General features: G+C 46.2%; 6 protein-coding genes across 6 annotated transcripts in view; all 6 read left to right on the top strand.

Moving 5' to 3' along the window:
- The first annotated feature begins 24918 nt into the window (after nucleotides 1–24918).
- On the top strand, nucleotides 24919–28119 carry LOC120685140 (probable LRR receptor-like serine/threonine-protein kinase At3g47570). The gene is made up of 2 exons (XM_039966972.1): nucleotides 24919–27643; nucleotides 27743–28119. The coding sequence occupies exons 1-2, from the start codon at nucleotides 24919–24921 to the stop codon at nucleotides 28117–28119; spliced, it is 3102 nt and encodes a 1033-aa protein (XP_039822906.1).
- A 759-nt stretch (nucleotides 28120–28878) lies between these two features.
- Nucleotides 28879–31967, top strand: LOC120684658 (transmembrane protein 45A-like). Its single transcript, XM_039966537.1, has 2 exons — nucleotides 28879–29792; nucleotides 31265–31967. Exons 1-2 carry the CDS (start codon nucleotides 29446–29448, stop codon nucleotides 31803–31805), a joined length of 888 nt encoding a protein of 295 aa, XP_039822471.1. The 5' UTR covers nucleotides 28879–29445; the 3' UTR covers nucleotides 31806–31967.
- Nucleotides 31968–34576: 2609 nt separating this feature from the next.
- LOC120684659 (disease resistance protein RGA5-like) lies at nucleotides 34577–36901 on the top strand. Its single transcript, XM_039966538.1, has 3 exons — nucleotides 34577–34754; nucleotides 34859–35678; nucleotides 36103–36901. Exons 2-3 carry the CDS (start codon nucleotides 35128–35130, stop codon nucleotides 36173–36175), a joined length of 624 nt encoding a protein of 207 aa, XP_039822472.1. The 5' UTR covers nucleotides 34577–34754; nucleotides 34859–35127; the 3' UTR covers nucleotides 36176–36901.
- Nucleotides 36902–38765: 1864 nt separating this feature from the next.
- On the top strand, nucleotides 38766–40015 carry LOC120685139 (disease resistance protein RGA5-like). Its single transcript, XM_039966971.1, has 2 exons — nucleotides 38766–38932; nucleotides 39052–40015. Exon 2 carries the CDS (start codon nucleotides 39062–39064, stop codon nucleotides 40013–40015), a length of 954 nt encoding a protein of 317 aa, XP_039822905.1. The 5' UTR covers nucleotides 38766–38932; nucleotides 39052–39061.
- A 3099-nt stretch (nucleotides 40016–43114) lies between these two features.
- Nucleotides 43115–45671, top strand: LOC120684657 (disease resistance protein RGA5-like). Its single transcript, XM_039966536.1, has 2 exons — nucleotides 43115–44887; nucleotides 45067–45671. Exon 1 carries the CDS (start codon nucleotides 43236–43238, stop codon nucleotides 44883–44885), a length of 1650 nt encoding a protein of 549 aa, XP_039822470.1. The 5' UTR covers nucleotides 43115–43235; the 3' UTR covers nucleotides 44886–44887; nucleotides 45067–45671.
- A 23890-nt stretch (nucleotides 45672–69561) lies between these two features.
- Nucleotides 69562–70899, top strand: part of LOC120684655 (disease resistance protein RGA5-like) — a 6668-nt gene continuing 5330 nt past the window's right edge. Inside the window, exons 1-2 of the mRNA XM_039966534.1 lie at nucleotides 69562–70160; nucleotides 70280–70899. The exon at nucleotides 70280–70899 is cut by the window's right edge and continues 205 nt beyond it. Of these exons, the coding sequence (XP_039822468.1) occupies nucleotides 70290–70899 (610 nt within the window). The 5' untranslated portion in view covers nucleotides 69562–70160; nucleotides 70280–70289. The remainder of the gene's footprint in view (nucleotides 70161–70279) is intronic.

The following is a 70899-nucleotide window of genomic DNA, read 5'->3' as shown; positions in this document are numbered from 1 at the left end:
GTTGAAAATGTTGTTGAGGAGGAGTAATACAACCAATTTGACGAAATTCCTTCCTTTGACATGCCATACATGCCCCGACTCTTGGCAGATGATAAAACACCATACTTGCGACGCGACCATCAGGAAACCATCAATGTCCATAAAGCAAGGAAAAAGCTAGTTTGATGTATGTATTGATGAAATTGAGCTTTTTTGTTGAATTTATATGTGGATTGGTGATATTTGAATCCATTTGTAATATATGATGTGGATTGGTGAAATTTGATTCCATTTGTAATATATGATGTGGATTGGTGATATTTGAATCCATTTGTAATATATGATGTGGATTGGTGAAATTTGAATCCATTTGTAATATATGATGTGGATTGATGAAATTTGAATCCATTTGTAATATATGATGTGGATTGGTGAAATTTGAATCCATTTATAATATATGATGTGGTAAATTCAGACATGGTGATTGGTAATATTCAGACATGGTGATTGGCAATATTCAGACATGTCTGAATTGGTAATATTCAATCTGTTGCATCATAGGTAATAGGTGTTACCACTATGCCCGTTACGAATTAGTCATTGGTAACGGGCGTCAACACTATGCCCGTTACGTATGACACATTTCACCAGAAGTTCATTTTCAGAAATGACATTTCACCAGACACACATTTCACTAGTCTATTGCATTCCCAGAAGTTCATCCATGATTCAAGCATTCACAAATCCATGATGCATCACAAAATCACAGAAACACATAACACAGAACAAAGTTCATTTTTAGAGATCACATATATATATATATATATATATATATATACATATATATATATATATACATATATATATATATATACATATATATATATATACATATATATATATATATATATATAAACACAAACGGACCCTCCAGTCACTCACAAATACATATATATATTAGCAGGAACACATGACTTAGTGGGCACACATAGACATGGACAAAATCGGTGTGCCTTGGTCAACCTCTTGCCTTAGAACATGGGCATTAGACAGTCTACCAAAATCAGACATGGGCATTAGACAGTCTACCAAAATGAAAACAGGCTCCATCCACTAGATGTTTCGGCCACCTCTCGCCTTCTTAGCCGCAGCTGCAAGTGGGCGCTCAAGTGCCTTCTTCCTTTCCTTCTCGCCAGCAAGCTCATCTTCAAGTGCAATGACCCTCCCTTGTGATGCTGCTAAATTGTTGTGCAACTCCCAGATGGTCATCCTATTAAGAGGGACCTGCAAGATAAAATTTGTTGTGCAAATTCAATTCAATGCTAGGCAGTTCAGTGATAAAGAAGAGAAAAAAAATCTCAGAACACTACAAAGTGTAATACCTAAAGCTGTGTGTGATCTCCGAATTTTTTCCTTGCTGATTTTTGTTACTATGGCCCTCTAACAAAGGATAGAAACTTCTGATTTTTTTTGTTCAAAGGATAGAAACTTCTGAATTTTTTGTTCAAGAACCTAGGAGCCAATCAGAAGTTGCTAGTTCAATTCTTTGCTAAGCTACCAGAAATGGTTCAATATGAAAACATATTCCAATTAGCAACTAACATTGGTTCAGCCTCCATGCAATTTCAAGTTTCCCAGCAGTAACTACCACATTTCAATTATCCAAAACAAGATCAATATGTAGATAGACAGATTCAGACAAATTCAGATAACAAATTTAGACACACAAAATAGCACAATCCATCCTGAACAAGTTCAGTTTGACATGGAATACCAGTATGAACAAATTCAGACACACAATTTGACATGCAAATTTATCAGGACATGCTAATTTGACAACATTTTCAGACACACATATGTTCAGACAAATTCAGTCAAATTCAGGCAATTTCAAAGAACTTCAGCAAGAGCACAGTGGATTACCTCCTCCTTCATCTTCCCCTTCCCCTTGTCTGTCGCCGAAGTGGGTTTGCCGGAGAGGCGCCGGGCGTTGGAAGGGCCCTCACAAGGCGGCGGTGGCCCTTGAATGGGCCCGCCGTCACTGCTAGAGGTCACCTCCTTCTTGGGGGTGACCTCTTCTTGAATGGGCCCGCCGTCGCTGCTAGAGGTCACCTCCTTCTTGGGGGTGGAATAATCCATCTTCTCTGCGCCCGCCTTCATCCCCGTGGCCGCCTTCCCCGCACCCGCCTTCCTACCCGAGCCCGCCTTCCCCGCGCCCGTCGTCCCCGCACCTGGCTTCTTCCTCGGGATCCAACGGCCATCCTCCCGGAGTTCCAGGGCGACCAGAGCACGGCGCTTGCGGGACGACATCGCTGCCAGAGGTGTCAAGGGAGACGAGGAGGAGAGGAAGAGGCGGAGGTGTCGAGGGAGACGAGGAGGAGAGGAAGAGGAAGAGGTGGAGGTGTCGAGGGAGACGAGGAGGAGAGGAAGAGGAAGATTCCAGGGGCTGCCGGGTTATATGGACTCTGACCTTGAGTATAGGTAACGAGAATTATGGTAACGACCGTTACCAATATGTATACTATCTGTATAGATAGATATATTTGAAAATATTTACTATACGAACTTACTCGCATAGCGCAACGGAAAGGCTTTTCAGGCGCGGTTCGAATCAGGCCGGCATGCCCCCATTTTTTATGTTTTTTTGGTTAGGGACCCCAAAAAAACCTCAAAAAAGAGTGTGAAGCGAGGAATTCGAACCCGAGACTAGCAGCTCATCCGGTGCAAGCACTACCACTGCGCCACTTCGGTGTTTCTTGAACTATTCTGAATTTTATGTTTTATTACTTTGTTCTACGCTGCGAGCCTGGTGGCAGCACGCGTTTGCCTCGGGGCCAGGTGTCAGCGCGCGATTGGCCCAGTTGATATTTGTCCTTTTAATCTACAATTAAAATTTATAACTGGTATTTCTCCGTCATACTGAATCCAAATTTGATGTTTTTTTTCTGAATTTTTCTAAAATCACCCTCCTTCCATTAATGATGCTTTTAAGTACATATTCTATTTATCTGTTTCTATTTCTGTACCTTATCTTGTTTGACCTAACTAGCATATAGAAAAAACATTTGTGTCGCACAACCATTACTTTATACAACATCGTATTTTGCAATATTAAGGTGAGAACAAGGTTATGTTCAAATTTGACATGCATATGAGTTCGAACATGTTGTGAAGTATGGAAAACTTCAATGTTGGAGTAACATTGCATGGAACTATGTGAAAGATGTAGGCATTTGTACACAATGTGTATTCTTCCTTCATCGAATCCATTTGAAATTTTTATGTAAAGGTTAGGGACCCAAATTATGTTGCCACATCAATTTGTAGAATGTTTAGACCAAGTTAAGATGTTATTAAAATTATTGTATCATATTTATTTATACAACATTCATCATCTTGTACAGTAAGTTACATTCTTAGTACACAACTATGAATGATGTTATTTTATTCAAATACAAGATGTCAAATGAAGAATTCTTGAAATTTTTTACGAATTTTTAGGGGATGTATTCTGGACTCTAAAATTAGTGGAACATTCAGTTTGGGCTGTTTTTCTTTTTGAGTTGTGAACAAACCATAGCAGATCCAAGGGTGATCCATGTCTTAGATTGTTACCTCTGTTTTTATCTTTCCGGAAATATTTTTTATTGAATTTTTGAACTCGAGTAGCTTAGGCATTTGAAGGTAGCAAATTTAGTTTGAAAAAAATGATGTCAGGCCCACGCGCCAGCGTCAATGGCCGCAGGCGCCATCCAGCCAAAAAATTTGGATCGCAACGGGCGCCGTGGCCGCGGGCCCATGCGTCAGCGTCTGGCCCAAATCAAATCGCCTTCTCCTCCGCCGAACCAAATCAAATCCTCTTCTCCTCCGCCGCCACCCTCCTCTCCTTCTCCTCCGCCGCCGCTGCTCTCCTCCTCTGGCCCTACGCTCCTCCTCCGCACGACTCGCCTCCTCCTCCCGGCGCCTCTCCTCCGCGCGTCACTCCGCTTCGCGCGCGCCTTCTCCCACAACCCGATGGCTAGGGTTTCGACCATCCTCCGCGCGCTGCTCCTCCTCGCACCGTCGCAGCCCCCAACCAGTTGTGGCTAGAGTTTCGACCCACCTCCGTGCGACGCTCCTCCTCGCGCCGTCGCAGCCCCCAACCAGTTGCGGCTAGGGTTTCAAACCCTAACCTGACCCAACGCCGGTGAGGCGGCTCCTAGCGTGACAACGGCGACCCAACTACTGGCGTGACGACGGCGAGGCGGCTCCTAGCGTGACGACGACGAGGCGGCTCCTACCATGACGACGGTGAGGCAGCTCCTGGAGTGATGACGACCCTGCCCGGCGACGGCAACCCGGCCACCTCAGCCAACAAGGCGACATGGCTCCGGGCACTCTGGCCACCACGAGCACGACTACTTCATTCGCGATAGAGGTAAGGGCTCCTTCCTCCAATTTTAGAGTCCAGAATGATCCAATTTCGGCAAGTACCGAGCAGTGACTTAATTTGGCGATTAATTAAAACGAGCAGCAGTGCTAATATTTTAGCTCCTGGTCCTGTCGTGTAAAAGTTCAATAAATAATCACGGAGTAGTCCTTGCAAAACTGTGAGCTTAGCTAAGTTGATTGTTATAATTTTTAGAAACAAGCCAAAGCATGTTTCACAGATAATTTGTCTGGAATATCTTTATGTTGCATCCTTCCTTCAGACTTGCAGGATCCATTGAAATGAGGTAGTGCAACATGTACTGTTTCTTTGTGTTTAAATCACTTCAGCTTGCAGTATAGAATATGAGGGTTGTAGATTTTCTGAATTATTTGTGGACAAAATGTCCAAGTCAATATATTGCAATGTGAGTTCTCAACGATGCCTGTGATTTCAATCTCGAGACAAGCACCAACATGACTTATCTGCAATTGAAAAGAACAAGAATAATACAAAAACTAGGCTACTTTGCTATATTAGTTACAGGAACTAGTTAAAAATTATTCTGCTATTAGGGAGACATGCTACTTTGCTGTGGTTTTGGGTAGGAATTGCCTATATTAGTTACAGGAACTAGTTAAAAATTATTCTGCTATTAGGGAGACATGCTACTTTGTTATGGTTTTGGGTAGGAATTGCCTATATTAGTTATAGGTACTAGTTAAAAATTATTCTGCTATTAGGGAGACATGCTACTTTGCTGTTGTTTAGGGTCATTTCACATAGGATTATTCTCTTGCAATTGTTGTTGTTTTGGTGAATAGTATTAGTTAACCACGACTACTTTGCTGTTATTTTGGTGAATACTATTAGTTAACTACGACTACTTTGCTGTTGTTTTGGTGAATATTATTGTTCTGCATGCAAATAAAAATATTCTACTATTAGTTTGCATGATATTAATTTAATTTCATACTATTTGTGTAAGCAACATTTGGTCTACTTATTTACAATGTATAGTTTTTTCTGTCATAATCATACTAACTGATTGCTCTATCCTATTCTTGCCAAAGGGCCATCGAATCTACACTTCATTGCTTTGATATATAAGCATTGCTTCACCCTGTCAAAATGGTTAGTACCTATCGCCAACAAGTATATAATTACGGATGCTTTTCAGCCTTGCTTATATTGCTGTACTGACACACTTATATATAATCTATGCAATTGGGCTCATCAGCAAGTTCCACTGGTGATAGTGAACCTACTACACAGGGCAACAATGCACCTGATTCAAATGCTGCAAATTTAAATAGTGCAGCTGCTTCACAAGCTCACTCATCACAAACTGCTGGGAGTAGCACTCGAGCACGCAAGTCAAGGACACAAACCAAATGGCCAGAGGACAAAGTGACTGCAACTGGACTTGATGACCATGGTTGGCCTACCCCAGATGTTGCGAGGAAAAGATTCGTATTGGTATGTGGCCTCATTGCTCGAGAGATGGTGTCAATCAACACAAATGCTGAGGATCTCATACAAGAACAGAGGAGAGATATGTTCACTGTTTAGGAGGAAAAGCTAGAGTACCCAGCCAATCTGTCCACAGCTGCTCGCGATAAGGCAATTAAGCCAGCTATGAAATAGATTGCGAGTTTGCAACGGCGATTCAAGGCCCATTTAAGGGCAGATTTTGTGAGGCAAGACGAGCTTCCCTTTGAGAAGCACCCCTTTTTGAAGCCAGAAGACTGGGAGCAGTTTGTGGAGACAACCAAATCTCCATTGTTTGAGCATGTGAGCCAGGAGATGAAAGAGAAGAGAGCCAAGCACAATAAGCCACACAAGATGGGCAGAAAAGGTTATTATGGTAAAAAGAAAGAGTTGGAGGAGGAGGATGAAAAGCTTGTTGCAGAAGGAAAGGAGAACCCTTGGGAGCAAAATCCTGGACGTTCAAGGCTATATCTGCGGGCAAGGTCAAGGAAGGCCACTAGTGGAAGCAGGGACATAACATTTAGTTCTCCTCTGGTGGCGGACGTAGCAAATAAGGTGTGTTGACGCTCCTTAGTGCCCCAATTTATATACCGCAAGCGCAGCAAATCGTGTAGCTTTTCCCTTAGAGTATTCCCCCAAGGTTTATCAATCCACGGAACCAAAGATACAAGAAACAATCTACTAACATAGAGAATCCTTTGTGTTGAGGTGGTGTAAAACGAATCTAATCTCCTAAAAACAGCAAACACCGAAGGTAGCAAGAGAAAGTTAGAGATAACCAATCTAGATCACCTAGATCATGCATATGTTGTAGTTCAAGCCAGATGTAGTGAAGCAAGACAGATGTGAGTCTCAATGAAAAGCATCTTTAAACCCAAAATCTCCAATCCGATCCTTCGATACCCCATCTACTAAAGCAACGCCCTGTCACGACGCCCCCCTTTGGACGAAAGCACCCTGAAGCAAGTCGAACCCCCTTTGGTAGTTCCGCCATGAACCTCTAGCCACCATGACTACAAGATCATGCTAAGCGATCTATCTCGATAATAGATTTAGGATGAAGCAAACCCAAAGAAAAGAACGAAAATGAAAGAGAGAACATGGTCGCTAAAAATTCGGAATCACAAGTAACTTCACCATGAATGTTTGTACATCACAAGATCACAACCGGGGCCCTACCTTGATCTTGATGATCCTAGCTCCAGAACTCCGATGTGGTCTTCCTTGCAAGGTTCCCACGTTGGCTAGGGAAGCCCCTAGACAACTTGCACGACCCTCGGCTCTCCGAGAGGTGTGCCTCTATCTTCTCTACTCCTTGGCGTCTCCCGAATGATCTTCTCCGTGAGCCTGGGGGAGGGGTCTTTAAATAGCCTCAGGAAACCCTAGGTCGAAGGGGAGGCCGAGACTCCCTGAAAAGGGCCTGGGCCGGCCGGCTCAACGGCCCCAGGCCGGCCGGCCTGGCCCATTTTCTCGCCGCCTCGCGTCCTCCTTTCTCCCCAAGTCTTCTGGAGTTTATACCTTTCACGATTATACCCCATTGGACGTCGTTATCTTCAAGATTTCTTCGAGGGAAAGGATAGGACGGAGAATCCTTCCTTAAATCTCTATTTGCTTTGCTTAGCCCCGAAGTATCTCGATCTCATCTTGTGGGCTTTGTCCTTTGGGCTTCATTGGAGGGTGGATGTGCACGAACGGGCTTCTAGTCGTCATGGCCTTTGGTCCTTTGTTTGGGCTTTTGGCCTTCGTCTTTCTTCGTGTTATTGCGTGATCATGGGCCTCGTCATTTCATGCTCCAAAATTGGTCAAAAACCTACAAAAATGAAGTACCTCCAAAATATATGTGCAAATGCGAAAACGACCAATAATCGGGCCGATGTTAGGATGGTTAGTGATTTTGATATTAAATTCATGCCATTATCAAAGTTAAACAGGGGATAAAATGGATACTTAAGGAGCGCCAACATTCCCCCCATGCTTAAACCTTGCTCGTCCTCGAGTAAGTCTTTGATAAAAATCAGTATTGCCTTTCGGTGTCCAATCCCTGCACTTGATCATACACGAGAAAACACAATGCTCCCAAAAATATTTTGCAGTTAATAGTTCAAGTTGTAACTAGCTTTTTCAATGTGGAAGGTAGATACAAGTTAAATGCTTTACCACAATTATTAAACACATGCTCTCAAAATTAAACAAGTCTCAGAATTAAGAAAGTAAGTTCCATAAATAATGCTAAACCAAGATCAATAATTTAAACCTCATTTCAATTTGCTCATGGAAACTCTCAGCTCATCTTGTCTCTCAAACTTTCTAGAACTTTCTCCTTTCTTTCTCTCATATATATGTGTGAGGCTTTATCTGGAGCTCTGGAAAGGTTAGTCCTAACAAAAGATATTATAATCAGGATATTATCAAAACAAGAAATACTTCTTATGGATTTACCGAGACTCGTCAAAAAGACCATTGGAAAATAATTTCTTTGTGGAGAGGGAGAGAATGGAACACACACTTTAGATGGTGGACATGTGCAAATGGCAACGGTTGATCCCAAGGCACAACTGAAGTCTTTGTTATCGGATTGCACATGGTTGGTATAATTGAGTATAGAATAATCTTCAAAGTACTTGGAGTTGAATGAAGCAAACGGAACCGAGGAGCTTTTCATCATCATTTTCCTTTCTTTTCTTTTCTTTTCTTTTCTTTCTTTTTACTCCTCAAAACCGTTGGCAACACAATGCGCTTACTCCACCTCCCCCCCTGCTTGAACGTTTGCTTGTCCTCAAGCAATGAAGTGATGATAATCTGATGGAATGAGTGCACAAAACTCGTATCAATTCTCTAGACTCAACTTTGGAATTCAATTGGGCATCTCCTCGTAAAAGATTGAAGCCAACAGAGGAGGAAAAGGCCCAGGCCGGCCTAGGGGTGTTGGGCCGGCCGGCCTACTGCCTGTAGGCCGCCACTTCTTCGGATTTTTCTGCTGCGGACTCTTTGATGCTTCCCAAGCTTATGTTTTACTGAATTTTGCTCTTGATTCCATTGTTTTGCCATCGAAATAATAATATATACTCAATATATAGGTTGTGGTCAAGGAGGTGTTTCACAAAGAGATGTTTTTGGTTAAGGGTGGATATCCAGCGAGGTTTGCGATGTTTCCGGTGTAGAAACTCACAATGCATGGATAGAATGGTTAGCAAAAGAGAGATACACAAAAATATGGAATGGTCAGCTTCTTAGTCACGTACCAAAGAAGATAATTCTTGAATTAATTCACCTGAAAATAAATCTTGCTCTATGGTTTGTCCTGATATAACATTTAGGCTTTTAGAAGGGTAGAGCAACTGCAAAAGGTATCATTGACAAGGTTAGCTCAAAATTAAATCCGAATTAAATTTTCCTTGACAAGCTTAAGTAAGAGAGCAAGAATAGAAAGATGTGGGTCTTAATTTATCATAACCTCCACAATTGAATTAGCCGGCATTTAATTAATTTTTCATATCATGTTAGGGAGAGCATTAGTTTAAACATGCATAAACCAAGCACAAGAAAGTAGTCAAGGTGGCAACGATCATCATATTTTAACATGGCACAAACTTTCTATCATCATTACTAACCATAACATTAAAGCATGGGTAATGCATTTATTTATCATGGTGATGAAAGCAAAAAAAAGCAAATTGCACACATGCTGAAAAATAAATAAAACAGAAAATTGCTACGCGCACACAAGCTTGCACACATACTGAAAATAAATGAAAAAATAGAAAAATCCAAACCACATGTGCGAGCATTTTATTCATGGTCTTGTCTTCTATCACTCTCCTTGATTGCCTCTTGCGTTGTATCCTTGGTCATAATATTGTTGAAATGGTCCTCCATCAAATTGTTCCGGTGGCGATAGGCCTAGAAGTCCCATTTGATATGCAATTCCCGCGGTTCCATCTTCTAGTTGGCTTGTGTGCCTCCGGATGGCGTCTATGTCTTCCATGTTTCTTCTTGCATAGGCACCCATAATTCTCATTCCTTATTCCAGTTGAGGGAGGTCAAAAAATTGTGTTCCAAATGATGGGTCGGGCATCTCTCCTTGGTATGATGGGGGTGGGTAGCCATAGTTGCTAAATGGTGGGGGCGCCGCCACACCATACCCCCATGCTTGATCTTGGTTTCCTTCCCATTGACTCGTCCATCCTTGCGGGTGTCCTTGTCCACTTGATGCACCTTGAAATTTATTCCTCCAATAAGCGGAACTTGGTGGTGGAAGCTTTACTTCTAAATTTTCTTGTTGTGCCGACGCCGATGTTCCTTCAATCAATCTTCCTCTTTTTGGTTTCTTCACCTTTGCTCCAATGTTTTCAACTCGCCAATCGGTCCTTCCTCTTGCGAATAATTTAAGCCTTTGATCGGGGAGGGAAATATCTATCTCAGAAATAGTGAATCCCTTCTTTTCATCCCCTCCGATATAATGGTCTTGCCTCAAATGTTCAATCCCTATATCTCTTCCCGGGACATAATATTTTTGGATCACCGCTAACCCCGAATTCATGGCTCGGGCTATTAGTGTAAGATAACACCCCGAACCAACTTCTCCCGTGCCAGATGATGCTTCACAAATCCATCTTTCAACCATGATGTAGGTGGGATCAATCACTTGCTTCTTCACCAATGCTACATACATCCAATTCAATTCTTGGTCGGTGACCTTTGATTCTTTCATCCTCCCGAGAATTTTGCTCATGCAAGAGTGGAATATTTGGAGGATCACATTACTTATATTCTTCCTTTGGCGATTGACATCTTTTGCTATCTTCGTCCAAAACTCATCGAGCTCTCCATCTTCGACTTCCACCATTTCATTTGCATTGCTTTTGAACCCGAGCAAACTCCCTATTTCTCCATAGGTGATGACTTTTCTTCATTCTTGAGCCAAAATTTCAGATATGGCACTTCTTCATCATCCACCACCTCTGTTATTTTCTCTAGTGTCATGAATATCTCCAAAGCTACTTCTTCTTGCATGTCTACCGTAACACCGTCGGAAAACAACTTCCAACCGATGTTCTCCAAGAGATTGTAGATGTCATGATGGAATTCCAACTTCTCCAATGCTTCATCATAAAAATCATAGTTTGCTCGTAGCCTTCCCTTCATGAACTTGAGCCTTTCTTCTTCTTCCATTGACAAGATGGTAAACCCATATTCGAAATGCTTGGGCTTGTATGGCGGTGGTGAGGATGACCTTGTCGAACGGCGTGGAGGAGGTGGAATCCCTTCGGTGAATCTCATGAGGAGCTTCTTGGGTCTCTCATCCCACCAAGGAGCAACATGTCGCTCCTCGGTGCGGGGTTGTCTTCCTCCATGCTCCACGGAGACCTGGAGACCGAGTGCATCCGCGAAGAACTTGCCGATGCGTCGGGTGTTGATGAATGCGTCCTTCTCCTCCCGGTGACTCTTTGCAGCACACACTCAAAAATAAAAACACCGGGGGTTTCTTGCCGGTGGGAGAACAACATATCGAAGAGTGGAGCAAACTAGGATTTGTGGTGAATTTTCTGAGATTTTTGAAGTTGATTTTGGTGGACGAATTTTTCAGAGATCTAGCTTATGTTTCTGGGTGAAGAACTTGAAGAACACGAACAAGGAATTGAGTGAGGAGCATACTTGTGAAAGGGGAGCACCAGGGGACTTAAAAAGAGGCTAGGCCGGCCGGCCTAGGGCCATGGGGCCGGCCGGCCTAGGGTGTTCCTGGCCCTGCTCCACTTCATCTTTCTCTGGTGACTTCCTGGCGCAATTTCTTGCCTCTGTCCAGTACATCTTTTATGCTTTGCACCGTCCAAAACCCGTGAACCACTCCTTCCTTGTCCTTATTGTCCACTTGCAATATTATTTCTTCACTTTGTGTCATTCACTTTGTACCATACTTCATCATTCATCACATGGTGGCATCTTTGCTGAAAATTTCATGTCCTTCCCATGTATGGCTGCTCCCTTCTTTGGATCATTTGCATGTGGTGGTAGGTAGAGAGCACAATTCCTTCCCGTGAACTCACTTTGATCAATAGATGTTAATCAAGCACATAAACCCTCTCCAAATCATGCTTAGATGTTGAATCCTCCTCTAACTTCGAAATTTCAGAATTAACTCAAAGCATGTAATGAGCTTAAATGAATAATCAGAGGGGAATCAAAACATCTTTACATTTGTAAGTCGAAAAATATTTTCTGACTACATTAATTTTGGTTGCACTGGAACCGTTCACTTTCATGAATTGATAGCGAACAATCTCGAATTCAACCGTGGGTCTTGGGTTTAGGTTCTAATTTTTGCCAAAATGAGAGAGAAATTTTTGAAAAAGGGAACAATTAAAGTTAGGAAAATTCTAGTCCTATGAAACTTAAAATTCTCTCTATGTTTGAGCGAACCTACGCATCAAGAATTTAAATAATATAAACATAGCACGGCTCTACTCTTGTCTTTTATCTCAACTTGGTTCGGCCGTCATGGAGAGGACGGTCGCCAAAAATAGGTATGAAATTTTGGATGTGGCTTTCTCAAGAAGAGGCAAATAAATCATAGGATGGCTCATGTCATTGGTTTAAAATAAGAAACAACATCGAAATGACCGAGCGAATAAAATCCAAATTGAATTGTTCGACCGAACGACCAATTGTTCAAAAGTTTATCATGTTCTTGCGAAGCAAAATTCTCGACACACTTACCCAAATCTCTTGTGGGTTGTCCTCCCGGCAACTTATTCTTGACTCGACGAACGGGTTGAACTCCCGGCAGCTTTATTCTTGACTCGACGAACGGGTTGCCTCCCGCAAAGCGCTTCGTTTATAGTCTATAGCTAGACTTTCTTCTTCTTCAATTCGGACCAACGCTCGGTGATGGCACTACAGTCTTGAGTACCCACTTCTGCACAATCCTTGGTGCGGGTTTGTCCTCCAGGTTATTTGTCTTTTTGGTCTTCACAGGCGTACTTCTAGCTTTTATCTTGACGGGTGCAGCGATCTTCTTTGTCGCGATGGACGCGACGACTTCTATCTCCTTCGTTTCCTTCTCGTTCAGCTCCTCTTCTTTCCTCGGCTTCTCCTCTGTGACACGGCAGTGAGGTGGAACATATTTGACATTGATCAAGTTGCATACCTCGAAGCGTGGATGAAACTTGAACTCGCTTGTGGTGCCATTGATGTCGAACTTGATCTCCCCCATGCCAACATCGATGTTCGCCCTTGCGTTCTTGAGGAAAGGCCTCCCAAGTATGAGAGGTGCCTTGCTCCCTTCTCCCATATCGAGAATCACAAAGTCAACGGGGACTAAGTGTTCTCCAATCTTCACAGGCACGTCTTCGGCGATTCCCAAAGGATAGCGAACGGAATTGTCCGCTAACTCTAGGCACATGGCGGTGGGTTCCGGCTCCGGTAAGCTTAGCTTCTCGAACACGTTCTTTGGCATGACGCTCACACTTGCGCCGAGATCACAAAGTGCTCTTTCGAACATAAGAGATCCAATGGAATACGGGATGGTAGGACATCCGGGGTCCCTCTTCTTCTCAGGAGCTTCATTAGCGATTGCCGCACTACACTCCTCGGTTAGCTTGATGGTGCTTGGCGGTATCTCGCACTTGTTTCCCATGATGTCTTTGAAGTAGCGAGAATATGTTGGAACTTGTAGAGCGTCCAAGAGCGGCATGTTGATGCTCAACCTGCGTACCATGTCAACAAATTTGTGGAATTGCTCATCTTCATGTTTACCTTTGTGGTATCGTGGACTTGGCGGTAGAATCTTGGTGTCTATATCATCTAGCTCAAACTCCGGCTCTTCGGTGACTATCTCTGGCGTAGGAGTAGGCGCCTTCTCCTTGATGATAGTCTGCACTTCAACTCTTGGCTTAGGCTTCCTTCCTCCCGCCGCATGTTCAGGTTCTTCGGTCTCCTTTCCCGAGCGAGTTTGAATTGCCTTTGCCATCTCCGGACCTTAAGGTTGCCCGGGCAATTTTCCTTCGTTGCTAGATAAGCGTCCGGCGAGCTGGGCTAATTGCGTTTCTAGAATCTTCATCATGTTGAGTACTTGAAGGTTAGAGCTCCCGACCTCCGTCACTTTGCCATCAATGTTCTCCAAGATCTTGTCCATAGCCTTGAACTTGGTGACGGTGTCCTTGTTGATCTTGCCTTGCTCCTCCATGAACTCCTTCAATTGTATACGAAGAGGCACCGAGTTTTGAATGGAAGAGCTTGCATTAAATTTAGGTCTACCTTGCCCGTAGCGGAAGTTGGGTTGCGGGATCCATTCTCCCTTCTTCATGTAGTCGAGCATCTTGGCTTCCTCCGGGCGATTCTTTTGGACATGGCCGTACTCTCCACATTCTTCACATGTAGACCTTGCTTCGGCCGCCTTCAAATCAATAGCTTGGGCTTCTCTCTTTTCCACTTCCATCTTCTCCAACCTTCTCATGAGCGAGTCGATCTTCCCTTCTAGCACTTCTTCACGTTCCACTTGCAATACACTCTTCGCGGCACCCACGGCTTGGAGTGGTTGTAGGCGCCCCGATGATGCCCATGCGTCATTGTCTGCCACCTTCTTGAATAGCTTGAAAACTTGAGTCGGCGTGAGCTCAATGATTGATCCTCCTGCCGATGCATCAATAATCCCCCTTGATGCAGTAGTGAGGCCTTGATAGAACTTCTGGACCACATCTTCCCTTGAGAACTTGTGATGAGGTACGGCGCGGATGTAGTCGTTGAAGCGCTCATAGGCTTCTGCAATAGTCTCCGTCGGGGCTTGCGCGAATGTAGCAATCTTGTTGCACAAAATTTGGGTCTTGCCCGGCGAGTAAAACTCCGTCATGAACTCCTTCATCAAGGACTCCCAATTTTGCACCGTGTGTGCCGGTAGAGAAAGAAACCATTGCAGCGCTCTCCCAAGTAGAGAGAACGGAAAGAGCCTCGCTCTCATTTGATCTTGAGTCATCCCTTGCATGTCAAAGGTGCGGCATAGTTGGAGGAACGCTTGAAGATGTAGATTAGCGTCTTCTTTTCCAGTGAAGGGCGAGCTTTGCACCATCCTTATGATTGAAGTCTTGATCTCGAATGGAACTCCGATGTTGTCGAGATTTTGGATCGGCAGTCCCGAATGTTCGGAGTGCATAGCTCTCCGATCGTACGCTCCTGCTCCGGTAGCACCATCCCTCGGTGAAGTGGTGCCTCCTTTGGACTTGTTGGTGGAGTCGCTTGAGGTGAAGACAATGAACTGGCGACTTCTTCTTTTGGATCTACTAGTTCCAGCTTCCTTGATCGTGCTTCTCGTCTCCTTTGCCTGTAAATTTTTTCTGGATCATCCACAAAATTTTCAGGTTTGTTGGAGAGGCTCCCGTCCATCTCCTATTAGGGATTAGTGAAAAGAAAAATATATACGAGATCTAAAAGATGAATATACAAGATGTAAAACATAAAAGCAAAATAAAGCAAACTCTAGATTAGATTGATTTTCGTGGAATAGATCCGTTTTTTAGTTAGCACAAAAAATAAGAGATCTAAAAAGGTCAAAAAGAAAAATCAAGAAAAAGAAATATTTACGAATGCAAGTAAGATTGGATCTTAAATCGATGGTTCCCCGGCAACAGCGCCAGAAAAGCTTGTTGACGCTCCTTAGCGCCCCAATTTATATACCGCAAGCGCACAGGATCGTGTAGCTTTTCCCTTAAAGTATTCCCCCAAGGTTTATCAATCCACGAAACCAAAGATACAAGAAACAATCTACTAACATAGAGAATCCTTTGTGTTGAGGTGGTGTAAAATGAATCTAATCTACTAAAAACAGCAAACACCGAAGGTAGCAAGAGAAAGTTAGAGATAACTAATCTAGATCACCTAGATCATGCATATGTTGTAGTTCAAGCCAGATGTAGTGAAGCAAGACAGATGTGAATCTCAATGAAAAGCATCTTTAAACCCAAAATCTCCAATCCGATCCTTCGATACCCCATCTACTAAAGCAACGCCCTGTCACGACGCCCCCCTTTGGACGAAAGCACCCTGAAGCAAGTCGAACCCCCTTTGGTAGTTCCGCCATGAACCTTTAGCCACCATGACTACAAGATCATGCTAAGCGATCTATCTCGATAATAGATTTAGGATGAAGCAAACCCAAAGAAAAGAAAGAAAACAAAAGAGAGAACATGGTCGCTTAAAATTCGGAATCACAAGTAACTTCACCATGAATGATTGTACATCACAAGATCACAACCGGGGCCCTACCTTGATCTTGATGATCCTAGCTCCAGAACTCCGACGTGGTCTTCCTTGCAAGGTTCGCTTGGTTGGGGTAAAGGGTTTGGCGAAGAGTGTGCTGGAATGTACAGGAAGAAGAATAGAAGGAGGTCTGATGCGGACAAAGAAGAGATAGTTGGTGAAGCAATCACTAGAGTTATGGAGTTGCTGAGAGTTGCAGGCGTGCCCATACCGGATGGTCTGTGTATCGCCCAAACTTGACAGCACAGTAGGTGTGAGGAGAATGTGGACATTAACGAGGAGCAAAATGAGGGTCCATCACCTGAGCCGGACACAATAGATCTGCTGATAGAGCCAACCAAGTGCAATCTTGTGGATTGCGGTGGATGTGACATGGAGCTCGCATTAGCCACTGTCTATCCACATCAAAAGACTATCCATACAGTACCGGTACAGAATGGGTATGCAGTAGTGCAACCTACTTACGTGTGGCCCAAAGCAAGGCACATCAAACTGCCTATCCCAGTAGGGGATGAGATCATAACCATAGGTTATTCTCTCTTACAACGCATACAGTGGCCAAGATAGAGAATCCTTATACCACACAGGTCTAGAGATCCCAACTCTGCAGCAACATTAGCTGGTACAGCTTCAGATGGAGCTACTTCAGCTCCGCGTCAGCAAAAGGAGGATCAGTAGAAGCCACACCTCAACCAGCAGCCTGAAAACAAATTGGGGCCACATCAGCCAGAGCAGCCAGAAAGCCAAACTCTGCCCTATCAGCAGCAGCTCCACCAAACTCTGACCCAGCAGCCCAACCAATCAACACAGCATCACAACCAACATCTGCAGTAGCAGAAGCCACAATAGCAGCTGCAGTTGGACCAACATCAGACTAAAAAAATGGACGTTGGCGCTGCTTGGACTATGGCTAATCCAAAATACAAGCCTGGTGAGCCTATGTTGTCAGAAGAGGCTTTAAAGCTTGCTGGGCCAAGTTGTGAAGGCTTGCATGCTTATGTCATGGAACAAAGTGCGAATGGCGCTATTGACATTCCTGCAAAGGTGGCTGCATCCTACTTTGATAGTGAGGCTGAATTAAAATTGACAGTTGGATTCAATGACTTGTATGACCTTTTCAACTTGAAAAGTCTGGACGTTAGCTTGTTGAGGTGCTGGACATTGTAAGTCCCTTCAAACTAAAATAGATATTCTTTAATTTTTAACAAATAAACTCATGCTAAGAAATTGTTTATTTGTAGGAAAATGGTGAAACAGGTTGAGGAGATGCACTGCAATGTTGCCTTTTTGGACCCACAGATATTCTCGGCTACAGTGGTTCAATTCAAGAGCAATTATGTGATAGAAGCAATTAAAAAGGCTATGAAGCACGACTTCATGGTCGGTGCCTACAACACCAGTAGCCACTGGGTACTAGTGATCATTGCTATGAAGTGGAATGTTGTTTGGTATTTAGATTCTTCTAAAAGTTTTCCATTGCGAAAGTTCAAGGATGTAGTAACTGTTGTCAACTGGTAAGTATATTCTAGATTTTGTTCACAAAAATTCCATCTCTTAATGTTGATATCGCTGATCATGCAGGGCCTATTCAGAGTACATGGATCCTAAGATGAAAAAAATTCAAAAACCAAACCTAAACTCACGCACAAGACAGATATCCCGGTAACAGCGAGGTTTTTTTTGGTGACTTCATATGTGTTTGGTACTGCCTTAACTTGTGTCATTTTGGTACCTTCTTCATGCAGTGCGCTCAGCAGCCGTCGGTTAGCACGTCATGTGGATTCTATGTTGCATTGAACATGTACGAGCTACTTTGTGACATATGCATCATGAAAAAGGCTTCTGTAAGTATATATACTGATCAGCCTTGTCTCTGCTCATATTCTCCATTTGATTTTAGAAACTGATATTTACTTATATTCTCAATAATTGTATTATGTATGATTACAAAGCTAGCAAACAGACAGATCAAGGAGCACTAACGATGGTCCATGGGATGTTGTGCGAATTCATTCTTAAGGCGATCATCGACCCAAAGGGCAGCTTCTATGATGGTCCAGCAGATGCCACGTGAGTTCATTATAGATGCTCTGAAACTGTGTACTTGTAACTTGTAACTTGTAACTTGTAACTTGTAACTTGTAACTTGTAGTCATAAATCTGAAACTTGTAACTTTCATTCTTGATGTGTACATGTGTATCTATATATGTGCTTGATGTGTATATATATATGTGCTTGATGTTTATATATATGTGCTTGATGTGTATATATATGCGCTTGATGTATGATCTGTGATGTTTGCTGGTGGCTGCCAAATCCTGACTGATTTCAGGATGCAGCCAGAAAAGAGGCCAATGCTTGTGGGGTGGCTCACGTATATGTAACGGGCATTAACTAAACCAGGTTACCAACGCCAACGAGCTTGAAACGGGCTTCAAATAATGTGCGTTACCTATAAAATAGTATGAATCGCCTTTGCGTAACAACGGTTACAACAGCTGACCAGTGGGCCTAGAAAGCGGCGCTTCGGTCATGGGTAACACCTGTTCGTAACGGGCACACAAAAAAGTGTTACCTCTATGACATTATGGTAACGGACATTTAGAATAGACGGTTACCAAAACTTACAAGTGGGACCAGAAAGAGACGCTTTGGTCATGGGTAACACCTATTTGTAACAGGTATTACCAAAAATGTGTTACCTATATGATGTTATGGTAACGGGCTTTTGTTGTGCACCATTACCAAAGCTGACCAGTGGGACAAGAAAGAGACGCTTTTGTCATGGGTAACACCAATTTGTAACGGGCGTTAACAACAAGGCGTTACCTATATGATGTTATCGTAACGGGCTTTTGATGTAGACCGTTACCAAAGCTGACCAGTGGGTCAAGGTAAGACACGCTTTGGTCATGGGTAACCAAATGTTGTAACGGGCGAAATAAAAGCACTGTTACCTATATGGTAAAAGGTAACGGTCTTTGTTAAACAAGCGTTACGAAATATGAGTTTTTGTAACGGTTTTTCTATTGGGCCTGTTACGAGATTGCTCTGTGGGCCCACAGAAAATGTAAGTTTAAGTTACTGGTTACAGCTTTTCATAACGGGCTCAGATAAGTGCTCGTTACGATCCTGTGATGTGGGTAACGGGCTTGCCTTTATATTGTCATTAGTAACCCGATAACAGTAACGGTTGCAATGCCATTACTAAAGGGACATCCGTGCCCGTTACAAATCTGTGTTTCTCACGTAGTGTGGCTTCGTTGGTGCAAAAACAGCACCGCAGCCTGGCTCTATACGGTAGATTTTCTCGTTTCTTCCCAGCCTGGTTGGTGCGGTGCGAGTGAGTTCTCGGTTAGCGTGCAGATAGGGTAGAATGCAGTTGGGTGCGCTAGCTATATAGGTAACCAAACAAAGCGCTAGCTGGTCTGGCTGCAGGAGAACAAAAACCAAACAAAGCACTTCTCCACCTCGCAAGCCTGGCCGGTGGGGGCCTGTATGGTTCGTACGAGCCCTGAAGGGGAATCCAATATCCCTCTCCTGATCACGGGGCTGAACTTTGTATTCTTCTATTCCCTTTTAGTGGAAAACATGCTCAGGCACAGTCGCTAAAAAATAACCAGGAGCTAACGACTCTGTACGTATGCGGTGTTAGAGTACGAGAAAAAGACTGCCAAAGAGTTCAAAAAGAAAAAGGGGTCCTTCCTTCGGTTTGTTGCAACGATCATCAGTATTCTGATTGCATGGCCCTGCCCACCATATTCCTTAGCCACAGCATCCACCCTCCATAATCCATCTGAAACAGATCGACAGGCCCTTTTGTGCCTGAAGTCCCAGCTGTCTAGCCCTCCTGGAGTCTTCGATTCATGGAGAGACGGCTCACTCTCTTTCTGCGATTGGCGAGGGGTATCATGCAGTGGCAGCAAGGCAACTCGTGTTGTTGCTCTCGACCTCGCAGAGCTAAACATAACAGGAAAAATTCCTCCCTGCATTGCTGACCTTCATTTCATTGACACAATCGACATGGCTTACAATCAAATAAATGGCCCCATACCCCCAGATTCCATATCATTTTGTTTCTTAGTCTCCCTCTTCATTCAAACCTGTTTGTGGGTTGCGTTTGGTAAAACCCAACGACGACAGAGGCAACGACCCATCCATGTTATTTACAGTCTATATGTCAACCGATCAACATTCTTTCCTCTGCCTTTTTGTTATCATTCGTTGCGCGTTGTATGCCCTAAGAGGGGATGCTGCCTAACACGGGAGATATGATTTGTTAGTTATACATGTTGTCAAAGTGGCGAACTTTATTTCACTGTGTAGTGTCTTTGTTCATGAACTAGACTACCAAAATGGAAACATTCAAGTGGAAGATGTAAAATAATGCTCCACTAGGACAAGATAATCAGCACGATTCCTGTATCATGGACCCTCAGTTACTGTCAAGGTCCACACGCTAGCGCACACAAGCACTTTATGCTAGTCAAGGTCGCTCTAGACCCTAGTGATGCTGAGCTTTTTGGCGCGTGGATCATGTATAAATGAGGTTCCATATAGTCAACATGGCAACATATTTATGATACCACTGCAGGCCTGGATGCCATGTTTACACGCACTGAACTCTTAGATGTCCTGAAGGGGAATCCAAGATCCCTCTCGCAATCAAGGGGCTGAACTTTGTGTTTCTTCTATCCCCTTTTAATGAAAAACGTGCTCAGGTACGGTTTGTCACACTGCAGAAATAGTGCATACCGCCAATTAAACCGGTGATACGCGTCAGTTCAACTGGTTTGTCTAACCCAAAAACTAGATGTTGGAATCTGACAGAGAGAGGTTTTGCTGATGTCATTTAACTGATGCTTGAACTGACATAGTGATGGTTTAACCGATCGTGAAGATGTTTGATCAACTGAAAGCATGTTCTCTAGTAAATAAAAGTACCAATGCACCGACACTTCTTCTTGATGTGTCGGTTAAACCAGTGCTATATACATTGTTGGGCCAAGCTTCTGCACTCAAAATATGCTCTCTGGACAATATACAAACCAATGCACCGACGCTTTCACGTTTGGCATCGGTTAAACCAGTGCAGTTGAGTTCTCTGTGCTCAGTTTCCTGTTGCACTGACCAATGCACCGAACCATTGTGGGCGTCGGTGTTTAACCGGATCATTGAAACATTCTGCCCCATATGCAAATGACTTGGAATTGATTTCATCATCGAGTTTCTTCTTCTTCTAAGTGTTGCATTGGCTTCTTTGAGCTGTCTGGAATTGAGCTTGAGAAAGTGTGCAAGATTTTAAGGCCAAACTACCCTAGGTCAAGCTACTAACTTAAGAACCCCTCTTAATAGTACGGACAAAGACTAAAAACTATAAACCTGAACTAAAGCAAGTGTCCTTCATCTCCTTGTGACACTTGATACTAGAAAGGCCCCTAATCTTCACATTTAAATCCTTGGCACGTATGATCATTCAAATGGAGGGGTCTCCTTTCATATTTCACATGAGAAATAACCAATAATTGATATTTCGTTCAAAACACACCTTACTCACATATGGTTGTTATTAATCACCGAAACTTACCATATGCATTTATGGGCCTAGATGCGCCTCACGATGCTGACATACAAGGGCCGAGGTACTACTACGTGGGCATGACAGGCATCAAGGTGGGCAGCCATTTGCTGCCCATCAGCCGCTCCGTCTTCTCCACCGCCGGCACGCTCCTCGACTCTGGTTCGGTGATCACTCGGCTCCCTCCCTTGGCGTACAGGAAGCTGCGGTCGGCGTTCGCCAAGGACATGGCAGCTCTAGGGTACCAGGAGGCCCCTGGGTTCGCGATCCTAGATACCTGCTTCAACCTGATGGGGTTCTAGGGGATCGTGCCGCTGCCCACGGTGTCGCTGGTGTTCCAAGGTGGCGCGAACCTGGACGTGGATGCTATGGGGATTCTGTACATGGCCAACGTCTCTCAAGCGTGCCTAGCATTCGCGGCCAACCGCAGGGACACTGACGTGGCCGTCACATCGGGAACACGCAGCAGAAGATGCAGGGGCGGAGCTACTTAGGCTGTGGGGGGTGTCTGGGCACCCACGTCGAAATTAAGACTCAATGTTAATCATCAAATTTCCACCTTATAAATTAGAGAGCTAGCAGCATAATCATGGAAAGTGCACTGTACGACATTGGCAAGAAGGTCGTCGACTTCACCCCCAGAGCTTGCTGATGATCTGGCTTGCTGGCCAGTGACTATTCATAAGTATGTGATTCCCGGTTAACCGGCCACATCACAAAGTTGCATGTCAGTGATGAGTGTCGTTAGTGCTGAAATAAAGGTTGAAGATTATAGTATTCTCCCAAGTTTAAGATACCACTGCAGATCTAGATGTCATGTTTACACGCACGCACTCAACTCTCAGATGACCACTAGAGACGACCACAAGCATTAATCAACCCAAAACCTAACGACTCTGTACAGTACGCGGTGTTCTAGTGGGAGAAAAAGAACTCCAAAAGAGTTCAAAAAGAAAAAAGGTTCTAGTGGGAGAAATAATGATCCATTTGGACTAGATACATCACAGAACTTGAATTGTTAGGCAACCCCCATTTTATTACTGCTGGCACGAACTACTGAAAAGCAGGCCAGAAAATAAGGAAGACGAGTCTGCGGTAGAGTCATGAACCGACCATTGCCTTTTGAGCTTCCATCTGACAATGCACGTTGCACGCCCAAATCGGCCGGTCCCTTTCTGCCAGGCCAACCACGAATACAACCATGAATACAGTACAACAAGATGAAGGTTGGAGACTTTGAATAACAAATTGGAATACCCAATGTTTTACAGACATTCGAGTATGTTTTACAGACATTCCAGCTTTCCTACATACACGAATATGTAGTAGGTTTATTGATGGTATATGGTAGTAGGTTTATTGAGATCAAAGAATATGTACTGAGCCTTGAAAGCTTGTATGTATTTGTTGCAAATAAACCCTTTATGTACAAAAGAAACAGTAGTGCCTATTTGAGTCAGAAAACATTCTGGCATGCGTGTCGTCAATATGTTTATTTTGTCGATCACTACCTTTCTAACATACTCCCTCCTTCCCCGTTTATAAGGCATGGTGGAACATGACACGGTCTTCTAAACAACACTTTGACCATTTATTTATCATATATTATATCACTTTTGATTATAAACTTATAATCATTATAAAATATATTTGATTATGAATCCAATTATATGAAATTTGCATTATAAAAATAAAATTTTAATAGTCAAATTATTGGTCAAAGATGACAAGGTTTGAATCTTGATATACGTGTATGCCTTATAAACAGGGAAGGAGGGAGTAACTCAAGTGAATTTCTGAGATTTCTGCAGCAAGATTTATTTTTGAAAATTAGTCTATCTCCTGCTCTTTCATGTTTCTTATAGTTTGTACCTACATTACTGTTCAAAATATATACTTAGTTCAGGAGTCCTACAAAAGAAATATATTAACTTGCACAGGAATTTCTTGTTTCTGTTGTGTACAGTAACAAGAGAATGTGATACATGATTACAGAACAGCCATTCTCATGCCATATCGTTTTCTTAACGAAGCAGGTTTCAATCTTATCTTTTTCTTGGGTAAAAAGGGGTGTTAGATTTAGTCCTACATCGGAAATTGATGGTGGGGGAGCACAAGATATAAGTTGGGGTAGTCCTCACCCATCAAGCTAGTTTTTTGGATTGAGTTAGTCCTGAGGCCTTGGTTGGTTGGGCGTCGGCTCATGGGTATAGCGGGCTGTTAGCCTAAACTGTAAACGCTAAACAGTCAGTCGCCTGGCCACTGTGTAGCGTGTACACGGGCTAAACAGCCGTGTAGGCGAACAGTGGAAATTTTGTATAAAAGCTCAAAAACAAAAGTCATAAAAAATTTGAGAAAATTTTTGAAACAAACTTTCAGTGAAACTTCAAAAAAATAAATCTGGAACAAAAACTTCAGGAGAAAACAAAATTTAAGAACAAATTGAGGAAAAATTTCGGGAACAAAAATTCTGAAGCAAAAAAATTGAATGCAAAAACACAAGATCAAACTTGGTAGACAAAGTTTTTAAAAATAACTTTTGCAGACCAAAAAAATCAGAAGCAATAATTTTGGAAGCAAAACTTAATATCTAGTTTGGAAAAAAATTTCTGGAACAAACTTAGTCACCAGCTGGAGCTAGGCAAATGAAAAGAAAAATGAAAAGGAGAAGAAAATTACGCTGGGGAAGGGGGGCTCCCGTTATAGAATAACTCTTAGGGGAGTTGGATCGACCGTAAGTTTTGAAACTTATGGTTGATGGTAGATTCAACATCAGGCATGCGTCAGGCAAAGATCTATATAAAGTGCAAGTAGGTGCACTAGAAGAATCACCACACTCGGATCCTTGAAGCATCCACTAGCAAAATGCCTATCCTAGGAGCCCAGAAGAGGTCCTTCCTTTGGCTCGTTGCAACTCTCATCAGTATTCTGATTGCATGGCCATGCCCATATTCCTTAGCCACAGCATCCACACTCCATAATTCATCTGAAACAGATCGACAGGCCCTTTTGTGCCTGAAGTCCCAGCTGTCTAGCCCTGCTGGAGCCTTAGACTCATGGAGAGACGACTCACTCTCTTTCTGCGATTGGCGAGGGGTATCATGCAGTAGCAGCAAGGTAGCTCGTGTTGTTTCTCTTGACCTTGCAGAGCTAAACATAACAGGAAAAATTCCTCCTTGCATTGCTGACCTTCATTTCATCGATACGATTGACATGGCTTACAATCAAATAAATGGCCCCATACCCCCAGAGATTGGCAACTTAACCCGACTGAAGTACCTCAACCTCAGCATGAACTCCATCACTGGGGCGATTCCAGATTCCATATCATTTTGTTCCAAGCTTGAGGTTATCAGACTAATGAACAACTCCATCCAAGGTGAGATCCCTCCAAGTCTTGCCAAGTTACAGCTCCTTCAGGAAATTGTTCTTAGTAATAACAACCTTGGCGGAAGAATACCTTTGGGGATTGGATTGCTTCCAAAGTTGAAGTATCTGTTTCTCCCAAGTAACAACCTTTTGGGCAGTATTCCCGAATCCTTGGGCAGCAGTCCATCACTCGCCATTGTAGTTGTTCGGAACAATAGCTTAACGGGTGGTGTTCCACTTATGTTGGCAAATTGCTCAACACTATACTACCTTGACCTCATGCAAAACAAGCTCAGTGGAAACATCCCCTCTACTATCTTCAATAGCACAGCACTTGATACATTAGATCTCTCGGATAATGAATTCTCTGGGGTCATCCCATCATCCTCCATGATGTCCCCACCAATAAAGTATATTTGCTTAGCAAAAAACAACTTCTCCGGAGTCATACCTGCCACATTTGGAAACTTTTCTCTTCTTTCCACCTTGCTCCTTTCTGAAAATAACTTGCAAGGAAGCATCCCTGAAAGTTTAGCAACAATTCAGGTATTGCAAGCACTAGACATGGCTTATAACAATTTATTAGGCGCAGTACCACAGAAACTTTACAACAAAACATCACTCAACTACCTTGGCCTTGGTGTAAACCAACTTGTAGGAAGAATTCCTAGTGACATTGGCCACACTCTTCCGAACATTGAAACATTGGTCATGGAAGGAAACAAATTTGAGGGCCCACTGCCTGTGACCTTAGTCAATGCCTCCAAACTCCAAGCATTAGAACTCCGTGATAATGCATTCACTGGGGTGGTTCCTTCCTACTGGTCACTGCCCAACTTGATTCAGTTAGACCTTGGTGCGAACCAGCTTGAAACTATAGACTGGAGATTCTTGTCTTCAGCATCAAACTCTACTGAACTTCAAATAATGTATTTGGACAATAACAGGCTAGAAGGAACATTACCGAATTCCATTGGTAGCCTCTCAAGAAGCCTTCAACAGTTGTTTCTGACAGAAAATAACTTCACTGGAACTATACCACCTGAGATAGGAAACCTCAAAAACCTCACAGTTCTGCAATTAGAGGGAAATAAATTCCTTGGAACCATCCCTGATACACTTGGAAACCTTGATAACTTGTTTATCCTAAGCTTGGCCCACAATAAGCTTTTTGGTGAGATCCCACAGTCAATTGGGAAATTGGAAATGTTAGGTCAACTTTATGTCCAGGAGAACAATTTAAGCGGTTTAATACCTCCGAGCTTAGGAGGCTGTAAGAGTTTGGTGATACTGAACCTATCGCATAATGTCTTCCAAGGAAGCATCCCTCCTGAACTCCTCACCATTTCTTCTCTTTCTGGAGGCCTAGACTTGTCCTACAATAAACTCACTGGATCCATACCATCTACCATTGGTAACCTGATTAATCTTGAATCCCTTGATATTTCCAACAATCAGTTATCTGGAGAGATTCCTCACACACTTGGTGAGTGCCTTCACCTTGAATCCGTCCATCTAGAGGTGAACTTTCTTTCTGGAAGCATCCCATCATCAATTATGAGCTTAAGAGGCATGACTGAGATGGAGCTTTCTCAAAATAATTTGTCCGGTGAGATCCCAGTTTTTCTGGAGACCTTTAGCACCTTGCAGCTACTCAATTTATCATTCAACAACCTTGAGGGAGCTGTCCCTACCGCCGGTGTGTTCGGCAATTCAAGCAAGGTACTCCTGCAAGGAAACAAGAAGCTATGTGCAACACATCCAGTGCTGCAGTTGCCAGTTTGCAAGTCGATAGCAACAAGAAGAAACAAGACTCCCTACATCATATCAGTAGCAGCTCCACTTGCTAGTGTTGTGATGGTTTTGATTGCATGTTCTGCACTCATCATCATCTGCAAGAAGAGAATTCACTTCAAGAACCGGCGTCTTGACCCACCATTGAAGGAACTGAAGAAGATCTCGTACTCTGACATTGCCGATGCTACAAATGAATTCTCATCGGACAACCTAGTTGGATCCGGGCAGTTTGGAACTGTATACATAGGTACATTCAAGTTCGAGGCGCGCCCGTTTGCAGTTAAGGTGTTCAAACTCGATCAACTCGGAGCACCGAAGACCTTCTTTGCTGAATGTGAGGCGTTAAGAAACACGCGCCACCGCAACCTGATACGCGTGATCAGCCTGTGCTCAAGCCTGGACCAAATGGGAAACGAGTTCAAGGCCCTGATTCTCGAGTACATGGGCAATGGCAGCCTGGAAAGCTGGCTCCATCATCCAAAGGTGGACACACAGGAGAATAAAAGGACAGGGCTGATGCTGAACCTGGGTTCAAGAATACTGGTAGCCGTGGACATTGCTGCTGCCTTGGACTACCTCCACAACTGGTGCAGGCCGCCTTTGGTCCATTGCGATCTGAAGCCGAGCAATGTGCTTCTGGATGATGACATGGTTGCTCACGTCAGTGACTTCGGATTGGCCAAGTTTCTGCACGGCCGTGATTCTTCAGCGATGGTTATGAGTTCAGCAAACATTGCCGGGCCAAGAGGCTCAGTTGGATACATCGCACCGGGTGAGAATTCATTCATATACTCTTAACAATGTAAATTCAAAAAACTTTTTTTCCTGAAGAATGAGTAGAATAACTGTGTTTGCCTGCATTTCGTTGCAGAATACGGGATGGGTCTGGAAATCTCGACTGCAGGCGACGTCTACAGCTACGGCGTCATCCTTCTGGAGATGATAACGGGGAGGCGCCCAACCGACGACGCGTTCGACGGCGGGCTGAGCCTCCGCGGGCTCGTCGAGGCCGCGCTGCCACGGAACGTCGGCGAGGTCCTGGACGGCAGCCTCGTCGTCCCGCACCACGACGACGATGAGCAGGACCGGACGATCCTCGGGTGCGTCGAGCGGCTCGCCGAGCTCGGGCTGAGGTGCGCCGCGGACTCGCCGGGAGGCCGGCCGGCGATCGGCCGCGTGTACGCCGAGGTCGTGGAGATCAGAGAAGCGTTCTCCTCAGCGCTGGAGGTTTCAGCGGCCCACGGGTAGCAGGCCAGGCCCACCAGCTGTGGGCCTCGCTGTTCCTGGGCTGGCACTGGCGCTGCTTGAAACCGATCGGGCACTCAAGTCAAGTGAACATTAATTAAGCAGTATAGTAGTCGAGAAAATAAATCAAAGTACTATTAAATAAGGAACAAAAAAAATACTCCATGGACGTTCAGCTAATACTTTATAGAATAATGAATAAATATTATATTAGAAGAGAGCAAATTCGGAAAGAAAGGAAAAATCAAGATAGTTTATTAACCAAGCACACTAATACGTTGAGCATGTAAATTAATTACATGGCAAATAAATAAATAAATGTAGGCTGGAACGAATACAAGATCCAACACATTGTTACAAGAGGTTGGTGCAATAAGAAATTACAACAAGGTTCACATTAGTCCAATTAATGATCAACTAGCTAAACTGGCGCAGATGTGGTCACATCACACCTTGCTTAAACGAGCATCAGTTTACAGGGACCCCCTGGGGGGCTGTGTGAGGGAATCCCAATCCGAGTCTCCGCCGGCCGCATTCACTGCTCGTCCCCCCATCCCCAGACCGAGCCGAGTCCACGTCCACGACGCCGCCTGCCGCTGTGCAGCAGCCGCATCGATCGCTTCCAATCTCTTGGAAGCGGAGATCCCAGAACAGAGTACTTCCCGAGACACCGAGCAGAGCAGAGCAGAGCCGGCAGAGCAGAGCAGAGCCGGCGGCGGCCAAGGCAGCATCTATTCACCACCGATCTGCTCTGCTCTGCTCCGCTGTACACAAGGCCCATCTATTCACCACCCAAGGCCCATCTGCTCTGCTCCGCTGTACACACACGAGCGCCACCGCACGAGCCGAGCCTTCCTCCTGCTACCACCTAGCTCGGGGGCCCGTTCACGGTTCACCCAAACAGACCCAGAGAGGAGAGAGGAGATCATCGTCACCAGCAAGCATCGTCCCTCGGCTCCACCCCCCACGTACGTACGCGCGCAAATCCCCCTTCGCTTTACGCCTCCCCGATTCTGATTCCGCATCGCCATCATCAACCAATGATTCCCTCCGCCTCCTCCTAGCCTCGCCCTCGCCTCGCGTCGCGTCGGGTCACTCGCACCTCCCGGAGGAGCCCGGCGGGCGCCGCTCCGACCCCAGCTCGCCCGCCGGATCTCCGCCGGCCGGCGCCGCCCGCGGTCCTGCTCCTGAGTCCTCCAGCTCCGGCGGCGCGCGACGCGACGCTCCCCGAGGCCGCGGGCGCCGAAAGTCAACCCACGATCCGCCCGCCCCGCCCGCCCCGCTCGCCGGGCGCCCCGCTCCCGGTCAACGCCCCGCCGCGGCGATCCGATGGGGTCGTTCAAGGGCCACGCGCTGCCGGGCACGCTGTTCCTCCTCGTGGGGCTGTGGCGGGCCTGGTCGTCGGCGTCGCGCTTCGCCGCCGCGCCCGCAGCCTTCCGCGTCCGCGCCTGGAACCCCGTCCCCTCGTCGTCCCCGCTGCGGCTGCTCGAGCTCTACGTGATCGCCGGCGGCGCCTTCGCGGACATGTGCGTCGAGGTGCTCTACTCCACGCACCTCCGCGTCTTCGCCGCCGGCGGCGTCAACCCCGCCCACCTCAACGACCTCGAGCACGGCGGCATGCTCCTCATGTTCTTCCTCTTCGGCGCCCTCGCGCTCGCCTCCCAGCTCCACCCCAGGTCAGTCACTCACTCCACCTCCACCTCCTCCTCGCCGCCGTCGCCGTCGCCGTCCTCATCTGAACTTCTTCGAGTAGTAGCACTCTCCTGCACGGATCAGCGTCCAACAACGCGATCCACATGACCAAGAAGATCCCATTTTTTTGTCGGCCAAAAATTTCAACTTTCCTCCTCGTTCGAACTTCACATGAGTAAAAACTAAAAATTGTGATCCGAGAAACAAGATCAGGATTAGGATTTGGGATGAACACGACGATCGGCTAGCTAGCTAGCTAACTGCCACGGCCGGCCATCGTACATAAGGAGGTGGTTGGGTTGGTTGGGTGGCGTACGAATCTTCCCCGCGGCAGATGGTTTTTGACCATTCCGGCGTCCGCATCCGGTGGTGGTTCTTGAGCGGTCGCCAGAGGACTGAACCGACTGCCAGTATTGGCTGGTGGTCCAGGGTGAGCCATGTGGCCCAGCTGCTCCAGCTCGGCTGCAAATGGCAACAAGTACCTGTACTGGCTGGTAGTTTCATGGCAGGACTGCTTTTTCATGTGGAAGAAGTTTCCTACTTTCCTAGTGCGGTGCCTTTTTGAATGCATCAAGTGCCTTTCTTCATCAGGGAGCCAGTAGCCATCCAGAGTTTGCAAAACATTCGTTAAAAAAAAAAGAGTTTGCAAAAGAGAGGAAAGATGTTTGTGCACATACTTTTAGTGGTACTAAGAGTGTGATTACTATATTATTAGTTGTGAACTGTGGGGCACGGCATAAACTCTTTAGTCTACTGTGTTGACTGCTCATATGGGCTCACAGAATCTGAATTGGCATGGATGAACTGCCATCTGATCTTGCATGCTTGAGCTGGACAAAAAGAGAGCTCATGGAGAGATTTATGTCAGTTTTCTTTTTGCCTTTGGAAGTGGGAGGTGGGGCCAGGGTGTCACTACTGGTGCTAAGTACAGTAGCAAGTGCAGTCTGACTCTGTTTTGCATTTGAGTAGTGTTGGGCTGGGCCCCTAGTAAGCTACATATCAGTGGAGTGAGTCCCTGCTTAACCTTTTCCCCTGTCATCATACTGTCAGTGCAATGGAATCCCTGCTCAACCTTTCTCTTTTCCTGCTGCAATCATTTTGCCATCTTGTTTTATCTTGCTATGTTGTCCCTGCAACCATTGTTAACTCGAGGGAATGATGATGCTTCTCGTTGCAACCATTGTTAACTATGGCACACAGCAATCATCACCTCATCACCCTGTGGAGGACAACAGTGCTTGGAACATTCTTTAGAGGCTCAGTTTCAGTGCAAGTACTAAGCTGTCAGAGTTTGTTTTATAAAGTAGGAATTTTGCAGGAAGCTGTACCTCAATTCTTACCTTTGGAAGTACAGTGACAGTAATTTGGGTGGATGACCTGTGATTGCATCTACCTGGCATTGTTTCAGTTAGAGATGATCTATCATGCAGAGGTAACAGGTGATCGCTGCATGCAGGTACCTGCCCTTGACCGATGGCGTCCTGTGCCTGATGGCGGCGACGGCGTTCACGGCGGAGTTCGTGCTCTTCTACTTCCACTCCACCACCCACATGGGGCTGGAGGGCTACTACCACTTCCTCCTCGTCGTCCTCATCGGCCTCTGCATCGCCGCCACCGTCCTCGGCGCGCTCCTCCCGGAGAGCTTCCCCGTCGACCTCGCCTCCGGCGTCCTCATCGCCCTGCAGGGCCTCTGGTTTTACCAGACGGCGTTCACGCTGTACGGGCCCATGCTCCCCAAGGGCTGTGCCCGCGACGCCGGCGGCCACATCGAGTGCCGCGCGCGCGCCACGCAGGAGCGCGCCGAGCAGCTCGCCAACTTCCAGCTGTTCGGGCTCGTGTTCCTGGCCTTCGTGTACGTGCTCGGGTGCTACGCCGTCGCCGCGGCTAGGCACGGGCACCCGGACCTGACGGCGATGCACGACGAGCACGTCGCCGCGATGGAGGTTGACGCTGGCGGCGCCGGCGCCGGCGGTGCTCAGGAGGAGTGCGCGATCTAGTGCACGCAGCTGCTGCTGTTATTCTTTGGATTTCGTATAGGAGTACATGAACTGACTGCTGGGCCGTTCAGAGTTTTCAGACTTGAGAGCTCGGCTTACTGTAGGGAGTGTACATTTTGGGATTAGTTAAAAGCGAAATTACCGGAGCTTTTTGTCCTGAAATTTACGAAGGTTTCGTCAGTTACTGGAGAACCCGGCCGGCACTAACCTTGCCACTCTGCCCCCAAAAACAGAGATCCAGCCCCTCCCGCCTACACTTCGCCCAAACGCGCAGATCGACGTGCTGCCGCGCCGCTCAAGCCGCCGTCGTCCTCGTCTCGTCCTCTGTCGCGCCGCCGCCACTGCCGCCGTCCCCGGCCGCGGCCTCGTTTCCCCGACTTCCCGACCCTGACGCCGCCGCGACTCGACGCGCCGCCCGGCCCCGAAGTAGAAGACTCTCTACATGAAGTTGAAGTAGTGCATGGTGATACTTCTTCTTTCATTGCAACCTCCAATTCCGAGTTCATTGGTGCACATGATAATGTCAAATGCTTATCGGGCCTGGATTTGACCGATTATGACTTGATCAGTTGCACCAAAGATGGTTTTGTGTCTACTATTCTAAAGCCGATGGAAAATCAGCTACATATACTATTATGATGCATCAGGTCAGCAACACAGAGTCGACCGGTCAGACCGCTGCCTCTGACCGGTCAGACCGGTGCGCCAGACCGGTCAGACCGGTCCAATGCAGAGTGGCTGCAGCAGCGTCTTGGGCACTATCGGGCGAGAACAAACGATATATGCGACGCCATTGAGGACTTCAGTGATTTTGATAAATTAGGCCAATGTTTTACGTCGGCTGATCCATTAGAAAAGGTAGATATTGGAGATGGTTCTATTCATAGGCCGACTTTTGTAAATGCAAATTTATCGGATGATTGTAAAGCCGATTTAATAAAGTTATTAAAAGAATATGTCGATTGTTTTGCATGGGAATATTCTGAGATGCCTGGTTTGAGTCGTGATTTGGTTGAGCATCGGCTGCCGATTAAAGCCGGTTTTAGGCCTTATTAAACAACCTTCTAGGCGATTTAATCGTGTCACGTATGACCAAATAAAAGAAGAGATTAATCGTTTATTAAATGCTGGATTTCTTCGGTCTTGTCGTTATGCGGAGTGGATCTCTAATATTGTCCCCGTTGAAAAGAAAGATTCAGGCAAAATTAGAGTTTGCATTGATTTTAGAGATCTTAATAAAGCTACTCCTAAAGATGAATATCCTATGCCTATAGCCGATATGTTGATCAATAAGGCTTCTGAACATCGTGTTATCTATTTTCTTGATGGTAATGCAGGTTACAATCAAATATTTATGGCCGAAGAAGATGTGTCTAAAACAGCATTTAGATATCCTGGTTTTGTTGGTTTGTTTCAGTGGGTTGTTATGACTTTTGGTTTAAAGAATGCTGGTGCTATTTATCAAAGGGCTATGAATTTAATCTTCCATAATTTACTTGGTGTTATATTGAAAGTTTATATTGATGATATTGTGATTAAATCGGCCGGCTTGGATCATCATTTGGCTGATTTGAAACTTGCTCTTGAGAGGATGCGTCAGTATGGTTTGAAGATGAACCTGTTCAAATGTGCTTTTGGTATTTTGGCTGGAAATTTTTTGGGCTTCATTATTCATGAGAAAGGCATAGAGATTGATCCAAAGCGAATTGAAGCCATGAAGAAAGTGGAGGCTCCTACCTGCAAAAAGGATTTGCAGAAGTTTCTAGGCAAAGTGAATTTCTTAAGGAGGTTTATATCTAATTTGTCCGAAAAGATAGATACTTTTACTCCTATTCTTCGGTTGAAAGATGAAACTGAATTTACTTGGGGGCAGAATAGCAAGAAGCTTTTGAGAAGATCAGGAAGTATTTATCTTCACCACCTGTTCTCAAGGCGCCTAAGAAAGGTATTCCTTTTATGCTTTATGTGGCTGCAGAAGATAAAGTTATTGGTGCTGTTTTGACTCAATAAACCGAAGGGAAAAAAATATATTATTACATATGTGGGCCGATGACTTATTGATGCGGAAACAAGGTATACATTTATTGAGAATTTATGCTTATCCTTGTATTATGCTTGTACCTGTAGGAATATGGGGTAGCAAAAACAAAATTTTTCTACTGCATAAACCAGAATTACTACAGTTATAGATCACGGGATTACCACTAGACGCACGGTTGCGGAACTTCTGTAGCGTGTCGGTGTAGTGCAGATAGAAGTCCGCAGTGCAGTTGCGTGAACCACCTCATGAACGGCTCGTCCTTGTGCAGCAAGCGCAGTACCTCCACGAAGTCCACACGTACGTGAAGAAGCGTCGCAATCCGGACTGCTAGGTCCGCGAGGGCGACCTAGGACTTGGCGCACAGGAGGGGCAGCCACTGTAGCGCGCGGCTACTGTTCATGTGAAGATGCCATCTTCCACTAAGGCCTGTCTACTTCACTTTGGTCCAAGGAAAAGGAAGAAGATTCGTCTTGTTAGTGCACACGCTTTAAGCAAATCAGATATGTATGATCAATAAATGCATAGCATAGCTAAAGCCTATCTCACAGTGAAGAAAATCTCTGCGCACTTTGTTTCATTTAGTTTCTTTTACCTCTGCAGCGACGTTGTCTTTTGCTACAGTGGCAAAACGGACACAGCAGATGACCCATGCGTTGCTTTGAGGGAAAAAGAAGATTGCTTTAGTTGGTGCAAGGATGAAAGCAAAAGGCATTATGCATAATTTGAAAACAAAGGAAATGGGAATCCGCCACCCCGCTTTTGCAAGAGCTGCCTCCCGTGCGTACCATGGGGCGGCTCTTCGCCCTCCCCCACGGCAGCAGCGACTTCTAGTCAATCAAGCTCCATCGGCGACGAGGTGCGGCAGCCTGACCCGGCGAGGAAGTTCCATAGCCGACCAACATCAGCCAGTGAGTCTCATCTCGCTATCTCTTGTTCTTTACAACTCTGCCGCCCGTGAGGCTGTGTTTATGAACATACACAAAAATCTCAATCCTTGCACTCGTTTATTTAGGGGCAAAAAACCATGGAAGTCGTGACGGGGGCGCTGCCAAGCGTCATCAAGAAGCTCGCTGGTCTGGCCGCCGGCGAGTACAATCTGCAGAAGGGGCTGAAGGGGGAGATCAAGTTCCTGCAAGAAGAGCTTGAGAGCATGAAGGGTGCGCTGGTTGACATCTCCAGGACTCCGGCAGACCAGCTTCCCAGTAAGGACAGGATCTGGTCCAGGAATGTGAGGGAGCTATCCTACGACATAGAGGATAGCATTGACACATTCATGGTGCAATGCAAGGCAAAAGGCTGGGCACACAGCATGGGCTAAAAAAGGTCATTGATAGGAGCCTCAACTTGTTGATGCAGCCCAAGGTTCGCCATAAGATTGCTACTGAAACCAGAGAGATCAAGAGCCATGTCATGGAGGTGCACGAGAGGCGGCGCAGGTATGAGGTCAACCTTGGTGTTGACAAACCTGTTACGGTCGACCCTCGTTTATTCACTCAGTACACAGAGGTGAAAGAGATTGTTGGAATTGATGAGGTGAGGGATGAGTTAATCAATTATATTTTGACAGAAGAGAATGATGTTCCCATGAAGCAAGGCAAGATATTTTCCATTGTTGGATTTGGAGGCCTGGGAAAGACAACTCTTGCTAATGCAGTTTATGACAAGATTAGAACACAATTCGATTGTTGTGCTTTTGTTGCTGTATCACAAACTCCTGACTTGAGGAGGTTATTCAAGGGCTTACTCAATGATTTTGGCAAGAATATCAATGAAGAAATATTGGATGAGAGTCGACACATAAAAGTACTCAGAGAATTGCTTCAAGACAAAAGGTATGAAAGCAACTCTTAGTTTCGCCAATTTATACATATGAAATTTTTTAGCCACTGATAATTTACACCCTCTGTTCACAATACTCCATTCATCAATTACACATATAAAGTATAAGTCTATATTTGATTAATTTAATGTCCATGCATGGCCCCAATTAAAAGGCAAAACACAACCATTTAAGCTTTATCACATCATTATTAAGTGCAAATAATTTCCTGACTAGACTACATTTTGTTTCGGCAAAGATTCTGAATGAACTTATTTTGTTCACGTACTTGCCAATCCAGTTGCTCCCTAGCTATTTTAGTTTAACCTTTAAATCATCAGTAGTGGTCCATGCCAGTTAGCTTAAATTGCATCTAACTGGTATATGAGCAATATTAGAACATTTTTCCATCCTAAAATCACAAGTGTTTTGTGTAGGTATTTCGTTGTTGTGGATGACATATGGGATATCTCAGATTGGAAAAGGATTAGATGTGTAGAAATGAAGTGAGCGACAAAATGATCTTACCGCTGTTGATTACTATGATTTAATGATGGATAATATCAATGAAGTGAGCGACAAGCGGTTGTAAGCTTTGAAGGAAATTAAGAAAGACAAGCTTCGGGTGGCTATAGCTTACCACAAGAAGGTAAGAGCAAATTTTTTTCAGGTTGGTGAGCTGGTTTGGAAGACAATATTGCCTCTCGGGACGAAGAGTAACAAGTTCGGTAAGTGGTCGCCAAATTGGAAAGGACCGTACAAGATCATCAATGTTATCTTCGGCAATTCTTATATGATGGAGATGCTGCAAGAAGAACGTCTTCCAAGGGCTCTTAATGGAAGATACTTGAAGAAATACTATCCCAGTGTGTGGCAAGACGCTTGAAGACGAAGATGGCCGGTATGGAGTATCGCCCTTTGCATTATTTTTTAGCCTTGTGTTTTCTGTATAAATCATGTATCTAGGCTAGTGTCTGGTACTTATTTTTTGGCTTGCAATGCTGACCAAAAAACAGGGGGCATATGTTGGCGGCCAAAATTGGCAGTCTGCCGAGGCCGACCGGTCTGGTCTGTGCAATCCGAATCAGGGTAGATTTTGTAATCTAGAGTCCGTTTGTAATCCGATTTGGAAGGGGTACGTTCTCCCCGGCCTATAAATATAAGGGCCACGGTCGATTGAGGTCCTACTACCCAATCAAATCAAAATCAATCTACTATTTTACCTTTTCTCTCAAACCCTAGCTTTTCCAATCTCGTGCTGTTCTTTGCGCGTCTTTACGGCGTTTAAGGGCGTCTTGGGTGGCCTGCCGACTCCAAGACAACCCTAAATCTCTAAGCTCCGACGGGTCCCTCCTGAGCTTAGGGTTTTAGGTTTCGCGGTGTTCTCTGTGCTCGACCGGTCTGATCGGTCGCTGGAGTTCCTCGCTGTTGACGTGATCATCTGCGATCCGCGCGCTCTAGCGCGTGTGTGTTGACCAATTCTGCGTCAACAGCACCCAAACCTGACGACGACATCGTTGAGGACGCCATCAAGTGGTCCAAAGTCTCGTAACTGAGCTTGGCGCAAGAGTAAGTAGCTTACATTGGGATGACTTCCCCGGAATTACATATGGTTTTATCTGTTGCTTAACAAGTGAAAAGGTTAGGGTACGACACAGCACTGAACCCAAAAACCAACCATGATCCTGTAACACATGGAACGTCGTCTTCAGAAATTCAGGTTCCGTGCGAGTCCTCCAACTATTGGAGTCTGTTTTTAGAATTTTTGAGGGAACAAAACTACAGCTCTGAAGTTTGTTGCAGGTTCTTACGCTTTGGAACTTGGAAGGCAGGGACAGATTGGTTTAGTATGATCACTGATTCCGTTGCATATGACAGAGCTAGTGAGATTTTTTTTTCCTTCCATTGCCACCCGGCCGGATTCAGAGTTCAGACTTCAGTGCATGCATACCACTACCTCCTAGAATATGTCCCAGTGTACTGCACCCCACTAAAATGATAAGTGCGGATATTTGTGAAGGGAAAGGATGATCATCAGCGCAAGAAGATGCCATCTTCCACCAAGGCCTGTCTGTTACATAGTCCAAGCACGTTCACGTTCATGTTAGCTTTCAGTTAGTTTGTTACACAAATAAGCTGAGTTCAATCCGGCCAAGGCTGAGCGCGTCAGTAGGAGGTAGCCCGAGTCTTTAGCTTGCACATAGGCGCACTACCTGGTCTTAGTCGTGGGATGGCGCGGCTGTTACGGGAGCTGGAAGTGAGGCGTCGTCGTGGATTCATGGCCACGGCAACTCTTGTAATTCTTTCTATTTTATGCCTACAATATAGAGTCAGAAAAGCTGTTGGTTACAGCGCCAAAAAGTGTGTGTGTGTTTCCTGTCTGTGTTCGCGTGCGTTCATCCAGTTCAGCTCACGTGTGCGTGTGTGATCCGGTTTAAGCGCTCGCCGGCAGCAAGGGGTTGCCGTGCTTGCTGTCACTGTCTACTTCACTTTGGTCTAAGAAAAAGGAAGCAGATTCGTCTTGTTAGTGCACATGCTTTAAGCAAATCTCAGAGATGATCTATAAATACATAAACATTGCTTTAGTCTATCTCTTGGTGAAAGAAAATCTCTGCAAATTGCACTTTATTTCATTTAAATTTTTTACCCCTGCAGCGACCCCATTGCGTTGTGTGCTCGATCAAATTCTTCTTAGCAGGTCCCACTCTTGTAATTAAACAAGCTGCCATCTGTATTGCTTTGAGAAAAAAGAAGATTCCTTTAGTTGGTGCAAGGATGAAAGCAAAAGGCATTATGCATAATTAATCCAACAAAGGAAAAGGCAGAACTAGCAGGAAAAAAGACGACAATTAATTATAACAATATGATGCCTACCAAACGCACTAGGTTTATTTTATGCTCTTATATCCCTGGAGTCCTTGACTTTGCAAGCACAGTTCCAGCCCACCGGGCTAAAGTTTCTATTTGTGCCCCTTTATTTCTAGGGTCTTTTACACACTTCCCTCCTATCTAGTTTGGCCTTTATTTGATCCGATCCTATTCTCTGTCTCATCTATTATTGCGTTCCCTCTCCACTGGATTAGCGCGTTCTATTCCATGGCAGCTGTAAGCACCTGAGTTGGTTGGCAGCAGCAGCTTCGAGTCAATTGGGCTGTGGAAGTTGTATAGCGTTGCAGAAGCCAAGGGCAGAAGCACGATCTGGTGACGACCAGCGGCGACTCCATCCAAGGACCTGCCTGCTAGCTGCTTCCCATCAAGAAGAACCTAGTGAGTTACTGAGTCCTATATCTCGTGCCCTCTCGTCCTTTATTATTCTGATGCGCCTTGTGCAACACTGGGAAAAACAGAAACAGCAACTTAATTACTAGCTCCTTGCATTCGCTCAGGGACAGATCCATGGAGGTGGTGACAGGTGCACTGCCAAGCGTTATCACCAAGCTCGGTGAACTGCTCATCGGCGAGTACAATCTGCAAAAGGGGGTGAAGGGGGAGATCAGGTTTCTCAAATCTGAGCTCGAGAGCATGAAGGGTGCCCTTGAGAAGGTCTCTAGCACACCGGCAGACCGGCTTGATATTCAAGACAAGATCTGGGCTAGGGACTTGAGGGAGCTGTCCTACGATATGGAGGACAGTATTGACACATTCATGGTCCATGGCCAGGGTAAAGACCAGGCCAATCTGCATGGCATCAAGAAGTTCATTGACAGAAGTGTTGGTTTATTCAGAAAGGCCAAGATTCGCCATGAGATGGCTACTGATATCAGAGACATCAAGAACCGTGTCGAAGAGGTAGCCAAGCGGCACCAAAGGTACAAGATTAACAATAGTGATGTTGCTATGCCTGTCATGATCGATCCACGTTTATTCACTCAGTACACGGAGGCGAAAGAGCTTGTTGGAATTGATGAGGCAAGAGATGAGCTAATCAAGACTCTAGAAGAAGAGAATGAATTGTCCATGCAGCAGCATGGAAAGATAGTTTCCATTTTTGGATTTGGGGGACTGGGAAAGACAACTCTTGCAAATGCAGTTTATGAAAAGATTAGAGCACGATTCGATTGTTGTGCTTTTGTTTCAGTGTCTCAAACTCCTAACTTGAAGAAATTATTCAAGGGCTTGCTCTGTGATCTTGGCAAAAATATTAATGAAGAAACATTGGATGAGAGTCAGCTCATAAAATTACTCAGAGATTTCCTTCAAGAGAAAAGGTATGAGATCATTCCGTTTGTAAACTTTTACGTATGGGGATTTTTTCTCACCAATGATAATTTATGTCCTCCAATCATAATACTATGGCCATATCTGGATCTCCTACAAATTATAAGAATATTGATAGTGGCTGTAGATTAAAAGAATATGCTATGGATTATACATTATAATAGCTGGGCTGTTTGGGTCTCTAGATTATAAAATTCTGGGAGGGTTAGTTGTGTTTATATCCTCAAAAGTAGGATGGAGGGAGATCGTGGGATTACAATAATATGGGTGCTAGGGTTTATATAATATATCCAATTACCTGGTGTGTTTAGCTCTCGTAAAGACATTTTAGCCGATTTGTATACTCACAAGTAGATCTAGACATTCCATAAGTGTACATATGATCAACTGAATGTTCATGCATGACCCTTGTTAAATAATAAATTACAATCACTTTGTCTTTTTCACATCATTATTGAGTGCAAAAATAATATAGAAAAATCTACGATCTTTGTTTCTGATTGGACTTCTATTATGTTTTGGCAAAGATTCTGAGTGGACATATTTTGTCTACGTACATGCTAATAATCTAGCTGCTCCCTGGCTATTTCAGCTTAATCACTAAAACATTAGTAGTGGTCCAGTTAGCTTAATTTTCATATGCGGTATATGGACATTACTAGAACATTCTATCAATTTGTACATATATGAGATTTTTTTTGCCAAGGATAATCTACGTCTTCCTTTCATAATAATAAGGCCATGTTTGGATCTCGTACAAATTATAAGAATCTGGATAGTGGCTATAGAGTAAAATAATCTGGATCATATACAGTATAAATAATTGGGCTGTTTGGATCTATAGATTATAAGATAGTTGGAGGGTTAGTTGCGTCTATAACCTCAAAAGTAGGAATATATATATATATATATATATATATATATATATATATATATATAGTGTGATTACAATAATAAGGGCGCTTGGAATTTATTATCTATCCAATTACCTAGGTGTTTAGATCTCATTATGATTTTTATCTGATTTCTAAAATCACAATTAGATATATACATGGTTGAGTCGACATATTGTCAGCTATATGTACACGTCTGGCTTTTGTTAAATGACAAAATATAATCACTTTGTTTTCACATCATTATTAAGTGAAAATAATATAGCAATATTTACAATCTTTGTTTCTGACTGGACTTATTTTATGTCTTGGCAATGATTCTGAGTGGGCTTATTTTGTCTAAATACATGCTAATCTAGCTGCCACTACAAAAAATCATGTGATCCATGACGATTGATTTTTGTCACAGATCACTAAAAAATGTCATAAATATTATCTATGATGATTTTAAATTTCGTCATATATTGAGCGTCACATATTACACCTCGTGACTTTTTAACCAAAATCATCACAGATTAACTCAATCCATGATGTTTTGAAAACGTCATAAAATAGTCTTAGCCTCGTTCAACCCAGCCCAAATCCATTATCTATGATGAAAATAAACGTCACGGATTCAATTGCCATGTCACACATAGATGACATGGAGGATGATGTGTACGTTGACATGTTCGATGACATGGCGGCTAATATGGCGATGACATGGAAAGTCTTGATGACGTGGCTGCCACATGGATGCTGACGTGGATGATGATGTGGCAGCAAGCAAGTGGGTCAATTTAGGCCCATTTGCATATGGCCCTGCTCATGGAAAAAAAAGCAGGGCCCATTGTACATATGGCCCGTTAAAACACAGCCCATTTTTCTAGTCAATCAATTGGCATTTCAGCCCAAATCAAGATATAAACCAGCCCATAGATAAATTCCACTACTACAAAATAGGCCTTTCTTCCATGCCATTTGTCCCGGTTACCTTTGGGCCCGGGACAAAAGGTGGCTTTTGTCCCGGGTCCAACGGCTAGCCGGGCCAACGTGGGGGACAGGGGCTTTTTGTCCCGGGTGGAGCCACCAACCCGGACAAAAGGCCCCCCTTTTGTCCCGGTTGGTGGCTCCACCCGGGACAAAAGGCCCAACCCTTTTTATCCCGGGTGGTAACACCAACCGGGACAAAAGGGTCACCCTTTTGTCCCGGGTGGTGTTACCAACCCGGACAAAAGGCCCCTTTTATCCCGGTTGGTGTTACCAACCCGGACAAAAGACCTCTCCACGTGATAGTTCAAAAGGAAGTTATTCTATACTGAGTCACGTGTACTACTTAGGTGAATTGGCAAGGAAACCATGCGTTGGGCAAGAGGTCTTGGGATCGAATCCCGTGGTGAGCAAAAAATTTTTTAACGTCAGGCACCTTTTGTCCCGGTTCTTCCACCCGGGACAAAAGCCTCGAGAGGCTTTTGTCCCGGAAGCCTTGTCCCGGTTCCAAAACCGAGACAAAAGCCAGTTTGGAACCGGGACAAAAGGCCAAATCTGTAGTAGTGTTCTAATCCAATATCTCATCACATACATACAACATCGAAGTGTAGCTCTAGTTAATCTAGCACAAAATCTCACAATTCTGCAAAAAAAGTAGCTTCAAGCAAATCCATATTTCATGCACGATTATAAGATACTTGGAGGGTTAGTTGCGTCTATAACCTCAAAAGTAGGATGGAGATATAATGTGATTATTATCCATCCATTTACCTTGGTGTTTTGATCTCATTATGATTTTTGACTGATTTCTAAAATCAAAACTAGATCTATACATGGCTAAGTCGACATATTATTAGATAAATGTACATGTCTGGCCCTTGTTAAATGACAAAATATAACGGCTTTGTTTTTCACATCATTATTAAGTGAAAATAATATAGCAATATCTACAATCTTTGTTTCTGACTGGACTTATTTTATGTCCTGGCAAAGATAATGAGTGGACTTATTTTTGTCTAATGACATGCTAATCTAGCATGCTTCATAGCTATTTTACTTGAATCACAAAAATATTTAGTGGTCCAGTTAGCTTAATTTGCATATATTGGTATATGAATATTATTAGAAGTTTTACCAACCTAAAATCATTGCTAATAACTTGCCATATGTATAGGTATTTCTTTATTATTGATGACATTTGGGATATCTCAGTATGGAAAATGATCAGATGTGCTTTGCCTAGTAATGATGTTGGATTCACTATTATTACAACTACCCGTAATTCTGATGTTGCTGAAAAAGTTGGTGGTGCTTACAAGCTGGAACCCCTTTCTTTGAATAACTCCCGAAAGTTACTATATAGAAGAATATTTGGTACTGAAAACAAATACAGCAATGAAGACATAGAAAAATGTCCCGACGAAGAGTTGGCCGAAGTATCTGACAAAATACTAAAAAAATGTGGTGGAGTACCCTTAGCAGTTATTACTATGTCTAGTCTGCTTGCATGTGAAGCAAGAAATAAAATGGATTGGTATGAGGTGTATAGTTGCATTGGTACTGGTCTCGATAACAATCTAGATGTGAAGAATATGAGAAAGATTTTGTCATTTAGCTATTATGAGCTGCCATGCCATCTGAGGACTTGCTTATTATATTTAAGCATGTTTCCAGAAGATTTTGAAATTGACAAGGATCGTTTGATAAGAATGTGGATAGCTGAAGGTTTTATCCAATGTGACAAACATGGGAAGAGTCTATTCGAACTCGGTGAATGTTACTTCAACGAGCTCATAAATAGAAGTATGATCCTGATCCAACCGATACATAACTCATTAACTGGTATGGTAAATAATTGTCACATACATGATATGGTGCTCGATCTTATCCGTTCCTTGTCCTGTGAAGAAAACTTTGTTACTGTAATAAGTGATATGGATAGCACATCTCCATCAAATACGATTAGGAGGTTGTCCCTTCAAAATGGCAAGAAAAGTCATGTAATTGCTCAAGCTACTAGGAGTTTGTTGCAACATGCAAGGTCAGTTGTTATCTTCCCATCTGCCATTGCTCAAGTGCCGGCTGCTGGCAGCTGTCGAGTTTTACGGGTACTGGATTTAGAGGATTGCAATCTTTCACAGACAAAAAGCCTTAAGTACCTTGAGAATCTATATCACTTGAGGTACCTGGGACTATGCGGGACAAGTATTTCTCAGCTTCCAGATGAAATAGGGAACCTGCAATTTCTACAAACATTGGCCGTAAACTGCAATAATATTTCCAGCATGCCTTCAAGTGTTGTCCAGCTAAGAAATTTGATGTGCTTGGTCATTGATGATTTTACAAGAGTGCCGAATGGAATTGGAAATCTAACATGCCTTGAACAGCTATCACTTTTACACATTGATGGCTCCACCATAAATATTATAGAAGAGTTGGGCCAGCTAACTGAATTGAGACGGCTGTGGATTAAATTGGACGAGTGGAACGACAAGCTGTTGGAGTGCCTACACACTCTACAAAAGATCCAGGAACTAGATATCGTAGTCGATCCTGGTCAACGCCGCATCGGTGGATTGGATGCCTGGGTCGCTCCTCGACATCTCCGTTTGTTGGGTACAAAACATAGCTGTTGGTTTTCTACGCTACCGGCTTGGGTGAATCCATTGCTTGTTCCGGACCTCACCTGCCTATACATCGCCGTGAGGGAGCTACATCAAGTCGATCTCGATATCCTCGGGAGGTTGCCAGCTCTCCGCTCTCTAAGTCTGGTGGTGGACAATAAGAACCTGGGAATCCTTGAGGGATTCGTTGTTGGTGCAGGTTCGTTCCCGTACCTTGTATTCTGTTACTTCTGGCAATTTGTATGGCCAATGGTATTTCAACAAGGAGCCATGCCAAGGCTTAGAAAGCTTCACATCTGGCCATTGTTTTATGTGCGGGAGGCAAGAGGAACTGCCTGCAGCGATGGTGGTCTCGACTTGGGCCTGGGGAACCTGCAATCGCTGCAGGAGCTCATCGTTGACCTCCAATGTGAAGGCGCTACCATGGAGGAGGCGGAACAAGCCAAGGCTGCGCTGACGCTTGCAGTTGAAATGCATCCCAATCATCCCCACCATAATATACGTATTCAAATATGAAGGTGTGGTGGCTCTTGTAATTGCTCCTTGGTTCTCTCCTTTCCCATTTCTTCTAAACTTAACTCCGTTGTTTTTTCCAGCCCTGTGCCACCCTTTTTGGACTCGTTGTTCCTTCTCCTGCTATTCTAACGCATGCATCTTTCCCCGCTTTATTTTCTTCTAACCTTAATTTCGTTTCTAGTTCAGTCTCAGGTTGGGATGATGAATAACGAAACCGGAGCAAAGATAAGTCCTTAGCCACGTTTGCAGAGATTAAATTGCTCGCCCATGGATCAACTCGAAACCTGTGAGTGAATGAATCCTTGAAATTGCTCGCCAAAGCAGTGATGTTATCTGCTCAGCTTCCCATGGAAGTGTCACGTGTGTGGGGTTCGATTTGGAACCTGGAGGTTTGCCTTGTGCATGCTTGGATCCTTGAGGTCTTCCTCACCGGCTAAATTTTACTCCATTTTCTGCAGTACCATAACGTCGCTCTCTGTCGCTGACATCAATAGTGCAGTGCCCGGGAAAGGCAGCACAATTCGCCATCCTCATGCAGGAGCCTGCTAGGAGCGGCCTTGGACAGAAGAACAAAACGCAAGGGTATTCCGGCGACAGAGTCGGACCTAGATGACTGCAGTGTTGTACTTCCATGAGGCTCTCGAAAGCGCAATCATATGCATAGCTTTTATTATATTGTATTTAGCCTGCCATTTGTTTGTACTAATCTAGGAGTCTGCTATGTTTGACGAAGACGAACAAGAAGTATTTTTTCGGTTATTTGCCAGCTTGTGGCCTTGATCGTCATGTGTACCGGCGAGACGTCAGAGCATAGATGCCAGTGTGCATGGTTGTCGTTCTCTTTCTTTGTAATATAGGCCAGCTGATGTAGCATTTCATTGCAACTCCGATGCATGCTCTGTTTCGATGTGCAAACTGGACAGTAGTGACCCCATGAGATATCGAGAAATTTTTTAAAGAAACATGTGAGAGAATGTGTCATGTTGATCTGCTTAGCTCATAGGTCCGAATGTGACTGCAATTTCGCGGGGAAAACACCATGTACTTAGCAGGCACACGCCTTAACCACTCGGGCAAAGCGTCAGTGAGTACACAATTAGGCGCACAATCTCCAGTCCCTTGTCTGCAATACTCAGGTCTGCTTTACAAAGCTATTGTCAGTCAAAATGACCAAACTCCCTTCGCAAAATTCGTATGGGCAAACAGAGCTCCGCCTAGAGTGCAATGTTTTGGTCGGCTGCTGGTACAAAACAGGATCCAGAGCAAGAGCAACCTGAAGAAGAGAAATATTACTGAAACCGACGCATGTGACGTCTGCAATGCTGCCCTTGAGACGCCCAACCACCTGATCATTCACTGTCCGCTAGCTCATAACTTTTGGACGGCATTATTCCCAAGTATGATGGTCAATGCCAACGTGACCGAGCTCGGGGAAACTCAGTGCCCGTCGAACATCCCAGAGAAGCACTCTGCCACCTTCCTCCTCCTGTGTAGCTGGAACATCTGGAAGCACCGGCATGATATGATGTGGTCTTTCCAGCCACTGCTCCTTCCTACGTGCTGCCTGCAAGATGGACGCCCAACTTTGGAGATTCCGCCTACCTATCGACGATCGTTATATTGCTGACTCAGACCCCTGCTCATCGCACTTCAGGACCTCTGCTTCTACAAGATCATGTCCGAGCTGTAGGAGGCTATTCTCCCCGCCGGTTGCCCGCAGTCGGAGCCGCATGACGGCGAGGTTAATCCGTGTTCATTGATTCAACACGTCGAGGTACGGGCACCCAAACCTGATGGCGATGCTATGTGAGGAACGAGAGTACTCTATTCTACTTGTGATGAGTGAATTGTCAACCGTGCGGTGTGATCGTACGTTTGGTCTTTGGATTGCAGGTACATGGGCGTCGAGTGTCGACGGGGAGCTGCCGTGGAGGGGCTGTGGCCGATGGACCGTGCGGTGGACGGCGGTGAAGGGCAGCCGGGATCGGAGCTCGGACCGGGCGGCAGCTGTGGCGTCCACTCCTAGATCGAGGGCGCAAGCGGCGATGGAAGGCGGGTTTCTTGGTTTGCGCCACAAAACCAAGGAGGCGGACGGCGGTTGAAGACGCCAAGTCGTGGAGGTGACGGGCGTCGGTCTCGGGACTGACGGAGGCGACGGGCGTCGACGGCGTCTAGGGCCTCGCTGCGGGCGAGGAGATGACGGGCGTCGGGCGGCGTCTAGGGCCGTCAGAAGGCCGAGGCGGGAACGGCGTCTAGGGCCACGGCGTGGAGGCGGGAATCTTCCCGCGCGTGAGGTTTTGGCGGTTTTCTCAAAACCGGCCACCTACTCGGGTTTCGCGGACCCTCCAAAACCGTGGACCGGATCTTCGTCGACGTGGCGGCATCGCAGCAAAGACTTTGAGTCGAAGAAAGAAGCTCCGCCGTCGATCGAGGCTGTACAGCGGGGTGCTGCTGCCCGACCGGTCTGACCGGTCTGACCACAGCAGCCGGGTATAAATACCCCCCCACAAGCCTATGGCTGGTTGAGTCTCTTGAGTCTTTTGTTTTCTCTGGGTTTTTCCTTCTCCCTGCCCCTGCTCTAGGTTAGGGCCAAGAACTCCAACGCAAAAGAGGGTTAGGTATAGCTAATCTCTCAATTCTAGAGGGTGGATGATGGGCGGATGGCTCTAGCTTTGTATAGGTGAATTCCTCCGAAATTTATGAATGAAATCCTGTTGAGATTCACCTTTGTGTGCTAAGTACTCGTCCTCTCCCTTCTCCTTTGCGTTTTGGTCTTGATTTCCTCTCTTTTGGATGATTCGTGTTCAGAGGAATCGAGCCCTTGATTTCGTGGTTTGATGAACTCTTTGGAATGATTCCTATGCTTATGGCCTAGTGTTAAACCCTCTGGAATCATGGGTTCTCACGAATTGGCGATTTTGTGTTCTTGAGAAAACCCCAATCCTCTTTGATCTCTCCTCGATTTCTCTTGATCCGTGAATCTTTTGGGTGAGATCTTTTGGGGATATGTTCACAGGGTTGGTACGGAGCTTTCCACCAAGTTTGGTTGGATTTGGACTTTGTTTGCACAAAATCCGCGGTTTGAAGGTTTGTTTGCAGGTTTTCTGGACGAGACCGGTCAGACCGGTGGGCGAGACCGGTCAGACCGGTCAGTCTGAATTTGAATTGCCCGACCGGTCAGACCGGTCCAGAGCACCGGTCAGACCGGTTTGTGTGGACTGTGTTGTGATTTGAGAAGTTTCTCTCGCTTTTGCTTCCGCTTTGCGACTCGGGTCTTCTGCTTCGAGATAGCTTGTTCATAGCTATTCTCACTGACCTAGGTTCGAGGGCTTGTGGTGGTTTTGGGATATAGGCCGACGATTAAAATTTCGAAGAAATTTTGATCGGCTCCCATTCACCCCCCCTCTGGTCGCCGGCTTCGGTCGCTCAATTGGTATCAGAGATTGGTTGAGGTTTTCAGTACCTTAACCGGTTCGAAAATCACTTGGCGACCATGCCGAGTCTTGGTAAGATTCCGGTGTTTTCCGGCGAGGACTATGCCTACTGGAACGTTCGCATGAGAGCCTTCTTGCAGAGCATGGGAGCCGAGGTCTGGGAAATTACCAAGAACCAGCTTTACGAGGTGCTGGCTGTTCGGACCACGCCTCTTCAGGTGACCCAGCACGAGGCTAACGCCAAGGCCGTCAATGCCTTGTTCGCTGGCGTTTCTCGTGCGGAGTTCTCACGCGTCCAGGGTTTTCAAGAAGCCCACAAAATTTGGACGTGCCTTGAGATCTACCACGAGGGTACACCTCAGGTGAAGGCCAGACTGTTCGAGACTCACCGGCATGAGTACGAGAACTTCACACAGGAGCCGGTGAGAGCATTGACCTGATGTTCAGTTGTTTTCAGTTGATTGTGAACAAGGTCAATGCGAACAAATCTGCTGGTGCCCTTGAGTACACAGAGCACGAGAAGGCTCTCAAGTTGCTCTACGCAGTTGACCGCTCTGTGTGGGATCTCAAGGTGAACACGATCATTGAGTTTGCAGGCTATTAGACTCTGACCGTGAACGAGCTTTTCAGCAAACTCAAGGCCACGGAGGTGGATAACCAGACACGAGCCAAGCTCAATGGTGCCCCTCCTTCCAAGAGTGTCGCTCTTGTGACTGGCCTAGGTGGATCGAGCTCTAACGCTAACTCTGCTCTTGGCTTTTCTCTTGCCTCTTTGCCTTCTGTTTCAGATGAGCAGCTGGAGACGCTGGGCGACGACGACTTGTGCCTCCTCATCAGCAAGTTCCAGCGCGTCAACCACAACAGGCAGAGGAAGAAGAACCCCGGGTGCTACAACTGCGGCGATCTGAACCACTTCATCGCTGATTGCCCCAAGAAGTCCGGTGGTGGCCAGAACAACTCCTTCGACTACTACCGCCACTGCGACCACAACGAGGGAGGCTGCAACAAGGAGCGTCGGCGCCACAAGCACCGCAGTCGTGACCGGGGAGGACGCTTCAACAAGGAGTCGCTCAAGAAGCGCTTCCAGTACAAGGCCAAGAAGTGGGAGAAGGCCTTCCTGGCGTAGTTCAGCGACCTCGACAAGAGCTCCGACACCGAACGCTCTTCTTCACCGACCTCCGACGACGACGACAAGAAGAAGAAGAAGCGGGACAAGGAAGCCACCGGCTTCATCGGCCTTTGCTTGGCAGTCGGTCGACGCAAGAGCTTCTGCACCATGGCGGGCGAAGCCGATGTTGCTCGTGCGTCTTCGGGTGGACATGCTACACCGACGCACTCCGGCTCTTCTCCTGGATCCGAGAGCGATTCAGAGGTAAACTCCACGATCGACCTGCTTGATACAGAGGTTAGGGAGTTGTACGCCGCTCTCGACAACCAGAAGAGGCTGCTTAAGGAAGCAGCTAGAGAGCGTAGAAAGCTTAGGGCTGAGTTGGCTTGTGCTAGGGAGAAATCTAGTGAGGATGAGTGCGCTGGCTGCATATCTCACATGAACGATCTTGTTGCTCTCCGTGCCAAGCATGATGAGAACGTCGCGAACTTAGATGTTGCTAAGATTTCGCTTGCTGACATGTCTCATGAGCTCGCTAAGGCCAAGCATGAACTAGAACTGGTTAAGGATGCTCCTATTGTTAGCGATGTGCTTGAATGTGATGAGTGTCCTATCTTTAAGTCCGATCTAGCTTCGTTGCAATCCAAGTTTGCTACTATTGTGTGCGAGCTAGAGGAGATGAAGTCTAGGCCAGTTTTGCTTGGTGCTTGTAAGCTTTGTCCCACGCTTAGGTCGGAGCTAGAGGAGAAGAACGCTTTGATCAAGTCTTTTGGAAAGACTAAGGTCATAGAGTCTAGCCCACCTATTGACAGCTCTGTTTGCCCTGGCTTGATCTCTGATTTGGATAGTCTTGCGGTAGAGAAAGCCAACTTGGAGAATGAGAACACATACCTTAGGGTGATTCTGAGTTGGGTTTCTAGCAGTGAGCCGCAGTTAGGCATGATGATTAAGCAGTTTAAGCGTGGTGATGGGTTTGGGGTCGGTTACACATACACGAAGTCCAACTTTGACAGGTTGTATGGTAAGATTGGCAAGGCTACTGGAAACACTGCTAGCACGAGCACACAGCCTTCGCTTGTTGACCCCGCGGATGGTGTGCTTAAAGAACCACCGAAAGCACCTCCGCAGAAGCAAGTTTGGGTTCCAAAGCCCAATGAGCTGAGGAATCCCCTTGACACGCTCCCTGCTGCCACAGCCTAGGTAGTCCAGAAGAAGAGGGCTGCTCCTCCCCGTCCGCAGGCTAGGCCTCCACCTCCCAAGTGTGAGGTGAGGTACCACTGCGAGTTCTGTGACAGGGAAGGTCACCTGGAGGAGTTTTGCTTCAGGAGGAAGCAGGCTGTGAGGAGAGAGCAGGAGAGACGGAATACGGACATGTACTTTGCTCGGGTGCATGGCCCTTCTCAGCATGGTGATAGGCGAGATGCTAGGGCGCGCCGTGTAGGTGGAGGTCTGGGAGACGGTGGTGGTTACCGTGCTCCAGCGGGTGGTCGCTTTGCCGGTCGTGCTCCTGGTCGTTTTCAGTACGGCTATGGACCACGGTACCGAGGCTTTGGAGGAAGTCTTGAGGCTCCACGCTTTCCTCGTGGTGGTGTTCGTCAGTCACGCGGTAGACGGGACGGGGGATACACTTTATTTGGTTTTGCTAACCCTTCTGTAGAGCAAATGGCTCGACACTGGTTTGCTTCTCACTTTGCTAACCCCAGTGTTGAGATATTTGCTCACCCTTTGTCTCACTACTGATGTGCAGGTCGGAGGCTTGGAGAACAGGTGGATCATGGACTCCGGTTGTTCGCACCACATGACCGGAAATGACAAATGGTTCTCCAGCCTCACCCCGATGCGCTCAAAGGAGTACATTGTGTTCGGGGATAATGGAAGAGGAAAGGTACGTGGACTTGGCGCTGTTCGAGTTTCTGATAGCTTTACCCTGACAGAAGTTGCTTTGGTTTTGAATCTTGGTTTTAATTTGCTCTCTGTCTCGCAAATTCTTGATGAGGGGTTTGAGGTTCGCTTCAAGGAGGGTTGCTCGCGTGTTTTGGATTCCAGAGGAGATTTGGTTTGTCGGATTACACCTCGCGATCGAGTTTTCTTGGTTGACTTCTCTGGAACTCCTTTTGGCCCTTCTCATTGCTTGATGGCTGGTCCTTCTTCTGATCTGTGGAAGTGGCATAGGAGACTTGGACATTTGAGCTTTGACTTGTTGTCGAGACTGAGCTCACTTGGCCTAATCCGAGGATTGCCCAAATTGAAGTTTGAAAAGGACCTTGTTTGCCATCCGTGTCGTCATGAGAAGATGATTGCCACTTCACATCTGCCTGTTAATCAGGTGATGACCTCTCACCCTGGAGAATTGCTACACATGGACACTGTCGGTCCTTCTCGGGTGATGTCTGTTGGTGGGAAGTGGTACGTGCTTGTGATTGTGGACGACTTTTCTCGCTATTCTTGGGTCTTTTTCATGACAACCAAGGATGAGGCTTTCGAGTTTGTTCGAGACTTGATCTTGAGGTTGAAAAATCAGTTACCCCAGGCCATGAGAGCGATCCGCAGTGACAATGGCACAGAATTAAAAAACGCTCATTTTGACGCCTTTTGCAGTGATCAAGGGCTTGAACACCAGTATTCTTCTCCCTACACTCCACAGCAGAATAGAGTAGTAGAGCAGAAGAATCGGACGCTGGTTGAGATGGCGAGGACGATGCTAGATGAGCATAGGACTCCTCGCAAATACTGGGCTAAGTTGGTTAACACCGCTTGTTACGTGTCCAACCGCATTTTCTTGCGTGCTTTCATGCACAGGACTTCTTATGAGTTGCGGTTTGGAGGCCAGCCTCGTGTTGACCATCTCAGAGTTTTCGGATGCCGGTGCTTTGTGCTGAAAGATGGAAATCTTGATAAGTTTGAGTCTCGCTCGTCTGACGGTGTTTTTCTCGGTTATGTTTCTCACTATAGAGCATACCGTGTGCTGATTATTGATACTAACATCGTCAGAGAGACTTGTGAAGTCACTTTCGATGAGACTGCACCGTGCAATTCTTCTGTCTTTGAAGTTGCAGGAGATGATGAGCTCGGCACCTCCATCTTTGAAGATGAGGAGGAAGAAGCTGCAGATAGCGAGGCTGAGGCTACCACGCGTGCTGTGGACCCAGCTATCTCTGCTACAAGCTCGGACGATGACGACGGCCCCGACCCGACTACGTCTACTTCTCGGGGGCTGTTCGAGGAGGTGACTCTGGCTACACCAGCTAAACCTGATGGGACACCAGCTTTGGTTGAGGAGGAGGCGACTTCGACACGGGAAGCACCACGACACATTCAGCGTCGACATCCACCTCAACAGATGCTAGGTGATCTCAACGAGCGAGTCACCAGGTCCAAGGTACAAGTATCGCTGGCTTTGCTCATTCAGCGTTTGTTGCCTCTTTTGAGCCCAAAGGTATTGGACACGCTCTTTCTGATTCTAATTGGGTCAATGCCATGCATGAGGAACTTGAAAATTTTGAAAGAAACCAAGTTTGGGTTTTAGTCGAGCCTCCACCTGCTTGTAATCCCATCGGAACGAAGTGGGTGTTCAAAAACAAGCAGGGTGAGGATGGTTTGGTTGTTCGGAACAAGGCTCGTCTTGTTGCCCAGGGGTTTTTCCAAAAAGAGGGTATTGATTTTGAGGAAACTTTTGCCCCTGTTGCTCGTTTGGAAGCTATTCGAATCTTTCTTGCATTTGCTACTTCCAAGGGTTTTAAGGTTTTCCAAATGAATGTTAAATCTGCCTTCTTGAATGGTTTATTGAAGAAGAGGTTTAGTGAAGCAACCCCCTGGTTTCGAAAATCCCAAGTTTCCAAACCGTGTTTATAAACTTTAGAAAGCACTTTACGGTTTGAAACGGGCACCTAGAGCTTGGTATGATAGATTGAAAACCTTTTTGCTAGCTCAGGGCTTTAAAATGGGATGTGTTGATAAAACTTTGTTCCTCATGCGGTCTGACAATGACTTTCTTTTAGTTCAGATATACGTGGATGATATTATCTTTGGTGGCTCTTCTCACGCTCTTGTCTCCAAGTTTTCTGAGCAGATGTCCAGGGAGTTCGAGGTGAGCATGATGGGTGAGTTGCAGTTCTTCCTCGGGCTGCAGATCAAGCAAACTCCTCAGGGCACTTTTATCCATCAAGCCAAGTACACTAGAGACTTGCTGCGGAAGTTCGACATGAGTGACTTGTCTCCTCAGCCGACTCCGATCAGCACATCTACAGCGCTTGATGAGGACTTGGACGGCGAGGCGGTGGACCAGAAGGAGTACAGGAGCATGATCGGCTCCCTCCTGTACCTGACGGCGACGCGACCGGACATCCAGTTCGGCGTTTGCCTCTGTGGGCAGTATCAGGCTTCACCGCGCACCTCCCACAGGCAGGTGGTGAAAAGCATCTTCAGGTATTTGAAATTCACCCCTGAATTTGGTCTTTGGTATTCTGCGGATTCTTCTCTAGTTCTGGTGGGCTTTTCTGATGCCGATTTCGGTGGGTGTCGGTTGGATCGCAAGTCAACATCTGGCACTTGTCAATTTCTCGATACATCTTTGGTGTCTTGGTCCTCTCGCAAGCAGGCTAGCGTAGCGCTTTCTTCCACAGAAGCCGAGTATGTTGCCGCTGCTAGCTGCTGCTCCCAGATACTTTGGATGAAACAAACCTTGCAGGATTATGGCTTGAGTTTTGGTAGGGTTTCCATCTTTGTAGACAACATGTCAGCCATTAGCATTGCAAAGAACCCTGTCCTACACTCCAAAACTAAGCACATAGACATCTGATTCTATTTCCTGCGAGATAACCATGAGAGAGGACACATAGACCTGATCCATGTCCCTTCAGAGAGGCAAACCGCAGATATCCTCAAAAAACCGCTAAAGCAGGACACCTTTGCTCGCTTGCGAGGAGATCTTGGGGTTTGTTACCCCTTTTGATTGCTGACTTTTCTTTGGTTAGCTTTGTGGATTTTATTTGCTTCTCTTTGTTTTCTAGATTTGGTAGTTGCATTGTGCATATGCATTGTACATGTCTGCATTTTGTATTGTCTCACTTGCACTAGCGTTCTTGTATACATTGCTGTGATCTTCTAGTGCCTGCTAGTGTGAGTTGATAAACTTGATCATGTATAGCTTGCTCCACTGTGTATATGACATCATCTGAGTTAAGCTATTTTGATTTGAAAATCTGAAAACATGATCACCCTATCTTGGCTACTAGCATGTTAGGGTGTGTTGATATGCTTTGCTATCTTATTCATGCTAGTGTGGCTTTTCGTTCAGCAATTCATACTTGAAATGATCTAAATCTGATAAAATTGCTTGAACTGTTCTTGAACTGGATTGAAAAGATCCAGGTGGGATTGCTTGTCGCACTGATCGAGCTTTCGGGACGGCTCACTTTGCACTTGTGAGAACCCGGGCAAGGCTGTGCATGACTGAAATGAGTGCTTTAAGCTTCTGATTGTCTCTGACATAGGCTTGGCCTCGTTGCTAAGTAAAGCATGACAAGCTTTCAACCCCTGGCTTTAAGAATTGATTGCTATAAATTTGATTGAAAAATGAATGTTGGCAACTTGTTTTGGCTGTTTTGGCTCACCTGTATGAGTTTGAGTAGCACTGCTTTCCATTTCCTACTTGTTAGTGCTTAAATTGCATCTAACTGGTATATGAACAATATTAGAACATTTTTCCATCCTAAAATCACAAGTGTTTTGTGTAGGTATTTCGTTGTTGTGGATGACATATGGGATATCTCAGATTGGAAAAGGATTAGATGTGCTTTGCCTGATAATGATGTTGGATACATAATTATTACAACTACCCGTATTTCTGATGTTGCTGAACAAACCGGTGGTGCTTACAACTTGAAACCCCTTTCTTTGAACAACTCTCGGAAGCTATTTTTTAGAAGAGTATTTGGTAACAAAAACAAAGAAAATAATGAGGAAACAGAAAAATGTCCTGATGATGAACTAGCAGAAGTATTTGACAGAATACTAAAGAAATGTGCCGGTGTGCCCTTAGCAATTATTACAATGGCTAGTTTGGTAGCTTGCAAAGCTAGAAATAAACTGGAGTGGTATGAGGTGTACAACTCTGTTGGTACTGGTATGGAAAGCAATATGGATGTGGAGAATATGAGAAAGGTCTTGTCTTTTAGCTATTATCAGCTGCCATGCCATCTAAGGACTTGCTTGTTATATTTAAGCATGTTTCTAGAAGATTTTGAAATTGACAAGGATCGTTTGATAAGAATGTGGATACCTGAAGGTTTTATCCAATGCGAAAAACAGGGGAAGAGTCTATTTGAAATCGGAGAGTTTTACTTCAATGAACTCATAAACAGAATATTCATACAAGTAAAAAGTTTCACAAATACTTCACGTAAGCATTAATCAATACAAGTTGTCATCCATGGATATTCAAGGAACATTTTATTAATCATGAATACAAGGAAATATGATTGCCTCTAGGGCATATTTCCAACAGTACCAAGTTGAGGCATTATTTGTTATGTAGTACTTGCATAGTTACTTGTCAAGTCGATGTTATTAAGCATATGTTCCAAAAGCCGATTCTATGTGGTAGAATCGGAAAGTGGGCTTATGCACTTGTTGAATATGATTTGGCCTATGAGTCTTTGAGAGCTGTTAGAGGCCAAATTGTAGCGGATTTTATTGTTGAACATCGGATTAGTGATGAGCATGATTTGGAAGTCGGCTATGTTACTTGCACACCATGGAAGTTGTTCTTTGATGGATCGGCTTGTGATGATGGTTAAGGAATTGGTGCTGTTCTTATCTCTCTGAGTGGCACTATTTTTTGAATTCTCAAACCGATTGGAAGAAGAACGCATGAATAATCAAGTTGAATATAAAGCACTTCTATTTGGCTTGGAATTCTTGGAATTTATGGGCATTAAACATGTGGAAGCTTATGGAGATTCACTTTTAGTGGTGCAGCAAGTGTCCAAGGTATGCTAATGTTACAATGGATCGTTAAATGCATATCTTGATAGATGCCTTGATATTATCTCTTACTTTGATGAATTCGTGATTCGGCATATTCCAAAGGAAGATAATAAAAAGGCAAATGCTCTGGCTCAGCAAGCATCTGGCAACAATGTTACTAAAAAATATTTTAGCATGAGAAAGCCGATGCGAGCAACAGTCGAGATACTAGTTCTGGACGAACTGGCCAGACCGGACGCCTCGACCGGTCTGACCGGACGCCTCGACCGGTCTGACCGGACGCCTCGACCGGTCTGACCGGACGCCTCGACCGGTCTGACCGGACGCCTCGACCGGTCTGACCGGACGCCTCGACCGGTCTGACCGGACGCCTCGACCGGTCTGACCGGACGCCTCGACCGGTCTGACCGGACGCCTCGACCGGTCTGACCGGTCCAGAGACCGGTGTGACCGGTCAGACAGCTGAAAACGACAATTCGGCCACTAATTCTGATTTGAAGAAGAAGGCCGAGGTTGCTGATTGGAGGATGCTCATTGTGACGTATTTAAAGGACCCTGGTCATGGTGCAGAAAGAAATATTCAGCGTTTGACATTTAAATATATTTTGATCGACGATGAGCTTTATCGTCGGACCGCTGAAGATGTACTTCTTAAGTGTTTGGATTCTGATTAGGCCCGTGTTGCTATGGGAGAAGCTCATGAGGGCATCTGTGGAACACATCAATCGGCTCCTAAAATGAAGTGGTTGCATAGGAGAGCCGATTTTTATTGGCCAACTATGATGGCGGATTGTTTCAGATATTATAAAGGGTGTGAAGAATGTCAGCGGTTTGGTGATGTTCAGTTGGTGCTTGCTGTGTTATTACATCCTATTATCAAGTCATGGCCATTCAGAGGTTGGGGGCTGGATTTCATTGGTCAGATTAATCCCTCTTTTTCAAAGGGACACCGCTTCGTGTTAGTTGCTACGGATTACTTTACTAAGTGGACCAAAATAGTTCGTTTGAAGAATATGACACATCGGGAGGTAATTGAGTTTATTACAGAACATATTATTCATAGATTCGGTGTTCCACAAACTTTGACGACAGGTCAAGGTTCATCATTTATTTCAAAGGAGGTACGTGATTTTGCCGAATCTTATAAGATCAAAATACTCAATTCATCTCCATATTATGCTCAGGCCAATGGTCAGGCTAAGTCTAGTAATAAGATCTTGATAAAGCTTATCAAGAAGAAGATAGAAGAGAATCCCAGGAGGTGGCATGAGGTTTTATCTGAAGCATTGTGGGCTTAACATATATCTAGACATTGTGCTACAAAGGTTACTCATTTTGAGCTTGTATACGGTCAAGATGCCGTTTTACCCGTTGAGGTGAATCTGGACGCTTATAGGTTGGCTAAACAAAATGATCTTACTGCTGTTGATTACTATGATTTAATGATGGATAATATCAATGAAGTGAGCGACAAGCGGTTGCAAGCTTTGAAGGAAATTAAGAAAGACAAGCTTTGGGTGGCTAGAGCTTACAACAAGAAGGTAAGAGCAAAAAATTTTCAGGTTGGTGAGCTGGTTTGGAAGACAATATTGCCTCTCGGGACGAAGAGTAACAAGTTCGGTAAGTGGTCGCCAAATTGGAAAGGACCGTACAAGATCATCAAGGTTATCTTCGGCAATTCTTATATGATGGAGATGCTGCAAGAAGAACGTCTTCTAAGGGCTCTTAATGGAAGATATTTGAAGAAATATTATCCCAGTGTGTGGCAAGACGTTTGAAGACGAAGATGGCCGGTATGGAGTATCGCCCTTTGCATTATTTTTTAGCCTTGTGTTTTATGTATAAATCATGTATCTAGGCTAGTGTCTGGTACTTGTTTTTTGGCTTGCAATGCTGACCAAAAAACAGGGGGCATATGTTGGCGGCCAAAATTGGCAGTCTGCCGAGGCCGACCGGTCTGGTCTGTGCAATCCGAATCAGGATAGATTTTTGTAATCTAGAGTCCGTTTGTAATCCGATTTGGAAGGGGTACATTCTCCCCGGCCAATAAATATAAGGGCCACGGCCGATTGAGGTCCTACTACCCAATCGAATCAAAATCAATCTACTATTTTATCTTTTCTCTCAAACCCTAGCTTTTCCAATCTCGTGCTGTTCTTTGCTCGTCTCTACAGTGTTCAAGGGCATCTTGGGTGGCCTGTCGACTCCAAGACAACCCTAAATCTCTAAGCTCCGCCGGGTCCCTCCTGAGCTTAGGGTTTTAGGTTTCGCGGTGTTCTCTGTGCTCGACCGGTCTGATCGGTCGCCGGAGTTCCTCGCTGTTGACGTGATCATCTGCGATCCGCGCGTTCTAGCGCGTGTGTGTTGACCAATTCTGTGTCAACAGCACCCAAACCTGACGACGACATCGTTGAGGACGCCATCAAGTGGTCCAGAGTCTCGTAACTGAGCTTGGCGCAAGAGTAAGTAGCTTACATTGGGATGACTTCCCCGGAATTACATATGGTTTTATCTGTTGCTTAACAAGTGAAAAGGTTAGGGTACGACACAGCACTGAACCCAAAAACCAACCATGATCCTGTAACACATGGAACGTCGTCTTCAGAAATTCAGGTTCCGTGCGAGTCCTCCAACTATTGGAGTCTGTTTTTAGAATTTTTGAGGGAACAAAACTACAGCTCTGAAGTTTGTTGCAGGTTCTTACGCTTTGGAACTTGGAAGGCAGGGACAGATTGGTTTAATATGATCACTGATTCCGTTGCATATGACAGAGCTAGTGAGATTTTTTTCTTCCCTTCCATTGCCACCCGGCCGGATTCAGAGTTCCGACTTCAGTGCATGCATACCACTACCTCCTAGAATATGTCCCAGTGTACTGCACCCCACTAAAATGATAAGTGCGGATATTTGTAAAGGGAAAGGATGATCATCAGCGCAAGAAGATGCCATCTTCCACCAAGGCCTGTCTGTTACATAATCCAAGCACGTTCACATTCATGTTAGCTTTCAGTTAGTTTGTTACACAAATAAGCTGAGTTCAAGCCAGTCAAAGCTGAGCGCGTCAGTAGGAGGTAGCCCGAGTCTTTAGCTTGCACATAGGCGCACTACCTGGTCTTAGTCGTGGGATGGCGCGGCTGTTACAGGAGCTGGAAATGCGGCGTCATCGTGGATTCATGGCCACGGCAAGTCTTGTAATTCTTTCTATTTTATGCCTACAATATAGAGTCAGAAAAGCTGTTGGTTACAACGCCAAAAAGTTTGTGTGTTTCCTGCCTGTGCTCGCGTGCGTTCATCCAGTTCAGCTCACGTGTGTGTGTGATCCGGTTTAAGCGCTCGCCGGCAGCAAGGGGTCGCTGGGCTTGCTGTCAACTGGCATCAGAGCCGTGTTGCAGTCTAGGGAGCAACCATGGCGTCGCTGTCGGTCCCGGGGTTCAAGGTCGGGGGATCACGAACCCCATCCCACGGCGGGCGACGCGAGTCTCCATCGCCACCACATCGCAGGCCAAGGCACCGCGAGCGCGTCGTCGTCGAGTGTCAGGTCGTCAAGGAGATTGGCAACGCGGGGTGGCCGATGCTCACGAAGACCAACTACGTCGAGTAGTCGGCGATGATGAAGGTGATGCTCCGCCCGCGTGGCCTGTGGGAGGCCGTGAACTACGACGACGTCTCCGAACACGAAGACATGATGGCCATGGAGGCCATCTGCAAGTTGGTGCCGGCCGACATGGTGGTGATGATGGCAAACAAGGAGAGTGCCAAGGCGCCCTGGGACGACATCAAGACGGCGAACCTTGGCGTCGAGCACGTCCGCAGGGCCAAGGCGCAGACCCTGAGGAGGGAGTTTGACGCCCTCGTCTTCAAGGGCGGCGAGAACGTGGATAACTTTGCCGTGCGCATCAACACTCTCGTCCAGTAGCTGAGGATGCTCGGTGACGACTACACCGAGCCGACGGTTGTGCGCCAATTCCTGCAGGCCCTTCCTTCGCGCTACCACCAGATCGCCATGTCGATCGAGACCTTGCTTAACCTCGATACGATGTCGGTGGAGGAGCTGGTCGGGCGGCTCAAGGCGGTGGAAGAGCGGCGCCAACAGCAGCATCGCGCGGCTCAACCTCATGGATGAGGAATTGGTCGCGCGCGTCACCAAGAAGCTCCAGCTGTCCGGTGGCTCATCAAGCTCCGGGAACTCCGGATCGGGGGGGGGGGGGGGTCCGGGGCAGGCAGGGGAGGTGGCCGTGACCGCAGCCACAGAAGAGGACGTGGTGGTGGACGCGGCAATGGCACGAAGGAGAACGGGGGCGACGGCGCGTGCGAATACGGTGGCGACGTCGCGGGCGATGAGTGTGGCTATTGTGGGCACAAGGGCCATTGGGCCCGAGAATGCCGCAAGAAGAAGTGCGACGAGGCCGCACATGTGGCCCAAGCGGTGTTAGAAGTGACGGCGAACAAAACGATGAAAAATAGAAAGATCAAACCGTAGAAAGACACGAGGATTTAACGTGGAAAACCCCTCCAATGCGAAGGGTAAAAACAACGGGCGTCAGCCAGCAAGAACTTCACTATATCGGGTGTTTGTATACAACGCCTAGCGGCGGCTTACAAGAGGAATAATATGATTGATATTCTCCGGTGAAGCCTATGGGTTAGATATATAGGAGAGTCACGTGGTCTCCTCAACTTCTACTAGCAATGTGGGATTAAAAGTTTGCACCACATGGGCCTTAATGGGCCAAGCCCAAATTCCAACAATCTCCCATCAGAATTTGGATCACAATATAACATACTCCACCTTGAGACAAATTTCTTCTTGTAGCATATCAAAATCATCACCTGAACACAACAAAGAACAGAACTTCTGGCGCCAAATAGCCTCTTGGGCTAAACTGTCAAACCAACTAAGCTTGAGCAAAGCTCAAACTTAGCTACAGAAACTGGTTTAGTCATCATATCAGCTGGATTATCATGAGTACTGATCTTGCATACCTTCAATTTACCTTGTGAAATAACATCACGAATATAATGGTACTTGGCATCAATATGCTTTGTCCTTTCATGAAACATCTGATCTTTAGTGAGGCAAATAGCACTTTGACTGTCACAGAATAGATCAATGCAAGAACCAACTCCACACAGCTCAGCAAACAAACCTTTCAGCCAAACTGTCTCCTTGCACGCTTCAGCAATAGCCATATATTCTGCTTCTGTGGTAGACATAGCAACAACAGGCTGCAAAGTAGCCTTCCAACTCACAGCACAACTGCTAACAGTGAACACATAACCTGTGAGTGACCTGCGCCTATCCAAATCAGCAGCATAATCTGAATCCACATAACCAATGAGTCCCTGATCAGTTCTCCTAAACTTCAAACAAGAATCTGCAGTTCCTCTGAGGTACCTGAAAATCCACTGAACTGTCTTCCAGTGTTCTTTACCAGGATTAGACATGTATCTGCTAACCAAACTCATAGCATATGATAAATCTGGGCGAGAGCAAACCATGGCATACATCAGAGAACCAACAGCACTAGAATATGGGACTTTTGACATGTATTCAACATTCTCCTCAGAACTAGGGCACTGAGCAGCTGACAATTTAAAGTGAGGTGCAATAGGAGTACTAACTGGCTTTGAATCATGCATATTGAAACGCTGAAGAACCTTGTTAATGTAATTATGCTGACTAAGAAATAATAAATCAGATTTTCTGTCTCTAGTAATCTCCATACCTAGAATTTTCTTAGCAACACCAAGATCCTTCATATCAAATTCACTACTCAACAATTTCTTTACTGTAATGATTTCTTTTCTGCTCTTGGCAGCAATAAGCATGCCATCAACATATAACAACAAGTATATAGGTGATTCCTCAACAATCTTAATGTAAACACAGCTATCATATTCAGATCTTTTAAAACCATGTAACAACATAAATGAATCAAACCTCTTATACCACTGACGAGGAGACTGTTTCAAACCATACAAGGACTTCTTTAATTTGCAAACATAATTCTCTTTGCTTGGCACTATGAATCCTTCTGGCTGATCCATGTAAATTTCCTCCTCAAGCTCTCCATGCAAAAATGCAGTCTTCACATCTAACTGCTCAAGCTCAAGATCATGCATAGCAACAATACTAAAGAAAGTCCGAATTGAGCTATGCTTCACAACTGGAGAGAACACACCATATAGTCAACACCAGGAATCTGACTGAAACCCTTTGCAACTAACCTTGCCTTAAATCTTGGAGGCTCACTAGAAGACAAACCCTCCTTTCTCTTGAAGACCCATTTGCAGCGAACAATCTTCTTTTTCTCAGGCAAGCTTACAATCTCCCATGTGCCATTCTTCTCAAGAGACTGCATCTCCTCCTGCATAGCTGAGATCCATTTCTCCTTATCAACAGAATCAATGGCTTCAGAATATGTTGCTGGCTCACTAGCATCCTCCACCTGTTCAGCACAACTCAAAGCATAATAAGTCAGATTACACTCCTCAATTAAACGGTTTGGAGGTCCACAACTCCTCTTTGATCTGCGAAGAGCAATAGGTAAATCTACATCCTCCTCATGCTGCAAATCAGACTGTGAAACTGGAGGTGAGTGCTGAACAGTATCAGGAACACTATCTGAAACATCATTACCAACAACTTTAGTGCAGATATGAAAAGAACATGCAGAATCAAGAATCCACTCATCATGACCAGCAACACAACCAGCAAAGACAACCAAACAATCTGACTCAGAGTTTTCACCAGCAGAAGCAACACTAGCCTTACCATCAGATTTATTTTTCTTCTTCTCCTTATTCTGCAATTTCCAGCAATCCTCAATCATATGAGATTTCTTCTTGCAATACTTACAAAATTTCTTCTTGGGACCTTTGGACTGGGAGCGGCCTCTACCGTCATTGCTCTTGCCACGATCGTTGTTATCACTTGAGGATCTTTGCTCTGATCTGCCTCTGACATGCAAAGCGTCGCCCCTAGAGGATGAGCCATCTGTCTGCACCATGCCTTTCATCTTCTCCTTAGACTGGAGTGCCTCACAAACTTCCGCAAGGGTTAGTTCATCACGGCTTAATAGTATGGTGTCACGGAAACTTGCATAAGAACTTGGCAAAGAGCATAATAAAAGAAGACCTAAGTCCTCATCTTCATACTTAACCTCCATCGACCCTAGGTCAGCAACGATCTCCTTGAAGACAGATAGGTGACCCATCACCGAATCACCCTCCTGCATCTTAAGCGTGTACAATTTCAACTTCATATGCAATTTACTGGTAAGATCCTTCGACATGCAGATCGATTCCAGTTTTAGCCACAATTCTGCAGCAGTCTTTTCCTGCAGCACTTCTTGTAGAATATCATTAGATAGATGAAGCTGAATAAGAGAAAGAGCCTTACGGTCCTTGCGCTTCTCCTCATCGGTCCACTCGTCCTTCTTTTTCTTCCCGAATTTTTCCAGCGCCTCATCAAGATCATTGGTTTGCGCCAGAATAGCTCTCATCTTGACTTGCCACAGTGAGAACCTTGTCTTGTAGTCCAACATCGGTAGATCATACTTCATCGACGCCATCACGAAACCCTAACTTGAAACCACGGCTCTGGTACCACTTGTTAGAAGCGACGGCGAACAAAACGATGAAAAATAGAAAGATCAAACCGTAGAAAGACACGAGGATTTAACGTGGAAAACCCCTCCAATGCGAAGGGTAAAAACCACGGGCGTCAGCCAGCAAGAACTTCACTATATCGGGTGTTTGTGTACAACGCCTAGCGGCAGCTTACAAGAGGAATAATAGGATTGATATTCTCCGGTGAAGCCTATGGGTTAGATATATAGGAGAGTCACGTGGTCTCCTCAACTTCTACTAGCAATGTGGGATTAAAAGTTTGCACCACATGGGCCTTAATGGGCCAAGCCCAAATTCCAACAATCTCCCATCAGAATTTGGATCACAATATAACAAGCGGAAGAGGAGGAGCAGGCCCTGCTGATGGCCACGGCGATCGTCGACATCGCGGCCGTGCCTATGGCGCACACATCAACTCCAGTCCGTTTGGAGGAGGATCGGCTCTTCGTGCAACTGAGCGGCGGCGGCGGCGGTGATCACGCCCGGTGGATATTGGACACGGGGGCGACGAACCACATGACGGCCGCGAGATCCGCCTTCGCCGAACTCGACACCGGAGTTTGTGGAACTGTTCGGTTCGGCGACGGGTCCGTCATCGCGATTTAGGGTCGCGGCACGGTGCTCTTCACTTGCAAGAATGGAGAGCATCAGCAGCTGGCTGGTGTATACCATATCCCCAAGCTGACGGCCAACATCATCAGCCTGGGGCAATTGGAGGAAGACGGCTACAAGATCTTGCTGGAGAACTGATTCTTGCGGGTATCGGATCCGCGCCGTCGACTGTTGGCAAAGGTACCGCTCTCACCAAGCCGGCTCTATATTTTGAACATCACTATTGGCGCACCGGTGTGTCTGGCGGCGAAGAGCACCGAGCTTGCATGGCGGTGGCATGCCCGGTATGGCCACCTCGGCTTCCAGGGGTTGAAGCAGCTGGCCAAGGGAGAGATGGTGCGAGGGCTCCCGCACATTGATCACACCAAGCAGGTCTGCGAGAGCTGTCTCACCGGCAAGCGGATGAGGTCGCCTTTTCCCGCGGTGACTTTGTACCGGGCGGCGGCGCGCCTAGAACTGGTTCATGCGGACCTATGCGGTCCGATCACACCACGGACGCCCGGCGGCAAGCAGCTCTTCCTCCTCCTCGTCGATGACAAAAGTCGCTATATGTGGCTTGTCCTGCTGGCCACCAAGGATGAGGCGGCCGGGGCGATCAAACGTCTCCAAACTCGGCTGGAGATCGAGTCTGGCGGGAAGATAGGCACCCTGCGTACCGATAGCGGGGGCGAGTTCACGGCGCGGAGCTTCTGCGAGTACTGCATCGAGAAAGGGGTGCAGCGCCACCTCACCGCGCCCTATACACCCCAACAAAACAGCATGGTGGAGCGGTGCAACCAGACCATTCTGGGCATGGCAAGGTGCATGCTCAAGGCGATGCAAGTACCGGGCTGGCTTTGGGGGGAGGCGGTCACGACGGCCGTCTTCATCTTAAACCGGGCGCCGACCAGAAGCCTCCAGCACATGACGCCGTATGAGGCGGGGCATGGGAGTAAGCCGCCGGTGCACTACTTTCGCGTGTTCGGCTGCGTCGCGCACGTGAAGAACACTGGCGGGCACCTGCACAAGCTCGCGGATAGGAGCACGTCAATGGTGTTCATCGGCTATGAACCTGGATCCAAGGCATACATATTCTATAACCCAAACACAGAGCGTGTTGTGATTTCTCGTGATGCAGTGTTCGACGAAGGAAGGGTGTGGGACTGGAGCAAGTCCATTGATACCGGCGATGGGCTCGGCGAGGAGCCGTTCACCATCGAACACCTGACGGTCAGGATCCGCACGTTGGTGGATGACCATGCGCCGGCGGGTGGTGCGACCTCACACTCCGCAATGCCACCCCCTCTCGAAGCTGCACCAGGCAGTGCAGGAGAGGCGCGTCAAGCACCTGCAGGCGGGACTACTGCACAAGCACCCGCCACACCTGAAGGAACCGCACCCACGTGTGGGACCGCGACTCCAGCGCCCACAACCTCCGCTACGTCGACTACACCGGCGAGTTCATCAGTTCGCCAAGCGGGTCCCTAGACCTTGATGCAGATCATGACAATGAGGCGCCGCTGCGTTTTAGGAGGCTCGACAACATTCTCGGCCCGGGATCGCCACTCGGGCTGGAAGAACGAGTGCTCGATGACGACCTGCTGCTCGCCGTTGGGGACGAGCCGGCCACATTCGAGGAAGCCCGTGACGAAGAGTGCTGGTGCAAGGCGATGAAGGAAGAGATATCCTCGATCGAGGAAAATCAGACCTGGTACCTCACTTATCTTCCTCAGGGGCACCGAGCAATAGGCCTCAAATGGGTCTTCAAGGTGAAACACGACGAGAAGGGGAACATCACCAAGCACAAAGCAAGGCTAGTCGTGAAGGGATATGTCCAGCAGCATGGAATTGATTTTGAGGAGGTCTTCGCCCCGGTGGCGCGAATGGAGATGGTGCGCATGCTACTCGCCGTGGCCACGATGGAGTGCTGGCTTGTGCATCACATGGATGTCAAGTCAGCGTTCCTTAATGGCGAGCTGGAAGAGGAGGTCTACGTACGGCAGCCACCTGGGTTTGTGGCGGCCGGACATGACGGGAAGGTGCTCCAGCTCAAGAAGGCACTATATGGGCTCCGCTAGGCACCGCGCGCGTGGAACCAGAAGCTCGACGGGAGTTTGCGCGAACTGGGCTTCATCAGGTGCGTGAACGAGCATGGCTTGTACATACGCGGCGTGGCGGCATCACGTCTGGTGGTTGGGGTCTATGTGGACGACCTAATCATCACCGGAGCAAGCGTGGAGGGGATCCGCGCATTCAAGGAGGAGATGTGTCGCCTATTCCGGATGAGCGACTTGGGCCTGTTGTCGTTCTACCTCAGCATTGAGGTGAAACGGACAAACGGCGCCATCACGCTCTGTCAGGCGACCTATGCAAGGAAGCTGCTCGAGAAGGGTGGTCTGTTGGGATGCAATCCCTGCCAGACGCCGATGGAGGCCTGCCTCAAACTTACCAAAGAAAGCTGGACGCCGGAAGTAGATGCCACCATGTACCGCAGTCTCGTCGGAAGCCTGCGCTATCTGGTGCACACGTGGCCGGACATTGCGTTCCCCGTGGGTTACGTGAGCAGGTACCTGGAGCGCCCACAACAGGAGCATTTGGTGGCGGTGAAGCGCCTGTTGCGGTACGTCGCCGGCACGGTCGACTACGGGATCGTCTACTCCAAGCATGGCGGCGAGGAGCTCTACCTCACGGGGTACATCGACAGTGACTTGGGGGGAAACGTGGATGATAGGAAGAGCACCACCGGCGTCATCTTCTTCCTCGGAAGCAAGCCGGTGGCATGGTAATCACAAAAGCAAAAGGTGGTTGCACTCTCTTCCTTTGAAGCGGAGTACATTGCCAGCGCCGCGGCGGCATGTCAGGTAGTGTGGCTCGGGCGGCTCCTGGTGGACGTGATCGACACCAAGAAGAAGCCGCCCCTATTGAAGATGGACAACATGTCCGTCATAGCATTGAGCAAGAATCCCGTCCTTCATGATCGGAGTAAGCACATCGATACAAAATTTCACTTTACCCGTGAATGTGTGGATGGTGGAAAGATCAAGTTGGATTTCACGAGCTCTCAGGAACAGCTAGCTGACATCCTGACGAAGCCGCTCGGTCGTGTGAAGTTCCAGGAACTCCGGGGCAAGATCAGCGTCGTCGACAACTAGTGAATGGTGCATGGCTTAGGGGGAGATTGTTACATAATCCAAGTACGTTCACGTTCATGTTAGCTTTCAGTTAGTTTGTTACATAAATAAGCTGAGTTCAAGCCGGTCAAGGCTGAGCGCGTCAGTAGGAGGTAGCCCGAGTCTTTAGCTTGCACATAGGCGCACTACCTGGTCTTAGTCATGGGATGGCGCGGCTGTTACGGGAGCTGGAAGTGCGGCGTCGTCGTGGATTCATGGCCACGGCAAGTCAGAAAAGCTGTTGGTTACAGTGCCAAAAAGTGTGTGTGTTTCCTGCCTGTGCTCGCGTGCGTTCATCCAGTTCAGCTCGTGTGTGTGATCCGGTTTAAGCGCTCGCCGGCAGCAAGGGGTCGCCGAGCTTGCTGTCACTGTCTACTTCACTTTGGTCTAAGGAAAAGGAAGCAGATTCGTCTTGTTAGTGCACATGCTTTAAGAAAATCTCAGAGATGATCTATAAATACATAAACATTGCTTTAGTCTATCTCTTGGTGAAAGAAAATCTCTGCAAATTGCACTTTATTTCATTTAAATTTTTTACCCCTGCAGCTGAGGAACGAGAGTACTCTATCTTGCCTGTGATGAGTGAATTGTCAACCGTGCGGTGTGATCGTGCGCTTGGTCTTTGGATTGTAGGTACACGGGCGTCGAGTGTCGACAGAGAGCTGCCGTAGAGGAGCTCAGGCCGGGTGGCAGCTGTGGCGTCCATTCCTGGATCGAGGGCGCAAGCGGCGACGGAAGGCGGGTTTCTTGGTTTGCGCCACAAAACCAAGGAGGCGGACGGCGGTTGAAGACGCCAAGTCGTGGAGGCAGCAGCTGGGTATTTAAGTCCCCCTCACCTGTTCGTGGGGGTTGAGTCTTTTGAGTCCTTTTCTGTTTATTCCTTCTCCTTCCTCGTGCTCTAGGTCAGGGCCAAGGTCTCCAACGCAAAAGAGGGTTAGGTTATAGCTAATCACTCAAATCTAGAGGGTGGATGATGGGCGGATGGCTCTAGCCTTTGTATTGGTGAATTCCTCTGAGATTAAGAAATGAAATTCGTTTGAGATTCACCTTTGTGTGCTGATTCCTCGTCCTCTCCCTCCTCTCTTGCGTTTTGGGTTCAATTCTCCTCTTTTGGTGTGTTTTGTGTTCGGAGGAGACAAACCTTTGAATTCGTGGTTTGATGGACTCTTTGTGACGATTCTAAACCTTCTAGCCTAGTGCTAATCTACTGGAATCGAGAGTTCTCACGAATTGGAGTTTTTGGGTTCTTGAGAAAACCCCAATCCTCTTTGATATTCCCTTGATTACTCACGATCTGTTAATCTTTTGGGAAAGTTCTTTTGGGCATATGTTCACGGGGTAGATGCGAAGCTATCCTCCAAGTTTCGTTGGATTTGGACTTCGTTTGCTCAAGATTCGTCATTTGAAGCTTTGTTTGCGATATGTCTGGGCGCAACCGGTCTGACCGGTCTCTAAAACCGGTCTGAATTTTCAAATTCCAGCCAGACCGGTCTGACCGGTCTGAGCAAGCGGTCAGACCGGTCTGACTCTGCAGAGCTGCAGTTTGTGGAGTTTTCTTGTATAGCTTCCGCTTCGCTTCCTAGGGCTTTTCGCTTGGAGATAGCTAGTCCATAGCTATTTTCTCTTTTCTTAGGTGCAAGGGGTTGCGGTGATTTTGGGATATAGGCCGATGGATCGATTTCGAGAGAAATTTTGATCGGCTCCCATTCACCCCCCTCTGGTCGCCAGTTTCGGTCCCTCGGCAGCGACCCCATTGCATTGTGTGCTCGATCAAATTCTTCTTAGCAGGTCCCACTCTTGTAATTAAACAAGCTGCCATCTGTATTGCTTTGAGAAAAAAGAAGATTCCTTTAGTTGGTGCAAGGATGAAAGCAAAAGGCATTATGCATAATTAATACAACAAAGGAAAAGGCAGAACTAGCAGGAAAAAGACGACAATTAATTATAACAATATGATGCCTACCAAACGCACTAGGTTTATTTTAAGCTCTTATATCCCTGGAATCCTTGACTTTGCAAGCACAGTTCCAACCCACCGGGCTAAAGTTTCTATTTGTGCCCCTCTATTTCTAGGGTCTTTTACACACTTCCCTCCTATCTAGTTTGGCCTTTATTTGATCCGATCCTATTCTCTGTCTCATCTATTATTGCGTTCCCTCTCCACTGGATTAGCGCGTTCTATTCCATGGCAGCTGTAAGCACCTGAGTTGGTTGGCAGCAGCAGCTTCGAGTCAAGGGGGCTGTGGAAGTTGTATAGCGTTGCAGAAGCCAAGGGCAGAAGCACGATCTGGTGACGACCAGCGGCGACTCCATCCAAGGACCTGCCTGCTAGCTGCTTCCCATCAAGAACCTAGTGAGTTACTGAGTCCTATATCTCGTGCCCTCTCGTCCTTTATTATTCTGATGCGCCTTGTGCAACACTGGGAAAAACAGAAACAGTAACTTAATTACTAGCTCCTTGCATTCGCTCAGGGACAGATCCATGGAGGTGGTGACAGGTGCACTGCCAAGCGTTATCACCAAGCTCGGTGAACTGCTCATCGGCGAGTACAATCTGCAAAAGGGGGTGAAGGGGGAGATCAGGTTTCTCAAATCTGAGCTCGAGAGCATGAAGGGTGCCCTTGAGAAGGTCTCTAGCACACCAGCAGACCGGCTTGATATTCAAGACAAGATCTGGGCTAGGGACTTGAGGGAGCTGTCCTACGATATGGAGGACAGTATTGACACATTCATGGTCCATGGCCAGGGTAAAGACCAGGCCAATCTGCATGGCATCAAGAAGTTCATTGAAAGAAGTGTTGGTTTATTCAGAAAGGCCAAGATTCGCTATGAGATGGCTACTGATATCAGAGACATCAAGAACCGTGTCGAAGAGGTAGCCAAGCGGCACCAAAGGTACAAGATTAACAATAGTGATGCTGCTATGCCTGTCATGATCGATCCACGTTTATTCACTCAGTACACGGAGGCGAAAGAGCTTGTTGGAATTGATGAGGCAAGAGATGAGCTAATCAAGACTCTAGAAGAAGAGAATGAATTGTCCATGCAGCAGCATGGAAAGATAGTTTCCATTTTTGGATTTGGGGGACTGG

This window comes from Panicum virgatum, chromosome 8N, assembly GCF_016808335.1.
Source record: "Panicum virgatum strain AP13 chromosome 8N, P.virgatum_v5, whole genome shotgun sequence".
Taxonomy (NCBI): Eukaryota; Viridiplantae; Streptophyta; class Magnoliopsida; order Poales; family Poaceae; genus Panicum; species Panicum virgatum.
Note: the sequence above shows the minus strand (reverse complement) of the source record. Positions and strands in the feature narration are given on the sequence as shown.

Bases quoted from the DNA above. Each gene is read 5' to 3' on its own strand.
- LOC120684657 (XM_039966536.1), top strand. From the start codon at position 43,236: ATGTCTAGTCTGCTTGCATGTGAAGCAAGAAATAAAATGGATTGGTAT.
- LOC120685139 (XM_039966971.1), top strand. From the start codon at position 39,062: ATGGAGGTGGTGACAGGTGCACTGCCAAGCGTTATCACCAAGCTCGGT.
- LOC120685140 (XM_039966972.1), top strand. From the start codon at position 24,919: ATGGCTTACAATCAAATAAATGGCCCCATACCCCCAGAGATTGGCAAC. The intron at 27,644-27,742 runs GTGAGAATTCAT...ATTTCGTTGCAG, and splicing joins AGTTGGATACATCGCACCGG to AATACGGGATGGGTCTGGAA.
- LOC120684658 (XM_039966537.1), top strand. From the start codon at position 29,446: ATGGGGTCGTTCAAGGGCCACGCGCTGCCGGGCACGCTGTTCCTCCTC. The intron at 29,793-31,264 runs GTCAGTCACTCA...CGCTGCATGCAG, and splicing joins GCCTCCCAGCTCCACCCCAG to GTACCTGCCCTTGACCGATG.
- LOC120684659 (XM_039966538.1), top strand. From the start codon at position 35,128: ATGCAAGGCAAAAGGCTGGGCACACAGCATGGGCTAAAAAAGGTCATT. The intron at 35,679-36,102 runs GTATGAAAGCAA...TGTTTTGTGTAG, and splicing joins GAATTGCTTCAAGACAAAAG to GTATTTCGTTGTTGTGGATG.